Genomic DNA, 72,089 nt, shown 5'->3' on the forward strand with positions numbered 1-72,089 from the left:
GAGTCAGTACCAAAAATTACCTCTCAAGATTAAAAGTAAGAAGCGAAATAGACCGAACGTTCGGGTTCGGGTCTCATGTATGCCGAAATGAACCGAACGCTCGGGTTCGGGTCTTGTTCTGGTGTACCGAAATGAACCGAACGCTCGGCTTCGGTTGTATCATCTGATCTTCGCTTATCACTCAAAGGTAGTTTCTTTGGTTATAAATCTTTTGTATTATTTTTCCAAATTCATTTATCTTATTGTCAAAGTTCTTCTCTTTTTCAAACTTATTTTTTTTGGCAACCGAAATAGACCGAACGTTCGAGTTCGGTTCCATAATTTTTCTCACCCGAAATAGACCGAACGCTCGGGTTCGGTTCCAAAATTTTCTCAACCGAAATAAACCGAACGCTCGGGTTCGGTTCCAACATTTTTTGTATTCATTTTTTTTATGTCTTATTTTCCTTTTTATCAAAAATTCCAAAAATATTTATTTTATTTTCAAAAACTCCAAAAATATGTTTTTTTTATTATTATTTATTTTTCTCTTTCTTTATTTCATTTTAATTTTGGCTCTTATCTTTTTGTATGTCTCTTTGTGGGTAAATCATTTCACTAGCTAAGCGTCCCTAGAAGCATGCTGTTGTATGTGTCCAAAGCCTCACCTGATTCTGAATAAAAGCCTTACTGACTTGGTACAAACAAACCTTGTCTTCCCAATCAGGCTCTCATATTTATTCTAATCATGAGCTACCTAAGTCTCTTCTCACAAGAGATAAGAGTTTTCTGCTTAGTCCTTATTTTTCACAGCATAGGTACTTTGGTCTCTTTACACCATCTACATTACTTTTTCTCCATCTCATTCGCTTCACAAACATAACCCTTGAGACTCTCAGACATTAGCACTAAGGTTTATGGTTGCACAATTTCTGTGTTCATGATCTTATCTTCGTGTCACTACGTGCTAAGTGAAACCCACAATTCAATACCTACTATGCATTGACGGTGAACAATTAACTTGCTCTAGCTTTCACTAATGAATTGATGGACTTATCCATGGGAGTACAACATGAAATCTCTATTTTTCTTTTGAGTGATTCCTATGAAATTGTTAAATCCAATAACATTTCTTCCCTTGGGATCCAGTTTTAATTTTTTTTGAGATTTCGCATATATTAGTTTACCTTGCCACTTAAATTATCTCCAACCTACTTGTCCAACAGATTACATTGGTCTCACAAGTACTTCGTTCGATTTCTATCTTATATCAAGATCAGGAGTTATGAATCGAAGCGAAAGTCACCCTCATAAGCCTAATTAAAAGAAGCCTTTCAACACTTCTTAATAAGTGTCTGATCGTTATTCAACGGGAAACCACACAAACACTTTAAGGTCTCTCTTGACTTTGAAGGAAGAGATTCGTGCCCAGGATCAATTGTTTCGTGTCTTTATTGACATCACCTAATCCCTCAAAAGTGTTGCTTTATTTCTTTTTCTTTTACACACTCAGCACGAAAATCTTTTTGATTTTCCAAAATTCTGGTTTCATTAATTTCAAGACATTTTAATTGGATTGGTTGTTATAAAAAGGTTGTGGTTGATATCGATCCACGTGGGCGATTTTATTTTAAAGATGCCGTTCAACTCTAAACGGATAAGATGACAAAATAATGACTCAGGCGGGAGTCCAATCGATTTGATTTCAAACGGCGCAAGAAGGCAAAGCGTGCGAATTGGAACCGTTTCATCTCCAAACGGCGCCTGATGGGAAGGCGTGCAATTAGGGACTGACACTCTCTCTCCTGCGTAATCATCGGCAACACCAACTGTCACGCGTCAATCGCCTCCGAAAAACTCTTCGTTTTTCAATCGAAGATTTGGGAAAGATTCTTCTCTCTCCTTTACCCACAGTATAAAAGGCAATGTAAACCACCGTTTACCTCTTTACTGCACCTATATTTCCAAAGAGCAAGAAAATCCTCCAACCTCTACTGTTCATCATCTCTCCCATCTTCATCACAACAATGGCAGATTCTTCATCAGTTCACGCAACTTCTCACATCTTGCCTATTCGTCCCCAACAGAGTTTTATCATTGATCTTACTCCTCAGGCATACGACGCTTTCATGTTTCCCATCATCGAATGCCTGAAATACTCGCCAATCGCTCCTGCTCTTACCAGGGCTGAAGCTGTTCCCATGGAGTTCCTGTCACAGATTTTTGCCACAGCTCACTATGACAAGGTCGTCGGCAAGATTTTCTTCGATGTCTTTGAGCACAAGGCGTCGATTTCCAAGCAGAGGTTTTGTACGCTGTTAGGGTTTGAGCCTGATTCGTCAAGGGTTAATCCTGAAACCATTCCGATGGGTCATCTGTTCAACATGTTCTACAACATGGGGTACACTGAGGTGCTCACAACGGTCACGAAATTCAAGAAATCGTGCCTGCCCCCTCAGTGGAATGGAATGTTTACCGTGCTTTTCAAGGGCTTGTCTGAAAGAAGTGCTGGATCTGACGGGGCAAGTCGTCTGTTCCTATCAATCATGTACGGGATCTACAATGCTATCAACATGGACTACGGGTCGGTCCTATGGCAACAACTCATTCAGAGTCTTTCTTCCACTTCTCGACATTTAGAGATTTCATATGCCCGGTTCTGGACACTTGTCACTAAATGGGTGATGGACAAGTACCACGTCCCCATTGTCGCTGGTGCTCCAATGTCTTCGATTGGTACTTTCCATACCACGAAGATCATTGTCTCTGACGCATCAAAATTTCCCTTCAACGGTTCCATCCCTGAAACAATGTATGGTGATGTTCCTGCCAACAGCCGGATCATTCAAACGTACAAGGAGTTCCGACGGTCTGGTCCGAGAGACCTTACTCCAGAAATGCTCAAGTCGATTCATGATGCTGACAAGCCTGCCCCCAGAGGAAAGAAGGCTGATAAGGGCAAGCAGGTTGCAAAAGGAGCAAAAGGCCCATCTCCCAAGAAGAGGAAAACCACCAAAGCCGCCCAATTCCCTCCTATGGAGAAGCGAAAAACCCAACCAAGGCGAAAGCTAATCATCGCTTCGTCCTCAAGGGAATCTGAGGAAGAGGGTTCTGATTCTGATGGATCTCAACGTGGTAACACTCCACCACGTTCGCCTACACCAGAGATTCATATTTCCACTTCTCCTATTTCCTTTCCACCAGTTACAATTCCTTTTTCTATTCCCACCATAACCTCCACCACTCAAATACCATCCACCTCCATCCCAGTACCACCACCTATATTTACCGAAGCAACAACCACCAGCACTGCAGACGTAAGAACCAACGTATCTGATACGGGGGTTCATACTGACGCACCTAAATCCACCTCAGCACCCGAACCCACACCAACAACCGAACACACCACCCAACCCAAACCTACTACTACTACTACTACCGAGCCTCCAGCTTCACCACTACCATCTTCTCCTGCTCATGCATCAGAGGGTGAAGAACCACTCCTTGGCGGGGAGGACATGACCTTTGATTCGGTCTATTACAGTCCGTTTCAAGTTCAAAGTGACGATGATCACGATGCTCCTGTCACAAAGAGGCATCTCAAGGAGCTAAATGATAAAATCGATTCGCTCATCGCCTCATCTTCTACATCACAGTCCTCAATATCTGAAGCTGCCATTCAGAAAATTGTTGATGCTTTTTCCAAAGCTCATCAAGTTTCTCTTGATTCCGCCACTGCATTCATTGACGCCTCAACCAAAGCTTGTGAGGCAGCGACCGAAAAAGTCGATAAACTATTCATTGATGCTTCTTCCTTGTTGAAATCTTTACAGGAAAACGCTGAAGCCACCACGACAAAGCTGGAACCCATTGTCAACCAGCTGGCTAACTCAGTCGCATCAGAGCTGAAGTCGTTCGCTTCACTTCGTCAAACAATTTCTGACGACAACTTAGCTTTCAGAACAACCATTGAGGAGCGTCTCTCCAAGCTTCAAGAAGACTTAGCTGCTGAGAACTCTCTCATGGATGCTCTCGCAAGGAAAACTACCGCTCTGAAGGTCAAGAGTATTCAACTCTCCAACTCTCAACAGGAGATTGAGTCTCTTCGACCTGAAAGGGAGGTGGTTAAATCGTGTGTTTCGGATGTCCACTCAGCTATCTCAAACATCCTTGAAGCACATGACCCGATCCTCAATTATTTTGTGAGGCGTGACCTTGCAGAGAAGCTTGCTCCCGCCCTCTCTCTCCTAAGCAACATTGAAGGGCTCCTTGATTTCGTGTCCATTCCGAAACAAGGGGGAGAAAAAGTGAATATGTCTCAACCGCCTCCTACTTCAACAGCAACACACACAACCGAACCTCCTCCAGTAGACCAAGCCTCCGGTTCCGGTGTAAAAGACAAGGGCAAGAAAATTGCTGAGGAGAGCGATGAAGATGATAAGGAGACAATTGCCGACCTTCTGAAACGACAAGGTCGAGATAAAGAGGCTGACATCAGTGCTCGTGTGGCTAGAGAGGCTGAAGAAGCCGAAAGAAGACAGAAAGAAGCCCACGACCTTCTCGAGAGAAGGAAAACTTTTTTTCCTCCTTGGAATCTTGAGAAGCTGATTAAAGAAGCCATCGAAACACCAAGTATCTTGTGGCTAGAACCTGTGATCTCTTTATATCGTTCTAACACTGTCTACTCTCAGTTCGATATGCCACTGACCCGAAACGCGTTTGTTTTTCATGCCTTTGCCAACATTGCTGAGTTCCCCCATCCTCATCCACAGGTTGATCGGGACTTAGTCGAATTTTATCTGAGGGCAGCTCAACCACAATACCAAACTTGGAGCGCTCAGAAAATCGTCAATGTTCGGGTCCTAAAGCCGTTCAGGGAAGGCAACTTCACCAACATTCGGTTCAAGGTACTACGGGGATCTGCCAAGACCGAACATGCTATCTCACTTGCAGATCTTCCCAACCTTAATCCCCATGACTGGATTATCTTGCACAACATCCTTCTTACAAATGAAGCAGAATATGGTCCGATCATCGACCACTTTAAGAGGATGCTTGTATGCTATGTCATGGAAGTTGCTCTGATGGATCAGGAGATAGCGAGCGTATTCAAGAAGAAGCCCACCATATCTCCTGTTGGCTCTGCCAGTGATCTCAACATGATGCGGATGGGGAAGATTGACCCAAAGAGAAACTCCGTCATGTTTACCAGGAACGAAGGACAGAAATGTCTTTTTGCCTTGGCAGACAAACATCTCTACACCACTACCTGTTTGGAACACGTTTTAGGGATCATCCATTGATGCAAGCAGAACACAGCGGATGATATCAAGTACTTTGATGACATGATTCAATGGTACATTCGCTTCAGACAGACTATCCTTGCAATTATCACACATCTGTTCGATACAATAAAGAAGGCTCCCGCTGCTGGTCCAAGCAAGAAGAAACGATAGTCTCGCTCCAAATTGACGCAAAGGAGGAGATTGTTAGGATCAGTATAGTGTTGCGTCTATTGGGCTCGTTAGCTAGTCCAATGTTTATCTCCGGTATGGGCCTGTCCATCCGTGAGTTTTGTAGGGTTTAGTATAAATAGATGCTTGCATGCATCCTAGAAAAAAAATGATTAGAGAGGATTAGAAACGAATGGAGAAGTATTGTTCAGCATATTCATCGTTCTTATTTTGTAACCCTAGAATCCTCTACAGTGGAAGTTCTTAGTCGAGCTCTGCTGAGGATCGAGTAATCTAATCATTCGACACATTATGATTCATACTTGTGTTTCGTTTTTACTATCTTTACGTTCATTACTTACCTGTTACAAAGATCTAATCGATCAAAGAGTTATTTTATAACTCATCACTAAGGATTATTATTTATTGCAGTGAACTTCAGTATTCGAGGTGAGTTTTTCTCATTGTACTTTCGGGTCGAAGGCACCAAGGCTGACCCATTGGTTTGATAATCTGATATTGTTGATATGTTGAGTATGGTATAGATATGTATGCTAGTTTTGATATGCTAGTATGGTAGATCTATAGGACTACCTGTGATACTGTCTGTTTATCTGTATATGATATTATTTGTTATATGTCTAGATATTGTGTGGGTTGGGTTGAGGTTGTACTGCTTTGTGCTGTAGCCAACAAACCCTGGAGTATTCCAGATATGAGCTGAGGGTCAGGGAGGGCATGCCTGACACATACTGAGGACTCACTAGCATTCCAGATATGAGTTGAGGGTCGGGTAGGGTAAACCAGACTCATACTAAGGGCTCAGTGACATTCCAAATACGAGCTGAGGACCGGGTGGTATGCCAGACTCGTAGTGAGGGCTACTCATTGGTATTCCAATCCAAAGACCGAGGGAGCAAGCCAGACATAATTTGTGGGCCCAATGGCAAGCCAGACGTAGGTTGTGGGCTCTAGAGTAAGCCAGATATGAGTTGTGGGTCTGATAGGCAAGCCAGACTTATAATGTGGGATCAAGGGGTAATTTAGTCTTTTATCTGTAGACCTAATACATGATGTTATTTGTATATGTTATCTGCTTGGGTGTTGGTACTATCGGAGAACTCACTAAGCTTCATGCTTATAGTTTTGGTTATGGTTTCAGGTACTTCAGCGGATCTTGTCAAGGTGAAGGCGTGACCGTACACATCCACGTGTTTTTGGATTTATGATTTCTGGGATACTCTGATAATGAAAATTTTTTAAAAATTATTTTGAGAACGATTCTGGTTTTAAATAATGTTTTGGAAACAATGCGTTTTGTAAACACTTCTGTAGAAAAACAGTTGCTTTGAAAAGTTTAAAATTTTATGGATGTTCCAAGATGGTATCAGAGCCTTGGTTTGAGTGAATTGGAGGAACACTCGTGTGAATCCAGTGTCAAACTATGGAAAAATATTTTAAAAATGGTTTTCAAAATAACCAAAATAGGATGTGATGTGTACGATCAGCCAGAGCTAGTAAGTTGACCACAATTTACCACACTGTTCTTTGATATTGTGATATGTTAGAACATCATGCTAGTGATAGCCTAGGGATCTTCAGGAATTGCATGATAGAATTGCCTGGTTATATGACGCCTTGTCTCTCATAGAATCTCTTATTGACTGTGGTATGAATCTTTCGCATGTGAACTGGCTATTGAGTGAATACGCTAAGTCACATGTTGCATGGTATAAATGATCTTAGGGTAAGGGGTTTGGTCCTGCTGTGCAGCTCTTGTCTGGGTCTAACTGTTGTAGGATTGAATCTGTTAGCCTAAGATTGTTTAAACTTTAGGGTATGTGATTGTATTCATGCAATAGTCATCTGGCACCAATAGATAGTCATATAGCGAAATTTGGGCTTTTATTATTTACAATCAGATAAAGTTTGCACCTTTATGCCCAAGGAACCCATGATATAACTAGATCTACAATTTCAAGCTTCACAAATGACTTAGACTCTCAACCATCCACCAAAATGGTCAAAATGACCAAAAATGAACCAAGAAGAAGATCTGTGAAATGAAAAGGCAAGGTTGTGACTTTATACCTCCTAAGCTACCAAAAGGAGGTGCAAATGTTTGATCTTAAAGATTTCCTTCAAACAACAAGTGTTCAATTCTTCACCTTTCTTCTTCTAGATCCACAAAACCTTCCATAAATCTCACAAGAGCTTCTAAATCACCAAACATGGGATAGGGGGTCGAATTAGGGTTTTAGAGCATGAAGGTTGTCTTAGAAATGAACAAAATGGACTATCGTTAAGCTTATACATCGCACAACACAAAAATTAGGGTTTTCCCACTTACCCTCGTACGCCCAACGTACTCCTCGTATGCCCAGTGTACGAGGCTTCGCACCCCCGCACCAACCTTCGCATTACGCCCAACGTATGCCTCTCTACACCAAAGGTACTGATCTTCGCAACTGTACGCCATGCGTACTCCCTTGGTACGCCTTGCGTACTAAGGTTCCTTCCAAAACCCTAAATATTTCTAAGGCCATAACTTCCTCGATATAAGTCCATTTCTGACGAACTTTATAAGGTGGCTAAAAACCCTACACTTCTAGCAACCCATCATACCCCTGAAGTTCCCCGAACCGAACCCAAAATCCATAAAGGACCAAGATAACCAATTACGATTATGCCCTTGGGGTCCAAAACACCATTGAACACTCGAATCACTTAGACTTTAACATCCTCATCTAAAAGGGGCCAAAACCTTTCTTTCCCAAGCTCCCAAGCCTTATGATAACTGATGATTGGGTCACAACCCCGAATAATGAAGTGGTTCGAAACCGGGTATTTCACAAAAAGATCCAATGGAGAGACTCGCAATGAAATTCAAATCTTCAAGTCGATTACACACCAAAGATATTGCCATCTAGGATCGTTGATCTTGAAAAAGTTGTTAAACCTTCAAGATTAAGCTCCGATACCACGTGTAGGATCCCAATGAAGATGAAAAATGTGGAATTGAAGAATCAATGCATAATCGATAAGATCCGATCTAAAGTTTAAGCACAATTTGTATATATGGGAGAAAGTACAAAAAATGTAGGAGCATTTGCTTGCTTACTACACTACTCTCTCTCTCTCTCTATATATATATATATATATATATATATATATATATATAGAGAGAGAGAGAGAGAGAGAGAGAGAGACTAGAAATCTATACAATGAGAGCTCTCTCAAACCTGCACATGGAAACTATAAAAGTATATATAGGCAAGCTCTACCCAAAAACTCATATCACAAAGGATAAGCCTAAGACACCGTCTTTTGAAAAACTTTGCACCCTAACAATACATATAAATACGTAAAAAAAATACATTTATACATTTAAAACACATAAAAATACATAAGCATCTATATAAAAACTAAAAAAATACATAAATACGTAAAAGTACATATAAATCCGTAATATATAAAAAAAATAACACATAAAAGTACATAAAAATATGTAAAATACTTAAAAATACATATAAATATATATATAATATATATATATATATATATATATATATATATATATATATATATATATATATATATATATAATACATAAAAATACGTAAACATATACATATAAAAACTAAAAAAAATACATAAATACATAAAAACATATATAAATACATAAAAATACGTTTATATATTATATATAAATTTTGACGAAATTTGAAAAAAAATTTCATTATTTTAGAAAAATTAACGATTTGATCTGATGACCTGCAGAACAGATCAAAAAAGGTTAAAGTAAATAAATTTGCCGACTTCTTCGGCTTTTCTATTCAAAAAGTTAAATAGTTGTGATTTTTGTATTAAAAAAATAAATTTAAGACTTTGTTAAAAAATTTCCCAAATATTTGGCAATAACAATAACAAGAACAAATTCAATCCTGGTTTATATAAGATTCTCCGGCAAAAACTAAAAGCAAACGATTTTTTTTCACTTGATTTGCATAATATGCAAATTTAATATATGCATGTAAACGATAGAAAATTTTGCATATATGAAAAATTCAAGATAGAAAACCTTTATTTGATTTCTTTTGAATGCATCTCGTAGACGAATATTTATGTATTTTATTTTTTTCGAAAAAAAAAACATTGAGGAAAAAGTTATTAACTTCAAAACATCATATCCATCTTAACGTGACAATTTTTTCTTAAAAAAACATTGAGGAAAAAGTTATTAACTTCAAAACATCATATCCATCTTAACGTGACAATTTTTTCTTCATACAATATTATATTAAATGCTGATTGGGTGATTGGGTCATCAATGGTATAACAATGGATCCATATAAAGGTTTCAACTATTTATCCAAGTTGATGAGCAAGTGAGATTTGGTTTCAGTAATTTTTATATATTATATATAGCATGTGTTATTAATTTTTAGAATATGTTCTCTGGGAATAAAATCTAAATATGTATCTATGAGTGGATGTATGTTTGTCTTTTAATAGGTTAAACTATTATCAATCCTAGGTGTGTGAAACTATGTATTACATGAGTTTATTTAAAAAAAAAAATTAAATATAAAATCTTAATAATTTGAAAATTTTGAATTTATAAGAAAATTATTTTTTTTTGAATTATTAAATTAAAAAGGCTTTAATGTATAGAATACATTACATATATAAACCCTTTCTAATAAATAAATGTGGAATTTTAATTTAATAAAATAAAAAATACAATGAAATGATAAGTGGAAAATAGAAAATTTAAAAATTTTAGAAAATGTCATATGTTCAAATGAAAAAAAAAGGATATCTGGCAAAAAAATCTTTATTTATTAGAGTAGATTATATCCCTTTATACATGAGTTTTTTTTTTTTTTCTAGTTTTTTGTTAAAAGATAAAATTATGTTTTTTTACTAGTTAATAACACCTCTTTGAGTCTTGATCGGCTAGGTCTAAAGCATTTTTTTTTTTTTATTATTATTTTTTTTTATCAAGAATGTCATTTTTCTGTCGTATATTTTGTAGTATACAACATGTATGTAGTTAGGATCATTTCATAATCCTAAATAGGCCGAAGAGTATACCCCTATTGTCTTAGAATTGCATTTGTTTATGTTCATTTATGTTTTTTTAGTCAAAAAATACTTCAATGATATATGTCATGTGTATATATAATCTGCTACGATGAATAAATCATGAAACCCTTAGCTTAAGGCAAATGCTCCCCCTGACTTCAATGATATATACTCATCCCCACCCAATACCGGCATTTGCGAACCAAACACCCCCTAATGCTACTTTTTTTTTTTTTTTTTTTTTTTTTTTTTTTTTTTTTTTTTTATAAAATATCGTTTCTTGCGTTTGCGAATTACATTCTAAGGACCCAAAAGTAAAGAGAGTTGTTAGTGGACATTTTAGAAAAGGTTCAAACTAAACTATCTCCTCTCCACTTCCTCCTGAACTTCACCACCTGTATAGATATAAGATATAAGATATTACATATCTGACACTGACACTGACACTGATTAAAGAAAAATATCTGGAGACATTCTTACTCTGGAGATATACAGCCAGGTTGGCTTGGGCGTCTGCTTCAGAATTGTACTCCTGCCAATATTTTAAAAAAAAAATGTGAAATTTATTTGCATATTAGTATTAAATAAAGATATATGATAGAAATATGTACCCTTTCAACATGACAAATCTGGAAAGATAAAAACTTCTCCTTCAACTCCTTTGCCACTTTACACAACTCAGTCATGTTCTGTGTTTTCGTCTTCCACACCCCATTAACCTGTTTTCTTAAAAAAAAAATTAACATATTGTTGTTGAAAAATATATATAAATTTATAAAAAAAAATACCTGCATACAAACAAGTTTAGAGTCTCCTTGCACACGAATATGTCTAAACCCTCTCTCCAGAGCATACCTTAAACCTAAAATCACAGCTCGATATTCAGCCACATTGTTGGTTGCAACACCTAAACCCTCACGCAGACGATAGACCTACAAATTTCAAAATTTTGAATATTCTGAACTTTTGATTTTGCAATATAAGGGTAAAATGGTAATTTTGTCTAACTGAGATGGTTTACTTAGTTCTAGAAAATGTAGCAGACTAGCAGACTAACTGAAAAGCTAGCTGTTAAAACATGATGTTTGGTAAAACTAGATGTAGCTGAAATATGTGAAATGACATAAAAGGGCATGTAGAAGATTTGTTTTTTTTTTAGCTAATAAGGGGTATATTTGGAAGAATGTTAGAAAAGTTCAATATTTATATACCAGACTTCCGTCTACTGCACGGATCACAGCACCAGCACCTGCAGGTCCAGGGTTATTTTTGGCTGCACCATCAAACTCAAGAATACAGGAGCACTGAGAACATAAAGATTAAAGACAGTTTTAGTTGATTATTAAAGATGATTATAAATTTATAATTAATGGAAATGAAGAACATGAAGACTCGACTCAATGGTGTGGAAACTTACACAATAAGCAGAAACTGGTAAAGCCTCTATAAAGCTTTCTGTTTCTGGTAACTTTCTTTGAGGAGCTTCTGATAATGAAGTTGATCCAACAACATCTTTCTGTGTACAAAAACACAAATCATAAAATTTAGACATGAAAGAAGTTTATGATAAAATACAAACAAACTGCAACATTACCTTCATCCTCTTCTCTATAGGTGTCTTGCTGTTAGTTTTAATGGAAGCTGGTTGCTGAAACATGACGAACTCTTGAACATTACAAAAATAAAGATAAAAAGATATCAAGATTCAGATGAATGAAGAAGTCTAACCTGAAATGGACAGGGAATAAGTTGTCCAAAAAGGTCACCTTGGACATTAGAAACACCAACGGAATAGATTGCATTATTGAGTCCATGTGAGGAGAGGAATTTTTCAGCAACGTTAGACAATCGATAGCCTTTGAAAACATCAACATCTGGACCACATAGCTGAATGATTGTTCAAAGATTAGTGTAAGTCACTTACATTGTTTATGAGGTAAAAAAAATGAAAGATTAGCAGAAGTAACTGGAATTCGAAAGGCGATGAAGATGAAATCAAAACAAGTTTACCAGAGACTGGCAATCATTCAAACTCCTGTACACGCCAACAATGTCGCCTTTCCTCACAACGTAAAACGCGTCCTTCTCGTCCTCCATTGATGATTGTGGAGAATCAAAATTTTGCCCTAGTTATAACCCCAAATACTAAATCTCACCTGAAATCATCATTGAAAAGTGAAATAGTAAAGCCAATTTACGGATTGATAGTGCAGGAAAAATCAGAAACAGCAATCTGCAGTTCTGTACCCTAATCATTCCCCTTTTATCTATTACCAAATAAGCGATGTGTCGTATTACAATAGTTCAAAGATATCGAATACATAGTTGTTACTGAAGATCAACAAAACATATATACCTTTTAAATCCACTGAATTGCATGAAGCGAAGTAAACAGTCAATCCGAAGAAGAACTCGACAATGACGGAAAATGTTGCACGATTCCTGAATAGGTACTGGGCTTATTGGCGCGAAAAATATCGAAGTAGTCGACGACTTCATGTCTTCATCTATGGCAGACGTTTATGGCCCAACCCAAAGTCCTAGCGTCGGTATTTGGACCAGAACCGGCCCACATGGTACCACACGTTGAAGTAGGGTGGACCGGTTGGTAGACTGTAGATTGTACTTGCTTATCGGATCTGGATCCAGGTTCCGGTTTGGGTTTTCCGGTTTTTGTACTAGTAGACTCGTACACCTTTAAGTGCATATAGTACAACGCGTTGAAGTCCTACCAAAGTTAGTTTATCTAAACGCGTCCTACCAAAGTTAGTTTATCTATTGCTTTAAAATAGATACGCATCGAATCGGGCATAGACCTGAACTAGACCTACCCGGTTTTGTATCCGGACCCATTAAGCATGATTTAAAGAACTGATGACCAGTCCTGGTCAAGGTCAAGGTCTGGTTCCTAGCTGGTCTAACTGTCCAAATGTTCACCCTATTATAATTGTGTGTAATCAAATATATCATATGGGTTTTTTTTTTTCTTTTTTTTCAGTTTTGCTTAAAATTCAATACAATAAATAACAATATATTTTTATTTATTTTTTATTATAATATTGTAATAATTAATTTTAATTTTGTTTTCTATATAAGCTTTTATCAATCTTTATTTTACTTCGTTCGTATTTATTTTTGTAACTCTATATATATTGTCAAACCCATCTTGTATTATACGTATAATATATTTTTATTACTATAAATTTATAAATTATATTATCATAAAATTTAAAAAAAAAACATGTTACATTATATTAGTTTTTTTTTTTTTTTTTTTTTTTTTTTTTTTTTTTTTTTAATTTAACTTGCATATATTAAGCTTTATTTTTATGAACAATAGAAAATGCCCATCCCAATTCATGGGGGACGCAAACAAGGTTTTGCTTATAAATTTACAAGGATTGTTTAAAACACACAAACACACACACATGGATCATTTTCACAATTCATTCTTTACGTAGGGACAAAAGCTTATATTTTAAATTTTGTTATAAGAAATGAGCATTTATGTAATTTTTTAAACATATGCATCATTCATGTAAATATAATTTTGCACAAGGACCTATATAAGTATATATAGATTACAAGGACCGTTCTTTTAATTTATTTTCTACGTAGGGATCAAACATATTAAACATGCAAATATGCGAAGATACGAAAGGTAAAGAGATGAAAAATATCGGTGTTTAAAATTGAGGGGGTGAAAATAATATTTTACAAAGTTGGAGATGAAAAGTGGCATTCGACAAAGTAAGTGATGGAAAATACAAACGTACGAAAGTTTAGAGATCAAATATACCAAAATAAGAAAGTTATGTAGCTAAAGTCTATAATAAAAAAGTTTATGGCTAAATTTTAAGATTATTTGTTGACAAAATCTAAAATAAAAAATTTTTAGGGCAAAATTGTAAAACTCTAAAACTATGCATTGTGGCCAAAACCTAAAAAAAAAAAAAAAAAAAAAAAAAAAAAAAAAAAAAAAAAAGTAGCAAAAATTTAAAAACCTAAAACTTTACTCTTCATAACAACTTTTGTTCTAATATATATAATAATTATTATCATTTAATGAATAACATGATATTAAGGATATTAGTTATTGCATTATATACATATCAATGGTGTTTAGGAACAATACATTTTGTGTGGTTTAAAATTTTGCCACAATACTTTGTCGAGATTACCGTCCGAAAGAGACTAAACCCGACAACCAAAGTTTAACTCCATTTTGGTGCAAATAAATAGTATTACTATAAATATAAAGTAATATCAAAATGGCATGAGATTGAAGAAGTATGGAGTGAGAAATCAAGTGAAAATTAGTATATAGAAGTGAGTTGTATAATGCTCTAGGTCAACATTTTGATGAAACTGTACCGACTAAACATGATGGCATATTAATACAATCTTAGTTTTCTAATGATAAAAATAAATTCTTTATAACTTTTATAACCACAAAAATAATAAAAGTTGACTATGAATAAAAAATATCTTCTAATAAAAGATCTGGTTTGGTTGGATTAAGTATGCGGGACTTCAATAATAAGAAGCACAACCATATTTAGAGGGTGTTTGGATAGGGAAAAAAAAAAGGGAGCTTATGACTTCATTCAGTGACTCTGCGATCGCCCTCCGAACTATCAGAATAAGGTAAAGCTTGAAAATAAGTTTTATACTCTATTAATTTCTCAGTCCCTCTAGTTGGGTGGGCGTCGACCGGTCTTTCGACCAGATCCCCCTAAAAACCATACGTGTGGGTCTCCCCACATGCAGCTCACGCCATTCGAGGTGGCCCAGCCCATCATTCATTCTAAAATCAGTAGCTTATTGTTTATCCCTACCGCTATAAGTTAAGTTTAAGTATTTGGATAGAAAACATTAAAAATCAACTTTTTACAGTGGGAATAAGTTAAATAAACTATTTTTAAAAAACATTCCCCCCCCCCCCCCCCTCTGTTTGTAGCTTATTGCTTATTTTTAATCCAAACACTTTACAAAAGCTTTTTTCTCTCATCGCTAATAAGCTATAAGCTAATTTATCCAAACACCCTCTTAAGCAACAAAGTGTTACCAATTTAACCATTTGGTCATGAAATTAAAAAAAATAAAAATAAAAAAATAAATAATAAAAATGAGACACCCAGCGAACAAACGATTTCTTTTTTATTACACCATTATGACCTGCGATAACTGATAAAACTGCTATTCCACATAAACAAATTTCCGGATGTTTATGGGAAGCCAAAAGTCGAAATTAGCAAATACAACAACTCGATAATCAACTAAAACGCTTGTAAAAAAAATACCACACAATTTAAATACATGGAATACAAAAATCAAGAATCTAAACAAACAAGTTTAGAGGAGAGTATTATATATTTTCTCATGAAAGAAGTAAAACATTTCATTGCGTGGCCTATTTTTTCAAAACCATTTTTGTTATTTGATACAGTTCTACAAATAATACATATAAATCTCATGTAATTCAAGATGATTTCTATCGATTCTTGAACATCAAATATGTGGAATAGCAAAACAAGAACATATGAACATGACACGTGGCATCAGTGATAATTGTTTGCTGGCACAAGCTTTAGTAATTTGGCAAGATCATAAGCTTTGAATTCTTTCCCATAACATAACCCTAAATCAAGAGGAGTTTTCCCATTCTGAAAAAAAAAAAGAATATATTAAGTGATTATTTTATATAACGATCCATTTTTTTTTTTATATTTCTTGAAATTTGTTATAAAATTTACTAACCTCAGTTCTTCTAGTCTTGTCTGCACCATTCACAAGCAAAACTTTTGCTATGTCTCTGTTTCTACTTTGCATTGCAACATGCAATGGGGTCCACCCCTCCTATAAAACAATAAGATTGAATTAAATTTTAACAAAAAGTAAAAAATAAATAAAAGAATCAAATATTTATATTATTACATTATCAGCAACATTCACGTCAGCTTTGCATTTGATGAGCAACTTAACCGTTTGCATGGCACTCACTTGAACTGCATAATGAAGTGGAGTAGCCCCACTCTATCACAAGGGTATTTTAGTAATTTTTGAAGAAGAAATAAAAGAAATGAATAATGATATGGAAAATGGAGGTTGAAGGAGAAGGGTGGGTCCCACCAGATCTTGGGCATGAGGACTTGCACCTTTTCTTAAAAGATGACTAATCACAGCCTCTTTTTTCCCTAAAACTGCTTTGTGAAGAGCAGTTTGTCCTTCCTGCTTTGCATTAAATGGATTAAAATATTAAATACAAGAAATAGCAATGTACTTTCGGTTTGACTAATTGACTTTGACCCATATGATTACTTTGACCCATATGATTTTTAGATAAGTTGTTTTATAAATTTCACTAATTGGATCCATTAAATATAAAAAAAATACCTTATCAGCTGCATCAATCTCAAATCCATTTTCTAAAAGGTTATCCATGAACTTTATCTGCCCTGATAAGGCCAATGTATGCAAAGGGTTCCACTTTTCCTGAGTTACAAAATCTCAAAAAAAAAAAAAAAAATCAAATTCGGTGCTTAAAAGCCAATAAAAAACAAACATTTTTTTATAGTCAGAATGCATATTATGATTTAAAAACACACCGTTGATATTTTGTCCAAATTAGGAGATTCATTTTGTTGCAAGATTGCTCTTTCTTCAGGTGACAGAAGTTGTTCAACCTCTGCAATCATAAAAACAAATCTTCCACTTTCAGCTTAATAGAACATGATTTAAACCATTAAAAAAAAGGGTATAATAATAACATGATAAACCTTTTTTTAAATCTTCTTCAATCTGGCTTGTGGACAAACTTTCTATATTAATTTGGGTTTCTGAAGCATCCTTTTCTTCCTCCCAATCACTTTCAAAGTCAAGATTGTTCTCTTCAATGTCATCTTCTTCATCAGTTTCACTATCACTACTAACAGGATCTTCCCAGTTTCCTAAGTGGGTAGTGGAAGAAGTTTGGTGTGGATTGATTGCACAAAATTTAGGGTAAAATTTTCCCCTAATTGCAGGAAACCTAGATGTTTTTTCTATAATGATAGGGTGAGTAATCATTTGAGTGAAATTGATACTGGTGCAGTTACATGGAATTGGAGTAATAGTAACAACAGAAGAATGGAAGGGGGGTTTTATTGAAGAATGTGTTATTGAGCTTGAGCAAGATAATGCCACCATTTTTATTGAGGTCAATCTGCATGGAAAGGTAGATGTTATATGAGAGAAGAAGGAACCTATGAATATGCATGTCATAAATGCAGAAACAAAGAGAACATCTCTTTTGGACATTACATCGAACACCTGGCGCTCGTTGGAAGATAAAGCTACACATTGAATTACAAGTCCAACCAGCTAATTCTACATTCAACTTACCTCAAGAGTAATCTTGTAAACACACAATCAACCCCAAATAACAAATTTATGAACCCAGAAAAAAAAAAAAAAAAAAAAAAAAAAAAAAAAAAAAAGCTCGTGTATCAGACGACATACCTTGAGGCGCTAGAAATGTCTACTCTTGGTTAATCACCGGTTCTCACCTCAATTGTTCAAAACTGATTTTTTTCCCCAAAAATTCGCTATTGAATCCTGTATACTCTCGCCAGTAGCGTTCTGTGGAAGATATAAGAGGAAGCCTTGAACCAATAATTCCTCAATTTTAATCTCCTATCCGATATTCCGATTATTGCAGGTATTCATATGAACAGTGAAACGAGAAATCAAGCAGTTTTCGTTCGTATTTGAAGATACAGCTGAAATGTAGAAATGTATATGTGGGCTCTATAGTCTATAAAGAACTAATTAGGAATTATGGGCTCTATAGTCTATAAAGAGACCTATCTCGAGGACAAACGTAAGCTATCCTAGGGAAGTTGGGCCAGATGAATGTTGAATAAAATGTTCAAATCATCAAATCTGTTTCGGATCAAAACAGAATTTCTGTCGGTTGGTCCAGATGGGCCGACGCTTTTTATCAACTTGTTTAGAACTTAATTTGTAAATTATTAGTGTGCTGTATATTATTATTATAACAAATATGGATACGTATAACTTTTATTTTTTAGAAAATGATTAATACACAATAATTTTTCTTCATAAATAACAATTTATTTTTTATAGAGTTGTACAATACAACATTTTAAAATATAAATTATTATGTACGAAAAAAATTGTTATATACAAATCAATTCATCTTATAAAAGTAAATAAGAACATAATATATGGAATCAAGATGTTTAAATATCACTAGATACTCCATAATGTCCATTTATGACTATATATCAATTATATTTGTCATATAATACGTGAGCTAAATCGTTTTGGATTCTGATATTTCGGACTAACCGTTTATAAAATACATTTTGGATTTGCCGACAAGGATTGGACTTACAAGTGTTCCAAACTCCCATTTTAAGGTCCCGAAATGTTTTTCATGCATATGTGCTTGTTAAGCTTTGAAGATGTTTATATTTACCACAACATATACACTTTGTCATTAGCTAATAATGAGTTTACCAAACCATATCCACGAAGACAGTTATGGTAATTTATCTGTCTGTTGTTACAATCTTGAAAAAACAATCTTAAAACAGTTAGGATGTAAAGGAGTTGAGCCGAGTCTTGACATTAATCGCACCACTCATTTAAATTTATAAAAGCTCGAGCTCGTTAAGAGTCTAGAGGCTCGATCTCGATCTTGAGTTCGGCTCGTGAAACATATATATGAAACTCGAGATCGGCTCGTTAATGCTCGTTTATTCGTGAAGCTCATTAAATAACCCGTTTGACTTGTTATTTTTTAATATTTTATTAATATATAAGTAATAAATAATAATATATATATATATATATATATATATATATATATATATATATATATATATAATACAAATATATTATACAAAAGCTCGTTTAAGCCTACAAGTTTAAACAAGCCCTCACATGCATGATCGGGCTTTATTCTAGGCTTTGGCTTGTTAAGGCTTGACTCTTTTCGAGCTTTTAATGAGACGAGCTCAAGTAGCCAGCAACTAGTTCGGCCCGTTTACATCCCTACAAACCGTTACCTATATAAAAAAAAGACAACTCTTACTGTTTTTTTCGTTTTTGTGGATATGTGGCAACACTCATTTTTAATACACTACTACTTTGCATGCACTTGTAGTTTGGTTAATATAGTTGTGATTAATGGTCCAATAATTTGTAAATTCATACATTTCTAAATTGCATACTAATAGTGTACCACCCTATTAGGCCTAAGAGCCGAACAATGTGCTCCTTGACTTATGTCAAACGCCAAGACAAGCGATGACACCCCATAAGCCAAAGCAGGGAAAAAACACCACATGTATGAAACCAAAGCAATGCGGGAGTGCCAAAAGCGTTCCGCCTAATTCCCTAAAAGGATTGTACGCCTCCCACGATCACCTGTAAAAATACAACAAAGCCACAAAATTATAAGATGTAACAAAAAAATTCCCCTTCATCAACATTATAAATACCTCCTCCATAGGAGGTATCATCGGCTATCATTTCTCTAAAAACTCCTTATATCATTCTTTAACACTCTGTTGAGTATATTGCTAACTTGAACATAGAAGTATAATCCTAGTACACCACCCATATTACTACTGGAAGTACCTGAAACCATAAACATAAACTGTAAGCATGGAGCTTAATGAGTTTCTCAAAGTACCACATACCAAACATACAGTTGGGCCCAACCTTGGGGTATATTCCAACCCAATATACAATCATGGGCCCTACCCTAGGGCCCAACCTTGGGGTTTATTTCAACCAGATCATACAATAATGGGCCCAACCATGGGGTTTATTTCAAACCAATCATATAAACATGTAAGAATCATAAAGACAACTATCATCCTATATACACAATTCAGTGGGCCGACATTGGCGCATTCGACCCACAAACACAGTGAGAAGACTTACCTCAAACTAAAGATAACCGAATCACACATGTGCTTGCTGCTACAAGGGCTGCTACAAGGGCTCCTCACACTGAACACATCTAAAACCCACCCTAATTAATAATTAGGGTAATAACCCATAATCAAGGTCCATATCATATCTCTCTTACTAAGGGTAAAAGACCATTCTACCCTTTTCCTAACCAGAACCAATTAAGCATGACCTAAGGCCCAAAATGGCCCAAAATGCACTTCTGGGAGTACGCCATGCATACTCCCCCATTACGCCCAACATACTGGGTTACCATAGAAAAGGAAATTGGCAAAACTCGTTACGACCTGTGTACTCATAGGTTACTCCCTACGTAATCCTTTATTATCCAAAACCACTTTTAAGCTCTTAATACTTAAAGACTATACATCCAACTCATAAATCTTAATCTTGGAAAGGTTTTAAATGATAAAGTCGACAAATTTAAGCTTTTGCATGGGCTAATAGAGCCCAAATCTAAACCTTAAGTCCATAACACTCTTTAATAACCTCAAACTTTTGCATGAGTGAGAAATAACAACAAAGACTTCATTTTTATGACACAAGTTCCTTAAAAAAACATAAAGTGACAAACTTGAGCTCTGGAGTAGCTTTTACTCACAAGAACCAAACCATGGGACCCAAAGTTATGAAAACTAAACCCTAGCGTAGATCAAAACCATAGAACCATAAAGGTGTGAGATTTATACCTCCAGAAGTTGTCAGATGAAAAGAAAACTCTTGATCTATAAGCTTCAAGCCCACCAACCAGAAAAATGAACTCCTTCTTCTTCCACAATACACCAAGAACAATCTAAAGGTCCAAAACAAACTCTTAAGGGTTAGGGTTTTGCAATGATAGAATGAGGGAGTGGAGGCTGAAGGTAAGGAATGTCTCAAGGGCTTAAGGTCCTTTAAATAGGGTCTAAACCCTAAAAACTAGGGTTTGGGATCTGCATGAGTATGTCCTGTGTACTCAAAGGAGTCCACGACACCCAACCACTCTCGACATACCCATAGGGTACCCCCCGCGTAAGGACCAAAAATGCAATTTTTTAAATTTAATTTGTAACTGAAAATACCTGGAAACACGGGTGTTATAAACATCCGTAACACCTTCGTTGCCCACTTTTTCCAAACATCGAAACAACAAAAACCACTCAACCCATAACTACAATAACTAACCTCAAAACATTGTTTAAACATCAATTATACCAATGTCAACATAATGGTCAATAGAAGAACTAACACCATCACCCCATAAGAAAAGGTCATTATGGACACCTTATTTGGCTACTAGAGTTTCCGGGCCAGGTATTTAGCGGAAAAAACAAACATGCTTCAGGATGATACAACTAACCCAACCAAGACACACACCTCCTAAAATGCTTATTTAAGGCACATATGACCCATCACCATTTGGGTGGAATTGTTAAGCTACACACTACAACAGTACCACCCGATACCAACATACCACACCTTAAAAAATACGATGGTATAAAAGATACGGATGTTATGCATAAACTGACCAAGTGCACATGTAGTCTTTAAAACTCAACCGAAGATTTTTGGTGTATACACTTTTGAATCACAATATAAGGCTCAGTTTGGTGCTAGTTTAAAAGCCTAGAAACCGAGAGCATTCACAGTTGAGATTAACTAAAAAGGAAAATTCGTTGGCTACTTTTGCATTCCCCTTTAATAAAACAATCTTCCACTTCCAATAACTCTTCCATAATTCCCATTTATAATTTCCAATGCTTTCTTTTTTTTTCCCTATAGAAAAATTCTTTTGGCACTACATATATAAACTTCATATTTCGACTTTCTAACTTTCATTCTTAGCTTGACACTCAATTGTTTAAGGAAGTATTTTGCGATTCACTTTGGATTCACCAATGTAGCATGCCTAGACTCACTAATCCAAGTATGGTTTTCATCAAGTCCCTTAATATGAAAAGTATTTTCTTTATTTATCCACGAAGGCCACAGTTTAAAAGGATGACTTTTATCTTTCTTGTCAAAATTAACCACAGTTGGCTTGAAGTCTTTGAATTGAGGATTTTGCTGCCTCATGTGCATAACAATTGACAATTGCATGATTCGTAAGATAGAAACGCAATTCCTCTTTATTAGCATGACTTTTACTGGATATGTGGTTCCATGATGGGTCTTGTAAACCAAACCGAGTACCACATTAAATTGTATCATCATCTATGTCCCTTTCATTATAAAAATGTCATCATCTTTAATTGCTTCATAATCAACAATTTCTTTTTCCTTTTCAACAGGGACATGACATACGTCATAAAGAAATTTATCGTGGAAAACCTTCAACTACCGAGAACCTATTTGTTCATTTGAATCATTGTCGGCTAATTCTTCATCAACCATAAATGTTTTATCCTCTGAGTCACTCAATGTTTGTTCTTAACACTCACAATCTACAAAATCAGTTGTACTTGTTATATATAAACAAAATTCAAATATGGGTCCACACAATAAGGATCGAACCATAAACCAACTAAGTCAACACAAACATACTAGGAGCCAATTTCCGATACGAGTCAAGTAATGATAAATGCACCTTTCATCCATGGGCATTTCATCTGACGGTATTAGTTCCTCTATTGGGTTTTTATCCGACAATGTTGGCTTCTCCATTACCACGTTCATTTGAATCTTGAATCTACCATAAGTAATAAAGAAACCCTTTATAGATTAGGTCTTGAATAAGATGATTGTCCACGATGGAGGGTTTTGAGAAGAGTTATTGACATTCGTTGACTTGGTATGACCTAAGGAGATATAGATGGTTACCATGAGTTAACCGGGTAACCGGTTAATTGCTGGGTATTGCAACAAATTGAAAAATAAGTGTCTTATATGCAACAAAAATAAACATCTTGTCAAAATTGCAAAAAAAGTAAAAACATAACGACTTTTTGTGCAATTTACCCTTTATTAGATTACAAAATTTAGAATAAACCATCCATTTATGATTAATTCTTTCCGGTGGCAAATCTAGAACAAAATATCACCTAGTTCCCAAATTAAGTGAAACTGATAAAAAAAATCAACAACACTTGTGGGGGGTCGGGTTGGGTCGGACCGTGTACGATTTAATAAAATATAACTGAAAAACGGATCAGACACTACCGATTAATTTTTTTTTAAAAAAAAACCGACTGAAATATAACTAAAAAAACCGAACGATTTAATGAAAAACTAGTTGATTATTAAAGCATTGATATCTTATTGTTTGATAAAAACCAAGGTTGTAAAAAACGCTCGACGTTAGCTAGTCGGTAGGTTGAGTTTAAGGGATTAATCGGTGACCATTAATTGCTAATTTGTTGAATTTTAAAAAATTAAATATGACTAATATTATATCAAAGTTCGTGCATACAACTAATATCATAACAAAATAGGTTAATATGATTAATACAACAATAATCATACCTAAAATAGTTCCTATCGATATAGAACTTCTTTAAAATGTTAAAATTTCATCTTTTTATATTGTTTCACTCAACATTTATGCAGAGATTAATCATTAGACGCCCTCTAGTTGGTTGAATAGCGCCTATGGATTAATCGGAGATTAATCGGGACCTAGCAAGAATTTTTACAACAGTGATAAAAACTATATATTATATTTAACTGTATATATTTAGCAGCACAATTGCCCATTGTAACTTTTTTTTTTCTCTTTTTAAAATGGTTTTTTAAGACATTTTTTTTAAAAACAACCTCAAAATAGGTCCTCTACTTTTTTTAGGATAGTTCCTAATTTTTATGGTCTATATATTATAAATGAAATTGAAATTTTGGGTAGGTCCTAAAACCTACCTTCTTCATTATTACAGAGGCGACATACGCCAAAAAGACAACTATTGTTCTTGGAAACTTTGTTTTTCTAAATTTGTTCCGACTACTCCCGTTCCTTAAATTTATTCGGCATCAATTTATTATAACTTAGGTTTCGTTTGGCAAATTACGTGTAATACTAGCTTTTACTTAGTAAGTTAATTGATAAAGTAATAGTGTTTGATAAAATGTAGCTGATAAATTATATGGAAAACTTTGAAAAGTTGTGTAAAACAGATATAAGGGAATATTCGGAAAACTTGTGAAAAAAGTCCAATAAGATGATCAAGACTAGGAGTTTTCGTTTGGATGAATCGGTTTGATCCGATCCAATCAAGTTAATCCAAATTGATTTTGGTTTTCAAAACATGGATCAAAATAATCCAAACAAAATTCAATTTCCATCCCATCCGATCCAATTACAATTCGGTTGAATTGGTTTTTATAATTCGGTTTTCAAAAACCGAAACATTTTAAAACAACATATAATTATAATATTATTCAATTTTACACAAGAAGCGAAAACAAATTATTTAGTTGTGATTTTAAATTTATAAACAACTATTAAGAAGATATATTATATTTAAATATTTTATAGATAAAGAACTTTTGAAAGATAATACATATTGATGTTTTTTTTATCGGGTGAAACTTTTCGAACCTATTAGAAAAAATAAATTACAAAATTAATAGATAACTATAGATATATATTATAAATAAATAAATAATAAATGTTTATTTGGTTGTTTTGGATTATTCGGTTCTTATTTTATAAACCAGAACCAATCCGAAATCCAAAATAATAATTAGGTTTAGTTGAAAACCAATCCAAAAATCCGAATATCCGAATCAAATAGTCGAATCCAAATTGTCCAATTGGGCAATTCGGTTTTATCCATATAGCTAACAACCCTAATCAGCTTAACTTATATGCCAAACAATCAGAATTAGAATACCATATTTAGTTTATTAAATTATAATAGTTTCAAAACAAACGAATCTTTATATAACGATCGCCTCCTTTAAGTATCAACTCCTATTAACTAAACAACGATCGAAGAATTAATAAAACTTGTGTGATTAATTATACAATAACCCAAACAAAAAAACCCAACTCCGATATATCATTCATTCTATATCCAACTGGACACTCTCCTTATGTACCAACACTCGATTCATCTCACCAAACTCTTCCCCAATTTCAATTTCTTTCATTCCTTCAGTTCACCTGTTCCCCAATCAAATCCAACCCAACAGCAAGAAACGACAACCCTTGAAACAACAAGAAATAGAAATGGATTCCATGAGCCGATAAAAGACTTCTTGTAGCAGCAGTAAGCAACAGGAACGCAAGTGCAAGTTCTTTCCTATAAATCCTGTTCTTCTTCTTCTCAACAACAATCGGAATCTCTTGTTCCTTCAATTTCCCAAGCATGTCAAGTCCGGAATCAGACAAACGTCTCTGAATCTTGTCTTCACTGAAGCTTTTCGATTCCCTTTCTGCAAATGCCAGAAGATCTGATTCCGATGATCTCCCTGATTTCTTAGTGACTACCCATTCGTATGCACTTCCAAGCTGGAAAAGACCAGAGACCATGGCATTGAATTTGGTTACTGACATTGTGTTCTCAAACAACAAGTATGGCATCAAGAATGGGAATGATTTTGGTGATGGGAGAATGTTTAAGATTGACATTGTCACGGGTACGTAACATATGACCCAAATTGGTAATTCGGCTTCGGGTATGAACATTGTTAAGGGAAGAATCACACAGAAGAGGGTGAATGAGTAAAAGGGTAGAATTAGTTTTCGTAAAAGGAAGAACAAGAAGATCATGTTTGCCTTTTTCCACTTTGATATCTGCAACAAGATTGAATCTTTAAGGTTAATATTGTTTCTTCAAGTGTTATATATGTGAAATAGAAATGAAAGTATTATAACATTCTACTTTGACATCTTTCTACTTAATTTTTTTTTCTTATTATGGAATTGTACTTCTAAGATCTACTCAATTATAGCATTCTGATTTCCATCTTTTTTCTTAGTAAGACATATATTTTGGAAAATCTACCTAATTATAGCGAGATAATGACATAAAAGCCCTTAAGTTTGATAGAAAATATGCGGATTTTAGGTTCACTAAAACCGGATATTTGCAACTTATATATATTTTTTTCAATTTCGATGAAACTGCAATGATGTGGTAATTCTTTTATAATAGTTACAACGTTGTAAACTTGTAATATGAAGAAGTGATAAAAAAAAAGTCCGAATAAAGATTATAATGAATTAGTAAATGAACCTTGGAAGAAAGGATAGCAGGAAGGCAAAGACGAAAAAGTTGCATAGGACCCGAATGCCATCGATGTTGTTGTTTCTTATAAGCTTCATAAGACTCAGGCAATTCACAAAGAACTTTAACATCATTAAGATAAATAAACTTCCATCCATTCAAATGTGCTCTAACAGCAATATCCATATCTTCAACCGTTGTTCTTTCAAGCCATCCACCCGATTCTTCCAAAGCTTTAATCCTCCAAACACCCGCTGTTCCATTGAACCCAAAGAAATTGAGAAAGTGTCCATTCACTTGTTGTTCAACTTCAAAATGGAAACACAAATTGATGTTTTGTAGCCTTGTGAGTAAGTTTTCATCTTTGTTTACAAATGACCACCTTGCTTGAACAAGAGCCAAATCCGGTTTCCCCTAAAATTACACAAAAAAATTAGATAATGTAACAAATAGCAACGTATTCATTATAGTGTCTTATCTTTCATTTCTTCATGTTACAATGTACATTTGGTAGATATTTCAAAGCACAATGTCTTGATAAGAAAAGAATGATGAAAAGTATAATGTTGTAATAGAAAGAAAGGAGAGTAGGATGTTATTATAAAGAGATAAATGTTATAACCACTTTTTGGAAACAATATGGTTGTTATGGAGTTCATTTGAATCAAAAAAGAACAAATGAACACCATGATCACATGGTGCATTAGGTTTTTTCCCTAGACTCAAAGAAGACTAGAAAAATAAAATAAAATAAATCTTTAAATGTGTGGGTTAATCATCAAAAAAGGAAAAACAAAAAAGTAAAAGAGTTGCTAAATATGGAAAGTGTGGATACCCATGATCAATTATTGGTGAGAGATAGTCTTGTAGGTTTGTTACCTTAAAATGCGGAACTGTCAGTATAAGGAAATCAGGATTAGGTTGAAAATCTGCATCTAAAATGGCAACAAATTCATAGTTTTTGACATAATCACAAGACATCGCTGAATGAAGATTTCCAGCTTTGTATCCTGTTCTAACGAATCTGTGTCTGTAGATGATGTTCACTCCTTTCTCTTTCCATGAATTCACTTCGTTTCTTATCAAAATCTGTAAAAGTTCATCGCTTGAATCGTCCAAAACTTGAATCAAAATCCTGTCTTTTGGCCAATCCAATTGGCAAGCAGATGCGATTGATTGTTGATACACCTTCATTACACGAAACCCACAAAATTAATCAGCAAAAAGATCGATAAAAAAAAACATGGGTTTTTCTTAGATTTGACTGGAAAACCCCAAAATTATTTGGTAAAATGGTACCTCTCTTTCATTGCACATGGGGATCTGAACGAGAACCATGGGGAAAGACGAAGGATCTTCAATGTCGTAAGATTGATCATCAATCACCGGCTTGATTTTCTTCAATTTGATCCAAAAACAACCAATCCCAAGTATGAATCTATCGAGCGATTGAATCATGAAAAGCAAAACGCAGAATTGAGACAACATCGTGATGGATGGAGCAAGATAATCAGCTCTGAATGAAATCCAACCCATGTAAGACAAGTGTACAAGTCCCATAGCTTCCGATGGTATAAGTTTCAAATCCCAATTTTGTAAATAAGCAATGATTTCAACAACCAAAGCGACAATAGAAATAGCAAGAAATACTCTTATGAATTTGTACATAATCCTCTCTTTATATTTGACTTCATCTTTGCTTGAATCTGATAAAGCAATGCGCTTTTTAACAGAAACAAAGGTCTTGGAAACCCCCATTGCTAACCATGGAAAGAAAGAGAGGATTCTTTGAGCTTTGAGTAAAAGCAGCCATGAAAACTGTTTCGTGCTTGCTGTTTTTTGCTTCTCAAGAAACACAGATGTTTCTGAATCATCGACTTCTACTAACGAGATGTTGCTTGGTTTGTCTATTGTCACTACCACAGAACTTGGTGCCATTTTCTTGAAGCTAAATCCACAAATCCCAGATGGGATTTTGCGATTTTGCAGACAAAAGATCAAGAATCAAAAAAAGATCAAAAGGGTTTGCAGAGGTACAAAGATTAAGACATCATAGAAGCTTATCTGACGAAAGAAAAAGAATCGGTGAAATCTGGATCTTGAAAGCTTAAAGACGAATGTACAGAAAGATAGAAGGATACAGAAGTTGACTAGTCAAAATACAAAAATCATAGAGAGAGAAAACGAGAGATTGTACTTTGTAGTATGTAAATGGAAGGTTCAAGGAGGCGATTAGAGGCCTGCAAATTTAAATGTGGAAGGATTTGTTTAATTTTTTCGATAGACGAGTGAGGAAGATAGTATGAGGGTTTGGTCAACTCTATCTCGGTCTCAATCATGTGCTATGACACAATATATGTAAATCTATGGATGCAATTTATAGCACAGATCGTAATAAATAGTACTAATATATTATTTTATTATATTTTAATTGAGTTCATTGAATTTTATGGAATAGTATCATGGTTATTATTAGTTTTCGGGATAGATTACTTGTAATCTTGGAAATAAAACATATATAGTATGTCTATTTTACATCATATAGTCATTTTTATTTTTATTATGTTTTTACCATTACAATGACATGTTATAAATAAACAAAAATAATATATGTTACACAAAGAATATTTGTCTTTGCTTTTTGGACCATTTTCAATATTTACTAAAGAGGATTCGAACATTTTCTCATCGGACCATTTTCAATATTTAGTAAGAGAATTCATTATTTTTTCTGGAAATCCCTATGAGGCTGGGTTTGCCCTATAAAGAAGCTCGAACCCGAGATGCTCGTTGAAATATGCGAGTAGACTTCCGATTAATCATTTGCCGTTCCCAAAAAATATATATTGTGGACCGTTACTAAAACTCTATTGAAATTCATTCCACATTCCCGATTTTTTGCAAACATTTATGCACATCCTTCTCAACCCATTATTGAACCTCTCTCAAACTTCTCAACACAAAGGGTCTTCTACAAACCATCCTTAAATTCTATTACAATACATTGTTACACAAACTATTATATCTACATAACCAAAATGATAGTTTACAATCTCTTTACCTATATTCCGCATCTTGGATCCTTTCAAATCCCAAAACCATATAACACATTTCACAATATGTCATTTTCACTCTTTTTTTAAGTTACACATATATTATTTAAGATGTTGGATCAATTTGATTGTATATTTTCCAAACAACTAGATTATTATACTTTTATCCATATGTTATACCGTGGAACTATGAAAAATATATGAAATCTTAAACATATTTTATAATATATCATTTTTCACGTATATCAAGTTATACATAGATAATCTAACATGTTAGATCAATTTGGTAGTATATCTACATGACCAAATTGCTAGTGTGGTGTACTTTTATCCGGATATCATATTGTGAAACCCCAAAAATATCTCAAGTTGTGAATAGATTATTTAAATTGTTAGGTTAATTTAGTGGAATATCTGTATAACAAAACTATCATTTTGTTATACTTGTACTCCCTTTTGCGTTTTTTATTTCTATCATCCGTTATGATCCATTAGGATTCTTAAACTTTGATAGAGGAATTTCGGTTGTTGTTGAAATCTATTTACTGCTCAATCATTTACTTAACAACATTGTTTTGGGAATGATACATGTTTTCAAAAGTGTAAGATATATATAGAGTCAAAGATTTTCTATCTAAAATGACTCTTTTGTAGAATTAATATAAGAATCCACATATACCTTACATGGTATCATATTAGCGATAAATATGACAAAAGATAGGAATATATCTTGTATTATTTGAAATTCCTTTCTCTTAGGCTAGTTGTTGTACTTTCTGTATCATATATATGTTTTGATGTTTAATGAGAATAATCAAGGAAATTACTTCTCATATGTTATCAGTCAGGATCACTAAACCCTAGCCGAACCCCCTTCTTCTTTTTTCCTTCAACAAATTCTTTTCTCTTATTCGCTCATGGCATCGTCCTCCACTGATCTTCCCCTCAACATCATTCTCCACCTTCTCACAATCAAACTCACCTCATCCAATTACCTCATTTGGAAAAATCAGATTCGACATTTACCATCCTATCAAAACCTATTAGGTCATGTTGATGGGACTCTCCTATGTCCACCGTCCACCATTGAACTCGAAGGATGCAATACCCCATTTTCACTCTACAGTGGAATTCAATATAAATCGTTTTTTTTATAAAATTCGAAGTAGAAATATATTATTTTTTGCCAAAATAATCATAATAAACATGTAGTAGACGTTAATACAATTTTCATAGATATATGGAACGCTTAAATCCGACTTCGTATGAAGAAGTTCTGATTGTTCGAAGTTTTACGTTCAGCCCTATACGAAAAAGCGTATCGTAAAAAATGAATTGGAGATAGGTTGCTTATTAGCTCAAGTAAATTTTTAATAGTCGTAAAAGAGAGTTTGTGCATATAAAGAACGTTCAAATCTGACTTTGTATGAGGAAATTATGATTTTTCAAAGTTTCAGTATAGCAGTATGTGACACAAATATCGTAATTTAGATTGGTTGAGTGTTAGTCAAAACAATGCAAACAAGAGTTGAAGATCCTGTAAATACCAATCCATCGATATAATGACAGTCGAGAACGGAGTCCGTATGAAAAAAGTTATGAATTTTACACGGTCCTTTGCCGTGTAATCTTTATAGATAGCTAATTTTAAAATAGGATGAGAATTAGCCAACGGAGTCTAAATGAAAGTTGTAGTACTCATTGATAGCTACTTGTGGATATAAAAAACATCAAAAACAGAGCTCGTATGTGAAAGATATAACTTTTTGAAGATTCATGATTTTACCTGGCATGGGCAGCCCAACAACAGACACGTGTCATTCCCAGGAGCCACCCCACGCACCTACCCAAAGGTGCGGCGCCCTTGGTAGGTAGGCGTAGTGTGCCCCCCCCCTAAAACTCATATAAATAGCATTTCAATCCTCTTCATTCTTCATACACCAATCTTTCTCATCTCATCCCCCCCCACTCTCTCTAAGATCCGACTTGTTTTAGGTTTTCAGGAGTCGAGGGAGCTTCACTTTGGTGAAACTATGGAGCATCAGAGAGCTAGATGTAATGACCCAATTTTCAAAAGAAATTTTTTAATTTTTAATTAATCAAATACATTTCCATAAACCATGAAATCCCAAAACAATTGTTTTCAAACCCACATCTGTTACAACTTTATTTAAAAACATCAGAGTGTCCCATAAAACATCAGTGAGAGAGTGCACGTCGCACTATCAAGTCTTGCCCTTGCCCTTGGGCTCAGATGTACCTGAAACAAATCCACAAACTGTAAACTAATGGTTAGTGAGTTCCCCAGAGCATACCGCCCATACAAATCACATACCACATATCATATTAGCCATAAAGCTACATTTATCACATAAGCCATGCATACAACATATATTGATGCCTTGGAAACCCTCTAGTGTCTTACTCCGGGTGCCTCGGGAACCCCCCGATGTCTTAGCCCACGTGCCTCGGGAACCCCTAAGGTCTTTACCGAGGATGCCTCAAAAATCCTCCAAGGTCTTACACCTAGGTGCCTCGGGAACCCTCCGAGGTCTTTCATGCAAGTGTCACAAATAACAAGCATATCACATATTCTATAACCCCACTATCACATCACATAACAATTAATGGGCCGACATTGGTTCCTTAGACCCATTGGTATGGTGAGGAGACTCACCTTTTGTATGAAGAATCCGAAGGCTGCTCTCCTGATAGTCTGTAACCACCCACACTGAATAATAACATTACCCAATGTTAGAACTTCACACACTCAATGGAAAACCCAAACTTCAAGTCCCTCCATAAGGCCCGGATATTCTTCCTTTGATAATGGGCCCAAAGTCCATGTCCATAAATCATTAATGGGCCTCATGTCCCAATAAGGCCCAACCATATCAATGATAGCCCAAAACATATAAACTGGCCCACCATCCCCAAAAAACAACCAGGCCCAATGAACAAATGATGCCCAACAATTTAAAGTCCCAAAACGAATCCAAGCCTATATGTCATGCGTATGCTTAGCATACCACCCTGGACGCGCAACGTACTGAGTCTTTGGGCCTTACGCGTTGCGTACGCCAGGTTACACCCAGTGTACTAACAAATTAAGCACTTTCTCCATTAAGTGCTTAATACTTGATTCTCTCACGTCCAAAAGTCATATCTAAGCTTATTAAGACGACCTAGGGGATAAAGTTGGCAACTTTATCCCTTTGCATGTCTCATATGTTCCCAACACTCCCATTAAGACATTTTAAGGGTCTTAACCCATGCACGAGGTCAAAACACCCACCAAAACTTCATTTTTATGCTATAAATGGACCAAGGGACCTCAGATCTAACATTTCCAGCCTATGGAGTTGCCCAACTAATAAGAGGAGATCCAAAACCAATAAAGGGAACAAAACTAGAAAACCCTAGCTAAATCTAATGATTAAGGTGGAAAGGTCCAAGCTTTATACCTCCAGAAGCTCCTCAAGGTGAACTAGATGCAGATTCTAGAAGCCCAATGTCACTCTAAGCTTCCTTGACAACTTCTCCTTCTTAAATGACACTAAAAATGGCCACTAACACCCTTTCTAATCTCAAAATGGTCTCACAAGCTCTCTCTGGAGTAGAAGAACAAACTAAGGCTATGGAGGCTCTATAGGGTTAAGTCCAAGAGGCTTAAGGACGTTTAAACAGGCATTAAGTCCGGAAATTAGGATTTTAGATGTTCGTCATGTACGCCCATCGTACTCCTGGTACGCCCAACGTACGTGTTGCCCCTCCGCGATCCTCATTGAAAAGTACGCTAAGCGTACCTGTAAGTAAACCTAGCATACTTAAGGGACTTATTATGCTATAATTAAAATTCTTCAAGTGCTTCAAGGTAATACCTAATTTGGAGTGTTACAACTCTCCCCCACTTGAAGTAGACTTCATCCTCGAAGTCTGTAGCTGTGAATAGATCGGGATAATGCTCCCGCATTTCCTCCTACGGCTCCCATGTCCATTCGGAGCCCCTTTGGTGTTGCCATTGCACCTTTATAAGCTTCACTTTCTTGTTACGCATACCCTTTGTCTTCCTGTCTAACATGGAAACCGGCCTCTCGATGTAGTTCAGGCTACCATCTACCTGAATATCATCCAGTGAAATGATTGCGGACTCGTCAGTGACACACTTCTGAAGCTGAGACACATGGAAGGTGTTGTGAATCTGGCTAAGCTCCTCTGGCAGATCCAGGTGATATGCCACCTTTACCACCTGGGTCATAATCTTGAACGAGCCTATGTACCGAGGCCCCAACTTGCCCCTCTTCCGAAACCTGATAATACCCTTCCAGGGCGACATCCTCAGCAACACAAAATCCCCCACCAGAAACTCAATATTCGATCGTCGTCGGTCATCATACTTTTCTGACGGCTCTGCGCGACCCGCAGCCGGTCGCGCACCTACTAAATCAGCCCGATAGTCTTGAGCACTACATCAGTGCTCCCCATGACCCAGTGCCCAACCTTGTCCCAACAAACCGGGGTCGTGCACCTCTGACCATATAGCATCTCGAATGGAGCTCGGTCGATATTGGCATGATAACTGTTATTGTACGAAAAATCTGCCAATGGGAGGTATGTATCCCAACTCCCTCCAAAATCCAATACACATGCTCGAAGCATGTCCTCCAGTGTCTAGATTGTCCTCTCGCTCTAGACATTGGTCTAGGGGTGGTACGCCGTGCTAAAATGTAGCTGAGTGCCCAGTTCCTCGTGGAACTTCTTCAAAAACTTGGATGTAAACCGAACATCTCTGTCAGAGACTACCGACATTGGCACCCCGTGTCTAGCCACCACCTCTTGTACATAAATGTCCGCCAAATTATCCGCGGATATACTATCAGAAATCAAAATGAAGTAGGCACTCTTCGTCAGTCTGTCCACGATCACCCATATGGCGTCCACACCCCTCCATCCTTGGTAACTTCGTGATGAAGTCTATAGTGATCTCTTCCCATTTCCACATGGGAATGGGTAGCGACTATACCTTGCCATGAGGCCACTGATGCTAGGCCTTGACCTTCCTGCAGGTCAAGCACCGCTCCACAAACCAGGCGATCTCAATCTCTAGTTTGTTGGGAATCAGTACTGCACCGCTCCATTCGAGAGGTGCGGTTCACCATATAACTCAATAACTCAAGCACCGCTCACCCGCTTGACCATGAAGGGCCACCAATAACTCAATCTCAAGTCTCTATACATTATTGTAGCCCCTGGATGTATAGAAAACTTGGAATTGTGTGCCTCCTCTAATATCCTTTATCTCACTCCTCCAGTCATCGGTACCTACACTCAGCCACACTGTGTCAAAAGGCCACGACTATCCTTAATAAACAAAGGATATTGTCCCCGAATCTGTTATATATTCCAATTCTCTTTCTTTACTCCCTCGACCTGGGCCTCCTTGATCATATCCAACAATGGAGATATCACCATCATCCTCATACAAACGTTCCCAATCGGGGACCCCGCCGTCTTGCGGCTCAAAGCATCGGCTACTACGTTGGCCTTCCCTGGATGGTATAGGATCTCACAATCATAATCCTTCAGCACATCTAACCACCTCCTCTGTCTCATGTTGAGGTTCTGATGATCCATTAAATACTTCAAACTCTTGTGATCAGTATAGATGGTGAACCGCACTCCATACAAGTAATGCCTCCAAATCTTGAGGGCAAACACCACTGCCCCCAGTTTCAGGTCGTGAGTAGGGTAATTTGCCTCATGAGGCTTCAACTGCCTCGAGGCATAAGCTATCACGTGCCTCCCATGCATCAGTACCGCACCTAACCCTAAAATCGATGTGTCACAATATACCACCAAATCATCTAACCCCTTGGGTAGTACTAAAATCGGAGCCTCGCATAACCTCCGTCTCAGGGTCTCAAAAGCCAACTGCTGATCCGTGCCCCATCGAAACGTCACATTCTTCTTGGTCGAGCATGTCAATGGCACAACAATCTTGGAGAAATCTTTGATAAATCACCGATAGTAGCCCTTTAAACCTAAGAAGCTACGGATATCAGACACATTCTTCGGTACTTCCTACCGCATCCCACCGCATCACTATCTCAACCTTGGCTGGATCAACCGAAATCCGCTCCTGGTTGATGATGTGCCCCAAAAATTGTACCTCTTGCAGCCAAAAATCACACTTAGAGAACTTGACATACAATCTCTCCGCCCTCAGGGTCTCCAATACCTCCCTCAAATGTTGCTCATGCTGCTCCTTGGTCTTAAAATAGACTAGGATATCATCAATAAAAATGATCACCAATCGATCCAGCATCGGTCTACACACCCTGTTCATGAGATCCATGAACGTTGCTGGGGCATTGGGGAGCCCAAACGGCATCACCACAAACTCGTAATGCCCATACCGAGTCCTGAAAGCTGTCTTCGGTATGTACTCATCCCGAATCCGCATCTGATGATACCCCGGGGAGATCAATCTTGGAAAACCAAGACGCACCCTACAGCTGATCGAACAAATCATCGATCCTCGGCAATGGATAACAGTTCTTCACCGTTAATTTGTTCAGCTCTCGGTAATCAATGCACATCCTATGTGATCCATCCTTCTTTTTCACGAACAGGATCGGTGCTCCCCACGGGGAACTACTCGGACAGATGAACCCTCAGTCTAGCAGCTCCTGAAGCTGCGTAGATAACTCCTGCATCTTGGATGGTGCTAACCGGTATGGTGCCTTCGCTATCGGGGTGGCACCCGACACCAAATCGATGTGAAACTCCACTTACCTCTCCGGAGGCAGTCCTAGTAACTCTTCAGGAAAGACATCCTAAAATTCTTGTACCACCGGCACACTGCACACATCCGTTGAGGTCTCAACCCTCGTATCTGAGATATAATCCAGAAATCCCATACACCCCTGAAGCAGAAATCTCCTAGCCCTCGCAGCCGAACAGAGTGTTGGCCCCTGCGAGGCCCTCTCACCATGTATAACCAGTTCTCCCCCACTTGGGGTTCGAAAACCAACTGGCGCTCACAATCAATCATGGCCCCGTTGGCCCCCAACCAGTCTATCCCGATAATCACCTTTAGTCCCCGCAACGGTATCAGAACTAGATCAACATGGAACCTTTCTCCAATCAAATTTAGGACACAGTCCCGATACACCCTCATTGTGATCACGGTGCAATCATCCGCAATCTCAACCTCAAGAGGGGAATCCAAATTCCCTGGCGCATCCCGAAACTTCTTACTAAGTGCAAGAGATACAAATAATCGGGTAGCCCCCGAATCGCAAAATACGTGAGCAGACATACCATTAACCAAAAAGGTCCCTATACATAAGCATGATATACACATAAGCAATGCAAATAAATAAATAAAGAGTAGGTAAATAAGTACATACCAAACACGATGTCTGGTTCTGCTAGAGCCTTCTCGGTGGTCAATTGAAACGCGCGACTCCTCACCGTCGGAGCATCCGCCTTTGCAGGGCAGCCGTCTGTGATCCTCATCGTGGCGGGTGCGGGCGCCACCACTGCTCCTCCCCTCCCTACAACCTCGGATAATCGGCCTTTTATGTCAAGTCTGGTTTGCAATGGAAACAAATCAAGCCCTTCTTGGGGCAATCTTTGCTCGCATGGTCCTGCTGATTACATGTATAACATGTCAGACCCGTCCCCCGACAAACTCCACCATGAGATCTCCCACACTTGGCACACTAGCCACGACCCTATTGGCCCCTACTCGATGAATCTAAGGTCTTACGATTTTTAGCCTGACCCGTTGTTGTCTAAACGTGCTCAGGCTTCCGCTTGCCGCGGAGGTCCAACTCCATCTCTCGCTCACGGGCCTTCTCCACAATCTCATTCAGGGTTTTTCACCCTATAAAGCTCATAAAATCTCGGATATCATCTCTCAGCATAGAATGATATCTCTTCTGCCTCATATCCTCATCCGTAGCGTACTGTGGGATCAACAAAGCTCGTCCCCAAAACTTGGCGGTGATCTCCGCCACAGTCTTGGTGGTCTGTTGAAGGTCATGAAACTCCCTCACAAGCCGTTGCACCTCAATAGGTGGTTCAAATTCCACATCAAATCATCAAACAAACTTGGCCCACATCATCTCAGCCACACCGGTTGCTCTCACCTGACTAGTAACCTCAGCCCACCAGTCTCGGGATTTGTCCCTCAGCATACAAGATGCAAAACCCACCTTTTCCACATCCGGGCAAGAGCTTGTGCGCTGGGCGTTCTCGATATCTGCCACCCAGTGTTGGCTAAAAAAGGGGTCCCTGACCCCGAAAAACTCCGGTGCCCCACACGCCTTGAACTACCCGAATGAGGGAGTTCGGGTCCCAACCTGACACGCAACAATCTCAGCTCTGAATGCCTTGAGTCTCTCCTCCATAATCTCCATCATACTCTCCTTGACCATCCTAAAGATGATTGGGGTGGTGTCAAGGATGCTCCTCATAACCTTGGCTGCAATAAGCTCGCATAGCCTCTCTTCAATGACATCGGTAGTGTCGCCTGATCCCGCCCCAGATCCAGATCTCGATCCAGACCCCCCAGTCCCATTTCGTGTCACCACCATACTGTACTGAAATACCATAAAACATAATGATCAGTTTATCCATAGCAGGTATCATCCCACACCGGTCCTCCTTAGTTCTCCCAGGTCTAACATTGGTTCGGGTGCAAGTCCTGTGCTTTTAGTAGCATGAGCCCAATACTACCTTCCGCACCTACCCGTACCTTTCCCCAATGCTCTACCTGATAACTCCAATTCATCCCAAAATAAACCATATCTTACGGGCTACCACATACATCAAATCCCAAGTCGTCCTAAGATTTGCTCTACCCACATCAATCAGACCAATCATAACAAGTTCCCCTTATGCATGCAAATTATACACAGAAAAGGATCAAATAGACTTTCGAATAAAAAATTCTATCCTAAGACCACAACCAGACAAGGAATTGGAATTAAGGCCAAATCAATCATTCTAAGGCTATAAGCTCCTAACTGTATACAATTTTAAAAGCATACACATAGCAAGTTCCATACGATTATCAAAGCTCAAATATCTGTATAAGAAGGGTAACACCTTGGGGAACTACTTACTTGGCTCGGCTGATCACGCGCATTGCAATATTATCTTTTCCTTTCTTTTAAATCCTTTTATTTTATTTTTGATAACAATTTTACCATTTCCTTAGTTTGAGTCCCGACACACCTGAGAGTGTGCCCGAATCCCTCAAACCAAGGCTCTGATACGAACTTGTAACGATCCAATTTTCAAAAGAAAATTTTCTATTTTTAATTAATCAAATACATTTCCATAAACTATGAAATCCCAAAACAATTGTTTTCAAACCCACATCCATTACATCTTTATTTAAAAACATCAAAGTGTCCCATAAAACATCGGTGAGAGAGTGCACGCCGCACCAGAGCCTTGCCTGTTCCCTTGGGCTCAGATGTACCTGAAACAAATATACAAACTGTAAGATAATGCTTAGTGAGTTCCCCATAGCATACCATCAATAAAAATCACATATCACATATCATATTATCCATAAAGCTACATATACCACATAAGTCATGCATACAACATATATGAATACCCTGGAAACCCTCCAGGGTATTACTCCGGGTGCCTCGGGAACCGCCCGAGGTCTTAGCCCAAGGATGCCCTGGAAACCCTCCAGGGTCTTACTCCGGGTGCCTCGGGGAGCCCCTGAGGTCTTAGCCCACGGGCCTTGGGAACCCCCCGAGTTCTTTATCGAGGATGCCTTGGAAACCCTCCAAGGTCTTATACCTAGGTGCCTCGGGAACCCCCCTAAGTCTTTCATGCAAGTGTCAAAAATAACAAGCATATCACATATTCCATAAGCCACTATCACATCACATAACAATTAATGGGCCGACCTTAGTGCCTTAGACACATTGGTATGATGAGGAGACTCACCTTTTGTCTGAAGAATCCGAAGGCTGTTCTCCTGACAGTCGGTAACCAGCCACACCGAATAATAACATTACCCAATGTTAGAACTTCACGCAATCAATTGAAAACCCGAACTTCAAGTCCTTCCATAAGGCCCAAATATTCTTCCTTTGATAATGGGCCCAAAGTCCATGTCCATAAATCATTAACGGTCCTCATGGCCCAATAAGGCCCAACCATAGCAATAATAGCCCAAAACAGATAAGCTGGCCCACCATCCCAAAAAAAAAATCAGGCCCAATGAACAATTGACGCCCAACAGTTCAAAGTCCCAAAACGAATCCAAGCCTATATGTCGTGCGTACTCTTAACGTACCACCCTGGTACGTGCAACGTACTGAGTCTCTGCGCCTTACGCGCTGCGTATGCCAGGTTACGCCCAGTGTACTAACAAATTAAGCACTTTCTCCATTAAGTGCTTAATACTCGATTCTCTCACGTCCAAAAGTCAGATCTAAGCTTATTAAGACGACCTAGGGTATAAAGTTGGCAACTTTATGCCTTTTCATGTCTCATACGTTCCCAACACTCCCATTAATACCTTTTTAAGGGTCTTAAACCATGCATGAGGTCAAAACACCCACCAATACTTCATTTTTATGCTATAAATGGACCAATAGACCTCAGATCTAACATTTCCATCCTCTAGAGTTGCTCAACTCACAAGAGGGTATCCAAAACCAACAAAGAGAACAAAAATAGAAAACCCTAGCTAGATCTAATGATTAAGGTGGAAAGGTCCAAGCTTTATACCTCCAGAAGCTCCTCAAGGTGAACTAGATGTAGACTCTTGAAGCCCAATGTCACTCCAAGCTTCCTTGAATGACACTAAAAATGGTTACCAACACCCTTTCTAAGCTCAAGATGGTCTCACGAGCTCTCTCTGGAGTATAAGAATGAACTAAGGCTATGGAGGCTCTCTAGGCTTAAGTCCAAGAGACTTAAGGACTTTTAAATAGGCCTCAAGTCTAGAAATTAGGATTTTAGATGTTTGTCACGTACGCCCAACGTACGTGCCGCCCCTCCGCGATCCTCCTTGCAAAGTACACTAAGCGTACCCATAAGTACGCCCAACATACGTAAGGGACTTATTATGATGTAATTATAATTCTTTAAGGGCTTCAAGGTAATACCTGATTTGGAGTGTTACATAGAGAAGTAAAAGCGTTTGGTTTGAAGTCTTGCCTACGATCTTCTCGATCTTCAGTAGATATTCATGTGAGTTAAGCTACGCTTACTGGGATTTTAGGGTAACTTATAACTATGTTTATAGCCGTTATTAAGAATCTATAAGTACCAGATCAATCATTAATTCAAACTAAATATTCTGATTGGTCTACTTATGGGAGAGGTATCTAGAATGGGCACGTTGTCTTGGTTGTTAGATTTATCAAAAGTTATCTGATTGGTCTACTTACAGTCGTAAACTCATGTTAGTCCATTTCTTTTGTGCTTTTGTGGTTCTAGGTCATGCATGCAAGGTTCTAGTCATTTATATGAGCATAGGAAGGTGTTAAGGGCACTTAAACACCTTGGAAAAGGTGTTTACGGTTTTGGGAGGTGTTCTAAAACCTTAAACTCATGTTTGTCCCTTAATTTCATGTTCTTGGGGGTTCCTAGTTTATGCAAGTGAGGTTCTACTCCATTACACAACCATTTGAAGGCATTAGGGGCATCTAAACACCTCTTGGAGGTGTTTACGGTTTTGGGATGAACTCCCCAAACCGTAAACTCATATGAACATGGGGAAAATGATGATTTTCGAATGCTAAACTCATCTAGGAAGGGATCTATGCTAGTTGTCAAGGCTTAGAATGAACCAAGGCACACTTTGGCACCCATTTAAGGGTTTACGGTCCAAGAATGTTCTTGGACCGTGTTCTTGGTGTTCTTGGATGATTTCAAGTGTAAAAAAGTTTTATTAAGCACACAAGAAGTTAGGGTAAGTGCACTTACGTTCTAGGAGCTTGGATGATCGTTTTTGGTGGATTTGACGGGATGAAGTTATGATAGCTGAGAGGATTTCTTGAGTGTTCTTGAGGTGGGAGTTGGAAAATGAGAGAAATTGACTAAGTGTCATATTTATACTCTCGGGGGTTCGCGGTCAAAAACTCCGAGTTTTCGTCCATAAATTCCAAAATTTTGGAGTTCCGCGACTTATGCTAAACACAACAACTCTAAATTTTACTTCCTTATTTTTGGTTCGCTTGACAAATATTATTTAAAATATTCCAACGTTCTTAAATCCGGCCAAAAATATTTTGGGGTAAATTTGGCTAATTTTTGACGTGCTTAATTACGGCGTTAAAACAAACGGAAATTTCAGGTTGTCACATCATCCCCCCGTTAGAGGGAATTTCGTCCCGAAATTAGAGTTTAGGCAAGGAAGTAGGCATGAACAATCGAGTAAAGAGATGAGGGTGTACTTCCTATTCGGTTGGTACTCGCGCTCCCAAGTGAACTCCGGCCTTCACTTGGCGTTCCAGCGAACCTTCACTAATGGGAATGCGGATTCGGTTCGTTCGCTTGACCTTTCGGTTCACGATTTCCTACAGGTTTTTCTACGAAGTTAGGGTTCCCAATGATTGTTATCAAGACAAGTGGGATTTCGAGAGTCACATTGGGCAAATACCCTTTCTATGCTGGAGACGTGAATAGACTATGGCGAAATTTATGGAATTCCTAAAGTACTCGAGGTTTGACGAGGGTTGGACCAATTCTTATAAAGAATTTCGGATGGTCCTAAGCTCTCGGAAAGATAGAGCTTTTTCAGTACTTAGAACATAAAGTACTTCCATGGTGAGATCATTACTGGCGTGATCGCCATTTTAAAGTTCCAAACGTTCTCTCATACCGGGGGTGTAGTTCTTCGGGTTAGTTCTTAGAAGGCTCGGGTTATCCTCGGATTCGTGTTTCCTGTTGATTAGCTTTCAGTGGTTTTCTGGATCATTGGATGAACTGGATATCTATTGGCATCTATTTGCTGTAGGGCGTGTATCTCAACCTAGTACAAAAAGAACATGCACTTCTGATTCTTGAGATGTTTCTAACGGAACTCTCAAGGTTTGTGAGATAGGGTTTTTACCAGACGATTGTTCAGAAAATTTAAAATTTTCATCATCGTCTAATTGACACTTTCACAATATGATTCCTAATAGGAAAGAATCATGCTCTTACTTGTTTTTGCTGATTCATGAATAGCAATCTCTGCTCAGGGCTAACTCAGTCCTTAGAGATTTTTTGAAGTGCTGGACTATCTCGGGAGGTGTTTCTACTATTTCTGTGTGAGATAGTATCCTTGGAACACCTAGTAGTCCAATGAATCTCTAAGACATGCCCTATTCTCTAAGGTGTCGGTTTATTCTAGTTTGTGAGAAAACGCGTGTTCTTGTATAACCCATCGACCGACACCTAGACCGGTGTCAAGTCTATAACCTCTTCGGGATCTGGGTTATAAGGCTTAACGCAACCTACTTTCGTAATTTATTCAAGTATTCTTGGTTGCGGAGGTTATCCTGTGGTTCTTGGCATTCTAGTATTCACTTCGGAGAATGCAGTTTATCGTCCACAGGGCGATGGTGACTTTTCTCGCATGAGGAGGTGGTGTGTCCTAGGCACTACTCGTCTGTAACTGGATGGACGAAGTGCCTGAGTAGTGCAAGTATCTTTTACAACTACTCTTCCAGTGTTTCTGAGTTTCCTCGATATAGATTAAGTCTAGGAAGTATTGGGTTCCGTCACTTGGAGCTTCAAATTTCCTCATCCATTCTTCTCAGAGTTTTACTTATCGCAGCTTCCAGGTTTCCGGGATATCTGCTGAGATGCTTAATTTGTGGGATTAAGCGTGAATGGATGGTCGCAGTCAATGTCCTTGACTCTTACGACTCAGATTTCTTTACCAACTGAGGGTGTTAGTTACTATATCGGCTTAACCGGGATCACCACAAATTTTGGATTGGTGGTCATTTTAGTAGCTCAACCCGCAGTGGTTCTCTTGACTCTAGCTCCTATTCTATGGGATAGGATGAAGGGTTTAACTATGAGGTTCTTGGTAGGGCTCATACTTGGCTTAATCACTATTACTTGGTGTATGCAAGCCGTATATAATTGAGATCGACGGGATGTTCTGTTGTGCGACTCCACCCCAGACTCACAACCCAACGAGGAACAGGGAGTAGGGAGGAAGCACACATCTTAAATCTTTTCGATCTAAATTGTATACCACTCTTATGCATAAACTTAGTTAGTAGTAGTTAATTCCATGAGTTCTTTCTCTTGATTCACGAACCTGGTTGTGCAGTGCTAATGGTCTTTCTGAGGGATCTACGGAGTAGGTTTCGGGTATTATCGTCTTCTGGAATACATGTAGTGTCTTTCGCTTTGGGTTCTATCTTGCCTAAGGAGAGGTTGGTTAACAGCGCGCGATACCCTTCTCCGGGGTATTTCGGAAGGTTTTTAGATAAGGGAGACGACCGAAGGATTGCATTAGGATTTTATTATTAATTTTGGAAGGACTTTTATTTGCCGAAATGGCTATGGTGAAAGTTCTTTTTACACAACACTTGGAATTTACACATGGTTGCACTATGTCAAACCATGATTGATAGAGGCGTCGAAATTGACATACATCGATTTGATATAGAATGAGGGCCGGTAGGGCCATGTGCTGAACGGGCACACAAGTCCTTGGTGTCCCGGGTTTCGTCCCGTGTATCACTGTCGCGGATACTTGGACTGATAGAATCGACGCAGAACTATAGAGGGTCATGAGGTTTCGGAATAATGTACTTTTCATGAATGGATTCTCACGAGGCCTCTCTATAATCTCCTAGTATACACTAGTCATGTATAATTAAGGTGGAAAGGACTGTTGACTGAGTGACTCCGCCCTAAATCCACAACCAAATGAGGAACAGGAAATGAGGCAGCATCACTCACTCGAGGTCTATCCATCTTAATTATACATGGCTTTAACATATATACCGAGCCATTATAGCTTTACCTGATGAAATTTTGAATTCTTACAACAGTGTTGCGACTTTCGCCTTATCAGGAGAGTAATTACATTTAGAATTAGCCTTTTAATGTTTTTGGTTAGTTATCTAGGATTGAGAGATGTACCAAAATTCTATCGGGGTCCTTGATGCTTCTTCCTAGGCATTAGAGTTAGACTCCTCCTGCAACATTGTCGTTCCTTTCAGTTGGGCAGTCCCGCTTGAAGTGCCCAATGTCACTACATAGATGACACACTGGACTGGTCGCCACATTGGTGGTAGATGTAATGAACTCAACCGGGGTTCTGCAGACGCGAGCGGTATGCCCTTTCATGTTGCACCTAACACAAAGGAGTTCTCGACAGATACCATGATGATGGTAGCTACACTTGCTGCAAAAGGGGAGGTTTCCTAGGTATGGTCTTCTTGAAGTCGGGATGGAAGGGTTGATAGGGGTATTGAATGCCTCAGCTCGTTGCTCTTCGGAAGGTCCTTGAGTCGAGGTACTTCCCTCTTCGCTCTTGAACTTTCTTTTGGGGTTCTTGGGTGGCTGGGTACATAGGTGTTGGTTGCTGCTGTCCATTGCTTTGACCGGGAATCATGATAGGGATCCTGCTAACATTGGCGTTGTAAGCATTCAGATGAGCCATGACAGCTGCTACGGCTGCTGAGACTACAGCTTGGAACGTAGCTTCATCGAATAGGGGAGTCGGTTTCTTGCCAACGGATTGGTTACGTTTCTTCGGAGGCATGGTTTTTCCTACACGAAAAGGGACACAAGCTGATGAGGGACGATGGTTAACCCTAGACGTATCTATCCTTACTATAATAAGCAATAATTTTTTCCGTGCCTTGGATATTGGTTATCGGAGTGTCGACCTACATCCCTATGATGCAGTCCGGGTATTCAAGGTAGAAGTAAGAATATCAAAAAGCCATAAGATGGGGGTTGTTCCTACTAAGTTATCTTTATGCTGGAAAGTTTCACTCTCTGGCTTGGAAAGATTTGAGGGAAGTTCGGAACGAGGATCACGGAAGAAAAGGGCTCATGAAAACTTATGGCTAAACACCCTCAATCGAGGTTTTGAAATCCGATCTAATCGTGTTACTTGCGACGGGAAAGACGATTTACCTAACACATAGTGTGAGTAGTGTAATCACTAACTCACTAAATTGTATTATTTTATGGGTCTATTAGCGCGGCGAATACGAGGAAAAGACATTTCTCGGGTTCCATGTATTGGCTCCCTCTGTCTACCTCTTATCCTTGATTGGGACCGGCGTTGGTTTTCTTCGGGTAGTTACCTAGGGTTCTCTTCTCGTAAAGACATATTAAATTTCTACTCCGTCTTACTTCTAATCCTGACTCTGGGTGTCATCGCTTCATGATGGATGACTGGAAATCTCGAAAGTTCAGGCGAATTTCCCACCGGTGTCCCTAAAAGGTATAGGCACTTGGTGGTTTCAATAGTCTCGTCTTGGTTCATTTATTTCCGAACTGGAAATCTTCTCAATGAACCTCTTCTGGGTCTGAATCAACTCTTCTGTCGAACACTGAAGTGGATAGGGTTTTCTACCGTGTTCGTGCGAGAATGGAAATGTCTAAAGAATCCTAAGAGATTATTAAAACATTTCACTAGATGATCCATATCGAGTCCTGCTACAATTACATAGGGTACACAAATTATATATAACTTAGATCCGATAGGCCTTTGAATATGTGATACTACTCTATATCCACATCCAAACAAGGAAAAGGGGGTAGAGCGAAACCACACATTCTTAGTCTATGGGATCCTTATCATATATAACCTTGGAAGTATACCCTCTATAATCATAGGTATATCAATAAGGATCTTTTTAGTTTTTCACACAAGGTTATCTATGGATCCTAAAATACCCTTATGGTATTTTAATTTCTTGTTTGATTCTTAACTTCTGAATATGATTCTGGGATTAATGTGAGTCTTTTAGTATTCCAAAATACTCCCATAGTATTTTAAACTTTATGTTTGGCTCTAGCATTCCTATTTGGTAAGTTTCAGATTCGTTGCAACACCACCATCACTCCCAAGCACACGTTGGTCGCATCTCGAATAAATGTAGTTGATCAGGTTACATTTATTCCAGCTTACGATTACATAACTGCCCAGGTTTGACGGTAATGGTCAACATCCAAAGAATTTTATTCTTGTTCTTCTTGTGATACTTTGTTCGGGTGTTTAGATTCTGGATGTTCTTATACTTTGGTAAAATATGGTTATATTTTAAAGTATAATTCTTGTTCAGAGTGTTTTATCCCTATGTATTTATAGGCCGTATATCTTTTATGTATTGATATAATGAGCTCACTATAAACAATGCTCTGATACCAATCTGTCACACCCCAAAACCGGAACGGCGGAAACGTTCTGGGGTGGATGACGTCATGTCAAGTATCACAACATATGCAGTATAGTAATCAAAGTACAACAAACATTGCATTAATAGTAATAATTTTTACATAGGTCACATTTCATAGCAACATCAAAGTAATACAAAGAATAATATAGATGCAACTTGGTACTTGGCTGACTTCACAAAAGCTTCCGAGATGTACCTGTGTATCGATGACCTGAGAATACAAGTTATTTTGAAAGCGAGTATCAACATTTTTATAATGCTGGTGAGTTCATAAGTATTTAATGAAATTAGTATAAATACACAGTTTTAATCAAAATAACCTCATGAAAGATGATGGTTTAGAATTTACAGAGTGTTAGAATCCTTTCCAGAAAATCCTATATTTTCTAAATAAAAGCAACCTTCTACCAAGGCCTAATTGTTTTATGTTCAAGGAGTAATTTCCCAAAAGAACTATCAATACCAAAATATAGTTTTTTTTTTTTTTTTTTTAAAAGGTGTTATGAGAAAAGCCCCAAGTAAAATAAAAAGGGAAATTGTATTTTTCCTCAGCATAAAACATTGCTGTCTAAAAGTATATAAAATCTAGACTCCGGGCGAAACGCCTCACAAAGCTTAAAGGTAAATAAATCATAGACTTCAGGCGGGACACCTTGCAAAGTCTAAAAATAAGTAAAACATAGACTCCAGGAAGGTATCGAATGAACAATACGCCTGGCTCAGTCTGGAACACGGAAACACAGGCCCCAGACGGTATCATATGAACGATACAGCTAGCAAGGTCTAGAACAAAGAAAAACACAGACCCCAGACAGTATCAAATGAACAATACAGCTAGCAAGGTCTAAAACAAAGAAAAACACAGACCCCAGACAGTATTAAATGAACGATACAACTAGCAAGGTCTAAAATACATGGTAATCCTAAGTGGGTAGGCTTAAAGGTTTATAACATGACCTAATATATAACTAGGAAAGTAGGCTAAGATGGTTTCAAAAATACCGTGATAATTCTTATTACCTTAAGGCCATGAATTATAAGGTAAACATGGAGATACTCGTAACCATACTGATTGACAATCGAATACTTGACGCCCTACAAGCGTCGGAATGAATGTGACATTTGTCACCCCTTGGCTTGGTCGGCCGGGGACTGTAGCTAGCAGTCAGGGTGTGGGAGTGTCTATCCCGTATAGATCTATACAAACAATGCCCGCTCTCCCTCCAGGAGACTCTGGTTACCAACTTGACAACGGTGGAATCCGTGTCTCGAGGATGTATCTCGTATTTCGAATTCTATTATAAGTATTGGAATAATGATATAGACTCACAAATGAACTGACTCCGTTGGAATTCTCCATACTGGAAAGAGTAAATAGAATCTCCTAACTATTCCTATAATAGTTACTAATGTTTCAGGTATATGAATAACGAATGGAAGGATGTCCTTGTTGCCCAAGGGAAATGAACTGGTCGATGGAAACCTTTATGTCTATACATGTATACATGATATATAACTAATGTTTAAACGACCTTTGGACGGATAACCAATACCCACCAGACCACATCCCAACGAGGAAAAGGAAATAGGGCGAAATAGCCTTCCTAAGTCCTTTAAACATTATTTATATAACTATACAAATATTGGCATGCATTTAACGAGATAAAAGCATAGAAGAAAACTTTGGTAAAACCTTTGGAAATCTTTACAAATAAGAATTTTCGACTTGATGTCACTTCATAAAACAAGCTTTGAAAACCTTTGGAAAATCTTTGGAAATACTTTTGATAATCTAAAAGAGAAATTCATACTTTAACAAGATTTGAAAACGAGATTGGAAAATCTTGTGCGGGATAGAGTAGTTTAATATGCAAAAATCTATTTTGCTATACAATTATTAATCACATGGGATTTATTTCATAACTTTACAGTTCAACTTGTATTCCCCCCTATAAAAGCAGTTAAAATCATTTAAAAGGTTAATTCAGGGGTATGAACTCACCTGTCGTGGGCGATTCGGATGAATGGACGGTATAGGACGCTAAGTGTCAAGCGAGGGCTTGAACACACACTCGGATCCTATTAACATATAATGATACATTTAAGTATCTAATTAGTCATTTAATAACTAATTAAGCAAGTAAGGATGTCCAACTACATGAAAACACTTTGCTATAAGTGTTAAGAGTACTAAGGGTTGCATATAAAGAGAGTATGGACTCACATTGGAGTTTACTCCTCAAATGGTAATACCTAGGGGTGTTTACGGTTTTCATACCACTTCCCGCATGAGTTTACGGCCGTAAACTCATGGAAGTGGTGTCATTGAGTGTTTGAAGGTCTTATATCACTCAAGGAATTATGCTAGACTCAAATTAAGGGCTTAGGAAGTGATTGGGGCTCAAAATGGACACTCTTTGGAGTTTACGGTCCTTGTACCACTCCCTTGGGAGTTTACGGCCGTAAACACATGAGTTTACGGTCGTAAACTCATGTTAGTCCATTTCTTTTGTGCTTTTGTGGTTCTAGGTCATGCATGCAAGGTTCTAGTCATTTATATGAGCATTGGAAGGTGTTAAGGGCACTTAAACACCTTGGAAAAGGTGTTTACGGTTTTGGGAGGTGTTCTAAAACCGTAAACTCATGTTTGTCCCTTAATTTCATGTTCTTGGGGTTCCTAGTTTATGCAAGTGAGGTTCTACTCCATTACACAACCATTTGAAGGCATTAGGGGCATCTAAACACCTCTTGGAGGTGTTTACGGTTTTGGGATGAACTCCCCAAACCGTAAACTCATATGAACATGGGGAAAATGATGATTTTCGAATGCTAAACTCATCTAGGAAGGGATCTATGCTAGTTGTCAAGGCTTAGAATGAACCAAGGCACACTTTGGCACCCATTTAAGGGTTTACGGTCCAAGAATGTTCTTGGACCGTAAACACCTTGTTCTTGGTGTTCTTGGATGATTTCAAGTGTAAACAAGTTTTATTAAGCACACAAGAAGTTAAGGCAAGTGCACTTACGTTCTAGGAGCTTGGATGATCATTTTTGGTGGATTTGACGGGATGAACTTATGATTGTTGAGAGGATTTCTTGAGTGTTCTTGAGGTGGGAGTTGGAAAATGAGAGAAAATGACTAAGTTTCATATTTATACTTTCGGGGGTTCGCGGTCAAAAACTCTGAGTTTTCGTCCGTAAATTCCAAATTTTTGGAGTTCCGCGACTTATGCTAAACACGACAACTCTAAATTTTACTTCCTTATTTTTGGTTCGCTTGGCGAATATTATTTAAAATATTCCAACGGGCTTAAATCCGGCCAAAAATATTTTGGGGTAAATTTGGCTAATTTTTGACGTGCTTAATTACGGAGTTAAAACAAACGGAAATTTCGGGTTGTCACAAAATAGCAACTTAAGCGATTGTGAATCTAATGGAAATATCAACTCAAGCAATTGGGGTCCTAGATACTTAAAAGGCGAGGTGATCGAAATAGAAACTTAAGCGATTGTGAGCCTAATCAATGACAATAGCAACTTAAGAAATCATTAGCCTAGATACTCGATATATATATATATATATATATATATATATATATATATATATATATATATATATATATATATATTGTAGTATATGGTTTTTTAGGAACTCACTAAGGTTCGTGCAGTTAATTTTAAATGTTTTCAGGTATTTCTTCGGTTTGTGAGAAAGGCAAGGCTTGACTGTACACACGCATATTCGCATCATGTTTTCCATATAATGTAACTATACTTTGATATATTTAAATAAATACAAATGAAAATTTTATGCTGAAAATAGGGACGTTACAACGGATTTCAAGGAAGAAATCCAATTTAAGTAGGGGATAGTTGTAACATCCAGTTTTGGGGATGTTTCTAATTTCGGGATATCAGGTCATAACTCGATCAAGTAAAAGCCTTGGGATTCAAGGGAATAAAGTTTAGAACTTATTAGCGATGGGTTTCATAGGTTATAAAATTCATGTACAATGTGGAAAATAACACTTAACAATTAAGGGTACATGCAAACTATTAAGGACCTAGTCTTCACATTAAGGCAACATACTATAAACTACAAACCCTAGAACAATCCTACTATTATCGAAAATCATAAATTAGGGTTACATACTTTTTTCATTGTTATTATAAACAGTTTATTTGATTCCTTCCTTGTTGTCTTCAGAAAGCAAGCACCAAAAGTATGATGCCTCTAATGGCTCACTCCTAAAACCCGAAAAACCATATGTATGAGGAGAAAGAGTAAGGAGAAGGAGATTTCATTCATAATCCTCTTAGAAAGTTTTTGTACGAAATAATGAGCCAATGTGTCCTATTTATAGTTTAGGTAACACGCAAATGAATCCTTATTTGAATTAATTAAATAATATATTTAATTCCAGTCCAAATTCTTTCCTTATCTACAACCAGGAGGCTTCCACAAATCCCAGGAATCCCTCCAAAACCATCCATACCATGGATGGTTGTAGAATTGATTCTTTTGTTCAACTATTGAACAATTTCAATTCACCAATTACACATTTAATTAATTCCAATTAAATCTAGATTAATTCTGATTAATAACTAATCAATTCTTATTGATTTCATATTAATTTTTTAGTCCTATAAATTAACAAATCAATTATTTAACTACGAATCTCACATTAATTTATTAATAACATAATGAGCTAACATATCAATTATCTATTTCTAATTAACATATTAATCATATAATATATTAACAAGTCAATTTTCTTTTTCTCCTAATATCATTCATAGCTATTTATGGTTATAAAGGAAACCCAAAAAGGACTTTGCTTTTAATTACAAGAATATATCAATTTAGTTATGAGCTTAGACACCTTAATCCAATAGCCTCCCACTTGGATAAGTCTATAACTACAATTTCAAGTATAACCTTGAACCAAACAATAAAGTGTGATTTCCAAAGCCACTATTGAACTCCGAGTCAAATCAAGTGTTGGCCCTAAGATAAGTGATCAAGTATTCATTCGTTCTACAAGATGAAATATGAATAGATTCATGGATTAAATGATCTACCTCATGTTCATTTTTTTGTTTCTCAGTCTCTGATTTTATGATCAAATTCATACTACAAAATCGAACGCATTAATTTAGTCCGGACCAGACCTGGTTCTTATAGATCAACTCAAATCACTGGGGGGCCCAAAGATATTGGTTTTCTTGTTAAGGAAAAAGGAACAAATAAACTTTGACTACATAATTATAAACTTTACTCATCAAATCCTACATGACGCTAAGTTTTATAACATCCGGTTACTGATGCGTTTACGCAACACCAATGCACAACTGACTTGCAAACTACAACTTATGTATCTCCTTTGAAGAATAGTAGATGTTATCATCTTAGAATTACTTGTGATTGTACCCATGAAGTAATGTCTAAGTTTTGATTTAGCTGATACTCAAAATCTCTATTTTCTAAGTACCTCTGAATATTGCATCAATCTCTATGTAATGTCCAATCCCTATGGACAATCTACAAACGATTCGTGATAGTACTAATTCACTACCCACTCTTACAAGTATGACCGATTGTGGGGTTTTTGAATAGTATTTAAATTACTTAGGGAAGTAAACATGTAAAGTGAAACACAATAATAAACTAATTAACTATGGCATCATACCCCTTGAATATAGATAAAACCCTATTATTTAATCACCATAACAATTACAAATTTATTCGTTGTATATTGTTTCGTGTAATCAACTAACCACTTGAATTAAATAACATCATTCATGCCATGTTATAAGCATGTATATTATGCCTCTTTATTGTCCTTCCTTTATGAATAAACCGACTAGACATTACTCCAACGATGCTCATTTTACAATTCCAAATTCTTATCATTATCTAAGATGTAGTAGAATTCCATCTTTACATGCATTGATTGACCTTTTATGATGTAGAGGTTCTAAAGTCAAATAGGTTGAGCCTTTGATACTGTAGCATGTTCCACAAAAACTTGTTACTCAGAAAAATTCCATGATAACAAAGTCTCAAATTCAAGGTACACTCCTTGAATACTTCTCTTGCATTAAAGCTCCCAACTCACATGTGGATTTTATAAGCATCTACCATTATGGAAACATTTCCATATTCCCATATGAACATCAACTCTGAACAAGAATCATCTCATTCCAAAACGTGTCACTGTGTTCCGTCCTAAATAATATTATACTTCTAAATATCCACAAGCAACCAATCTTTGGTAAAACATTAGAATGTTATTGACAGTTGTTTAACAACTTTAGTCACATAAAATTCTAATCCTTTTCTCACAATTCTTGAAGCATTTTTGAAAATTGGAATAAGAGAATATTATTGCGTATGTGATTGATCCTATATCCAAATCATACGTGACTCGACTCATTATTACCTGTACAAGGACTCAACATCTATTCAATTTCTTTTATATAATATTCCATATATAATCCCCTATGTTGATACCTTTCAACATGATACCTTTATCTTGGATGTACTTGTTTCTCCAACGAAGTTTGTACTTGGTTCCAAGGAATTTACATCATCCTTCTCATTCAATTTGCATCATCCTTCTCATTCAATCGTATATTTTTCAACATAAATTCTTAACATAAGTTACTGAAAACTCATGTCACCAGTTAAGTGCTTAAGATATAATTTGAAATTCTTCCAAGAAGGGGAAGTTTTTCAATGATTGAACCAACAAGAAAGTTAGAGTTTATTCTCATACCTTCAACTTCAAGATCATGAAATATTACTTGAAGTTCCTCCACTTGTTTGAGGACAGGTTTGGTGTCTACCATCTTGAAATTCATGAAATTTCCAATCATGAATTTCATGGAACATGCCACTTCTGTTTTGTATTTCTTTTCCAATGATTCTCATATCTCTCTTGAAATAGTGATGGTAGAGTATATATATCATATAGGTAATCATCCAAGGCATTTAGAATATAATTTCTGCAATTATATTCATTTTTCTTCCAAGTTTCCATAGTCCTTTGATGTTCTATACATTGGGCTGCAGTGCATAGATTTGTCCCTTCAGCAGTGGTCACACCAGTAGGAGGGGAAAGAGAATCATCAGTGATAAAATTGTGAAACATGAAGAGTTGTCAAGCAAAACAATATCTTTTTGTTGCCATCTCTGAAAATTTGAGCCTTTGAATTTGTCAGGCTTTTCCATATGTGATTTGATGATGTTTTACTTGACAACTCTTCATGTTTTCAAAAATATAAGAAGAGTGTGTGTATGTCTGTAACCCCAAACCATACTTTTAGTGATGTATTTATAGGCTTCATATTGACAGTTAGTCAATCCCAACCAGATGTTCAAATCGAAATTAACTACTAATTAACTATCTAACAAATAATTAACAATTAAAAGTGTAACATCCTGACTCCCAGGTATAAGTTTTAAAGCATTATGTATATGTTTATGGACCTACTCAACTAATTGGTTTCCCCAACTCGTCATGTAGAGGCGGGTTAGCCCGTGTGGATTATTGGAACTACTCGACGAGTCGAAGGACCCTGACTCGACGAGTAGGAGCTGGAAAATGAAATCCTAATTTTTACGATTTGCACCCTTTTTAAAGGACCTTAAGTCCTTACCTCCAGTCCCTTACCACCTTTTGACGGACAGAAGAAACCCTAATCAATCTAACCTTGTTCTTGAGTGTTTGAGAGGCTAAAGTGTGCTTTTGGTGCTTTTGATTGAAGAAGCTTGGAGTTTTAGAAGCTTGGAATGAGAAGAAGAGGGTAAATCCAATATCTACATTGTCTTGGCTTGCATTTAAAGGTAAAAAGCCTCTACCTTTGTCTTTCATTTATTATATCCCTTCTTAAGTAAGGATATGAGCATTTTGGTGCAAAAATGGAGTTATTTTCGGATTTGAGCTTGTTACAAGGGGATAGTTTTAGATCTGGATTCCTTTAGGCCTTTATGGAAATAAAGCCTTAAACTTTATGAGGCTTTGGCTCTCCTTCATGTCCAAAACCTTCTTCTAAGGCTAGTTATAAGTGTTTTAGCTTCATGGAGCTTTGCATGCACGTAAAGTTGGCAACTTTACATGATAATCACACCCCAGGAGCCTAGATCTACAACTTGGAGCCTTGGTTTCTCGAAAAAGCATCTGTATGAGAATTAGACTGAAGGGACTCGACGAGTTGCATGGTCAACTCGACGAGTCCGATGAGGATTGGTCGTTGTTAGTTTCTGTATGGACTCGGTGAGTCAGTGAGATGACTCGACGAGTCAATTAGGGTTTTTTCTGACTTTTGGACACACATGGACTTGACGAGTTTTTTGGAAACTCAGCGAGTCAACTAGGGTTTTGATGTGTGTAAAATGCACTGGTTTTATTCCCACTTTTTAAATTATAAATTTAGCACACAAAGGCAGTGAACCTGTCTTTTAGTGGTACAGTTGGATAAGTAGAGTGTCGAACTCAGGGAACGGAAATTCAACTAATAACTAATTTTAACTAAGCAAGTAATAAAAGTAAAGGTTTTTCTCTAGTTTTACAAGACTAGAAACTTAAACACACCACCTAACAAGTGATTAACTAACAACTAAAAACAAGTAAAAATTCACCAAATTTGATAAAGAGTTTATATTTAGGTCCAACCAATTCACTCCTATGGTTATTTGTATAATAATATGATAAATTAATTCTTATTGGTTACCAACTAGAGTGGTTAGATTCATGTTCACTATTACTAACCCTTAGAAAATTAATCAATTCAAGCAGTGGCCAATTGTTTAAACTAATTAATTCCCTAGTTCAATTATTTGGATTAAATAAGATTTGTAATTGGTTAATCAAGTTGGTGTTTCAATTAACTTCTTGTTTGTTGGTTTCTCAAACAAGCTCACACATTAATTTACCCATTCTCTAGTTAATCCTAGTTTCATGTTCATTATTCCTAGACATATGATAAAGTGTTCACATAAACATATGAGGTTAACACCTAAGAGATGTTCATGCAGCTTAATTGTCTTCCAATTAATAGAAAATAGTTGTGGTTAATGCATAAGGTTCTTTAACAAACTTAATTTAATAAAATCACCAATAAACAGTCAATAAAAGTAATAATTAAACCATAGGAGTAACTTGGTTCTTCCTAAACAGAAACAATACGAATTTAGCTCAAGATTATGGTGGAAACAAACTCAAAAACGAAGTTAACTAGGCTAGACATGATTCAATCCTAAAATTAAGTGGAAAATATAACCTAATTCGCCTTAAGTCTTCAAAAGATCAAAGGTTAGGGTTCTTTAGGTCTCCAAAGGGTTCTTCAATCGTAGGTCTATCTTCAAGAAGCCTGAAAAAGTTTCCAATTCGGATTAAGATCCAATATTTATAGTTATCACAAAACAGGGGCAACTCAGCGAGTAGGTGCGTGGACTTGCCGAGTAGGTGTGTAAAATCCGTGTACGGCAAGGATTCTTGACTTTTCTTCGGGAACATTCTCATGAACTCGCCGAGTAGGTGCGTGGACTCGCCGAGTAGGTGTGGGTGTTTTCCTTTTTCTTCATTCTTTGGTCTCTAATTGCTTCTCCTTATTCCTTTTTACCTCCAAGCATGTCTTTTGGACTGAACACACAATTTAAGCATTATTAAGTACCTTTTGTCCACATTAAGCACATATTTAGCTAAAAATGAATAAAAATCTATACTAAACATATGGCTAATTATGCACATATCAGGTTTTCACTATTTCTCAAGTTCTGGAAGGGCCCGACGAGTCAGTGAGCTGCACTCGGCGAGTTGGGTCAACATGGATTGTTGACCTTGACCGTGGACTTTGATTTTGACCAAATATTGACCAGTTTAATTTCTAGGGGTATTTTAGTAAATTGGGAATTTATGGAAGTGGTTTTATGGTGAATATAGGTAGTGGAATTCATGGATGTGATTCGAGAGTTAACCTTATCACTACAGTTCGACATTTGTGAGGTGACTTATCCTCACTATAGTAAGGGGTCTAGGGCTCCAAGGTCGGCCATTGGATTGATATCCTAGTAATTATTGGTATGCTGAGTATGAGTTAGATATGCATGTTAGTCCAATATGCTAGTCTGGTATATCTCTAGGACTACTTGTGAGATTGTATGATTATCTGTACGAACATTATATCTTACACGTCGACATGTTATTTGGGTAGGGTTGAGGTTGCACTACTCCGTGTGGTGACCAACAAACCCTAGAGTATGCCAAATATGAGCTGAGGGATAAGGAGGCGTGCAAGACTCATACTGAGGACTCCTAAGCATTCCAGATACGAGCTGAGGGCCAAGAGAGCGTACTAGACTCGCACTAAGGGCTAATCATTTCGTTACAGTCCTAGGACTGAAGGAGCAAGACAGATATGACCTGTAGGCCTGTAAGACAAGCCAGACTCGTCTTGTGGGCTCAGGGGTAATCCAGTCTGTAGAGTTGTGGACCCATTACATGCTGTTATTATGTATATTATTTGTTATGTATCGGTATTTTGGGGGAACTCACTAAGCTTTGGGCTTACAGTTCTAGCTTTGGTTTTAGGTACTTCGGATGATCGCATGAAGGCGAAGGCGTGATCATACAACTCCTCACATTTTATGAATTTGATTTCTGGGATACTCTGACATGAAAGTATTTTGAAAACACTTTGTATTAATTAATGGTTTTTATTAGTTGAAAAAGATTCAAATTGGTCTGAATTTTATGGATGTTACAAGTTGGTATCAGAGCCTTAGTTTGAGTGAATTAAAGGAACACTCGTGTGAATCCAATCTCAAACTAAGGAAAAGATTTTCAAAAGGTTTTCAAAATAATTAAAGGATGATGCAGAGTGTACGATCAGCCAGAGCCAGTAAGTAGACCCCAAAATACAATGCAGTTATTTGATATTAAGATATGTTAGAACAACATGATAGTACTAGGCTAGGGATGTTTAGGCGTTGCATGATAGAATTGTCTGATTATATGATGCTTGATATCCTAGGGTTTTCCTTGTATGAACTTGATAACTTATTATAGTTGCTCAATGTGTGCATCATAGGTTGTACATAATTAAGATCTTATGGCGTGGGAATATCTGGTTTAGCTTTATTTCCTATTCCTCATCTGGTTTTCGGCTTAGAGTAGGACCGAGTATTCGAATGTCTATAGGGTCCAACATTATGTATGGCTAGCATCCACTAGTGTTGCAGGGTTGGTGGGAGTTTCATGGATGGTTGAGTTGTGCGGGGTCAGTAGGCCAGTTATGAGATAGTTAGCCTTACTCTAGGAGTAAGGATTGAGCGATCACCATGCATATGTATATTTTTAGGGTGTTGTGATGATACTTGAGAAAAATATGGGTGGGTATGGAAGGTAGTATGCACCCGTACTATTGAAATCATAGGACCCATACTGTAGCAAGGAAGTTACAACCCCTAGGGTTTAGTTGGGAGTTGGTTCCCTGTTATTTGTGCAGATTATCTGATATCTTCCATGTGTATTTTCAGTATGGTGGTTACGAGGCGTTTTGTGACTCGAACCGGATCGGGATCAGGGTAGGGCGGTCATGATGCCCCGACATCGCCCGAGACTATCGGAAAAGGTGGGCCAGTGTTGACAGAGGATCGTGTCAGGGAAGTCATCTGTGTGGAGGTGGTCGAGATTGTTTGGGGTCAGATTCCGGAGATCTTTGGGTTTATTAAGACCACCATGATGGAGTATTTCGATGACAGATATGCAACCCTTGCTGAGACGGGTGTCGTAGCAACTACAACAGTTGTAACAGCGGCAGGGGAACCCGAATCCCCCGACATTTGATGGGACTCAGGATCCGATCAGAGCCATGAGTTGGTTGTCTAATGTGGAAGGTAGCTTCTTCACGTGCTCATGTCCTACTGACCAGAAGGTCAGATGCGCCCTGAACGTGCTGAGGTCTGGGGCAAAGGACTGGTGGAGTTTGATAATGGGGTCTTACACTGATAATCAAAGAGTGATGTTTACTCGGGAGCAGTTCAGGGATATGTTATGCGCTCGCTACATCCTACAGGTCGAGTGGGAGCGGTTAGATCAGGAGTTCTTGGAGTTGAGACAGGATGGTGAGACGGTGATGGAGATCACCCGTATGTTCATGGAGAGGGTGATGTTATGCCCGAAGTTTGCTTTTGAGCAGACTCAGATGACACGTTATCTAAGCATGCTCAAGATTGACATTTGTCAGTTTGTTGCTACCAAGTGATGTGATACTCTACTAGAGTTACAGGAAGCCGCTAGCAGGTGTGAGCTAGAGATTGAGTTACGGTTATGGGAGCAGAGGCAGTCCCCGACGCAATCACAGCCGATGCCAAAGCGGTCCAAGACCGCTGATTCTAGGACTGGAGGTCAGCACGACCGCACTTGTGGAAAGTACGGAAAGGGTCCTTCTGGGGTTTGTCGATCAGGTAGCGGGCACCAAAAGTATGGAAAGGAGGGGAATTATGTGAAGGATTGTCGCCAGTCCGCCCCGATTCCGAGTGTGAGGATATATTACCACTATGATCAGATTGGCCATATGAAGGCCAACTGTCTGTTGCTTGCCGCTAAGCCGACGTAGGCTCCTGTGCCAGCTACACTGAAGATTATTGACGGGAGTCAGGGTAGAGCAGCACCCCTGAGGGCCTAGGGATGCGCCTTCCAGCTTACATCAGAGGAGGCCAGAGCAGCACCAGACGTGGTTGCTGGTATGTTTCTATCCCTTATCTTACTGATTATATCTGCCTTATGCTTATATGTTTGTACCTGTAACTAGGTACATTTTTAGTTAACTCCTTACCTGCTTTTGTATTATTTGACTCGAGGACGAGTTGGTCATTTGTCTCTCAGACATTTAGTAGGGAGTTCGGGTTGCCAGTAGGAGAGCTAGAGTGTTTGTTGCGAGTCTCTATCGCCAACGAACACGAGATTTCTGCTTCTTCAGTTTATCGGGGATATGTGTTGGAGATCTTTGGGGTGTCTTTCCCGATAGACTTGATTCCGATTCCTATGGGGGATGTGTGTGTGTGTGATCATAGGTATGGACCGGCTTAGTCGCTTCGGTGCCATGATCGACTGCGAAGGCCAGCAAGTAGTAGTTCGAACCTGGAGTGGGGGAGAACTGATTGTGTACAGTAAGGGTACCGGATTGCGATCAGGGTTTTGTTCAGCTGCCAGGGCTCGACAGTAAATTCAACATCGGCGTGCGGGTTATTTAGTGTACGTGGTGGATATGCGAGTGTAACAACAAGTTCTGAAAGTACCCGGTTGTGGTCTCGGAGGCCTAGGGTAGAGGCGATTCGGTCTTTTATTTGTCTCGGGTCTTATTCAGAAGTTGTTAGGCTTGGGGGTGTGGCTAGGAGCGTAGGGTTTCCCGCCACATTTTTGTGGATATAAAGTTCGTCGGAAACAAACTTAGAATGAAGGAGTTATAGCACTTTGAAGTTACTGACAATATTGGTCCCTAATGGAGAAAAGTGGCAAGAAGGTACCATGCATGCAAGGTGGCCAGCACGGAAGTATGACCTGTGTAAGTTGGGGGTACGCCTGGCGTAGAGAAGTAAGTGGATGCGGGCATGGGAGGAGTACGCCAAGCGTATGAGAAGTACGCCTAACATACGTTCAGAGTTCCTAAACCCTAATTTTGGGGCTAAGCACTATATAAAGAACATAATGCCCTAGATATTAGCCTCCCTCTCACTCTTAGACAACCACCATGAAACCCTAATCCTTCCTTGAGTGTTCTTGGAGCTTATGAGGCCATTATAGAGCATTTTGGTGTTGTGAAGCCATTTTCCAAGCAAGTGAAGAGAAAAGCAAGGTGGTGGTTCCAAGGAGAAGCTGTAGATCCGAGATTGTTGTTCCATTTCAGATCACCTTAAGGTATAAAGCCTTGAACTTTCCTCAAGTATGCTTAGATCTAGTGTAGTGATGTTTTGGACCATTTTGGTCCCAAGTATAGAGCTTTATGGTTCAAATCTGATTCCTAGGCTTAGAGTTGCCACTATCAGTGCTAAATGAGTCCCTAAGGCAGAAAGTTGCCATCTTGGGCGTCTTATTGGGTTCATGCATGAGTTAAGATCACTTTTATGAAAATAGAATGCCATTTTGGAGTTTGGGCTTATTAGGGCCATGTAAAGTCACCAAGTCAGTGACTTTATTGATTAAGACATTGAAGAGGACTTGGATACGTGATTATAGAATTTGGAATAAAGTATTAAGTGCTTTATGGGAAAAGTGACTTAACAGAGAAGTACGTTGGGCATACATGTAGGTATGCGCATTGTACACACCATGCAGCCTGTATGCTTAGTGTACAGAGGAGTACGCCCCGCGTACTCATCAAAAATGGGCTTGACGTGTTTCCGGCCTCAGATTGGGCCATATATTGGATTTTAGTTCCTTGGGACTTAGTGGGCCATCAGAAGTCGGATAATTTAGGCCAAGAATATGTTTGTGCTTAGGGTAAGGCCCAATAGAGGGATTGAGCCCAATTTAGCAAATTAAGCTATTAGTGGGCCACTAGTGGGCTTGGGAAGCCTACCTAGTGTTGGGCCTTTTTATATTAGGGTTTTGGGGCTTATATATGGACTAAGTTGGACTAGGGGTAAAATGATCATTTTACCCTAAGGAGAATTATTGGTTTGGATTAATTGTTATTTTGGGTAATGGTAGCTCGGGGAGTTGAGAGATCAGCAGCTTGGAGATCTGCCGGCTAGCAGCGAGAGGTTTATCCGCAGGATTCTACAGTCAGCTTGTGAGGTGAGTTTTCTCCAGTAGGAATGGGTTGAAGGTACCAATGTCGGCCCGTTTAGGTATGTTAGTGTATACTAGATTTAGATATGATGCCGGGGTTAGCCCGATGTAGTTTATATGTTCCAGATTTTGGTCCGATGTTGGGCGTGGCCCGAGAAAGGTTCATATATATGTTTCCGAACTATGGTTTGATTTCGGGTGGTAGCCGAGGAAGGAATGCATGTTTAGTTATACTTGTTGTCTTTGTGATACTTGTATGTTCCTGGTAGGGAGATGAGTGTGGAGGGGGGCTCGTATCTCATCACTAGCTGTGACATCCCCATTTTTACGGCCAGAAAAGACCGATTTGTTTATGCTTTGTTTGAAAATCAGAGTAACCTTTTAAAGAAAAGTATTGCAGAATTTGTTCCCAAAAGATAAATATGATAAAGATTTATCAAAGCATTTCCGAAGAATTGTATTTCATTATATTAAAACCTCGGGATGTCATGTTCGATACAAATCAAAAGCATAAACAAAACAACATAGGCCTTACAACATTTATTTGTAATGACCCAATTTTCAAAGAAAAATTTTCATTTTAGAATAAGCAAACAAATTCCCATACATTAAGAAACCCAGTTATAATTGTTTTCATAACATAAGTCAAATACAACTTTTACTGCAAACATCAGAGTGTCCCATAAAACGCATTTGAGAGAGTGCACGCCTTGCCCTTTCCCTTGGGATCAGAAGCACCTGAAACCATAAACAAATCTGTAAGCACGAAGCTTAGTGAGTTCCCCAGAGCATACCCCACACACAATCCATATAACATTTTAGCTATAAAAACTACCTCTATCGCATGACACGTAACAATTAGTTATAAAGCTACCTTTACCACATAATGCATATCAATTAGCTATACAAGCTACCTCTACCACATAATACATATGAATTAGCTATAAAGCTATCTCTATAATAGCCACAAAGGCTATCTCTACCCTTAGCCATAAAGGTTATCTCTACTGTTAGCCCTGAAGGCTATCTCTATCACTAGCCCTGAAGGCTATCTCTACCACTAGTTGTAAAAGCTATCTCTACCAAATATCAATGCATAACAATGCCACACACCTCTACACAACAAGTATACCAACTATCATAAAATGGGCCGGCCTTGGTGCCTTAGATCCATTGGTAAGGCGAGGAGACTCACCTCGAATGCAGAAGCTTCCTAAAGAAATCCTTAGTTGCTGTCCTATCCACTTGCTAAACCATCAATACCGATCAATATACCCAATTAGCAACTGGATCCCATACCATAGTCCTTAATCGATGCATGGGGGTAAAATGACCATTTCACCCCTGTCCCAGTATGATCCAAAACTAAGGCCCAAAACCCAAAACAAAACCCAACAATAAGTAGGCTTTCCAAGTCCACTAGTGGTCCACTAATGACCCAATTTGATCAATTGAGCCCAAACCCTCTAATGGGCCTTACCCTAAGCCAAAACATATTCCTGTCCCATAACATCTGACTCCTGATGGTCCACTGAAGCCCAAAGACCCAAAGTCCACTGCTTGGCCCAACCCAAGGCCCAAAACACTATAAGCCCAAAAATGATGAGTATGAGGGGCGTACTCCTATGTACACTAAGCATACTGAATGAAGGTGGTATACGCTGTGCGTACCTGCATGTACGCCTAGCGTACTCCTCTGTTAAGCTACTTTTCCATTAAGTGCTTAATACTCAGGATTTCAACATCAAACTTCAGATCTAAGTCCATTAAGATGTCTTAAGGCATAAAGTTGGCAACTTTGTGCCTTTGCATGCTCCATATGCTCCCAAAAACCCATTAAGACCTTTCAAAGGGTCTTGATCCATGGATGAGGTTAGAATACTCATCAAGATTGCATATTATAAAGTAGATGGACCAAAGGACCTTAGATCTACTCTTCCTAAGCTCTAGAGTTGCCCAACTCCCAAGAGATAGTCTAAAAGCTCATAAGAAACACCAAACAAGCCGTAATCTAGATCTCAAGCTATAAGATAACAAGGTAGAAAAGGTGGCGGGAAGCTCTTCCCTGATTAGTGAGACTCCAAGATGATCATTCCTCTTTAAGAACACCAAGATGCACTCTAAGATAGCCTGACAAGCTCACCCTCTCACAATTAGGGTTAGGGTTTCGAAGAGGGGTTTGAAGGATGAGAAGGAGGCTGTCCCTAGAGGGTGTAATGTTCTTTATATAGTGTCACACCCTAAAAATTAGGGTTTAGTGACTTTGGGCATACGTTGGGCATACGTCTCCAACACCCACGACCATTTACTCCATCTATGCTGGGAGTACCCCAGCTTACGCTGGGCGTACTCTTGTGCTGGCCACCTTGCATGCATGGGATCTACTTGTCACTAATTTCCATTAGGGGCTAAAATTGACAATAACTTCAAAGTGCCATAGCTCCTTCATTCTAAGTCTGTTTCCTATGAAATTTATGTCCACAAAAAGGTGGCGGGAAGCCCTACACTCCCATCGACACCTGCAAGTCTAAAACCTTTCGGATAAAACCCGGGACCCATAAAATACCGAATACCTACCCTTTGGTTTCCGAGACCCCAACTGAGTACTTTCAAAACAGGGTATTACATTATTTATATCTACTGGTCTATAATCCATAATCCCTTATCAAGTCATCCAACTATGCTCTTGTGTGACTACCTGTAATACAAGAAACTGAGTGGGTCAGGCTTGGGAGCCTGGTGAGTATATAGGGTTTTCAACCCACAATAAATAAATTTATTAACTTCATCAAATCGAACAAACCCAGTTACCCGTTCCCGTTATCCTCACTTTACAACCCTAATCATCTAACATAATAGACCTAACCTAAAGATTTCCATCGGGGTGACAACACTGCTTTGGGGGTTCCTCAGCAATTTTTGTCAAATAAGGCAACCATGTGAGGATGGAGTACTGGTGATGAACACTGAGTTCAAATAAACACCTACAGGTTGCGAGCCTGCTAGTGTTCCACTGGACTGTCTAGAATAGTTCGTGGTCGTCATCTATACTCTTCTAGATGACTGGATCATCTTATAAGTCGAGGCCTCTCATCATTTTATTTCATCACACGCCAACTATTGCCTCTACTCATGTTTTACCCAACATATTTTGTAGATATAAAACATATATACAATTTAAATCATTTAAAACATGTATAAAAATGTTCATCCAACATAGACAGCAAGTATTCAAATAATATGCACACATAACACGTAATTCGTATAAAATACTTCATATCTATGTGTAAGATGAAAGTAACTATGCACTCACTTGTTAAAGTGACGACTCAAAATTCGAACAGCGCTTCGCTTCTTAACAATATGATTTCCTTCAATGAAATCTAATATTGTTACCACTAGATTTTAGTCTAATATTTAATGTGACCAATTATTAGTCTAGATTCGTCATTAACTCAGAGTCTGCTTCATGGTCTATCAAGTAAGGAACAACCAGGTAGGATCATATCGGAGGTAGGGTCCGTTTGGTATACGAAGTATACTGTTTGGAAGTCCCACTTTAAACACCTCACTAAATCACAACCTAAACATCATTCCCGTAAGTAGATCAATAAGTATAACGACATTGAATCACCGATAAATCTTATTTATAGGTTCATAATAACGATATAATATTTAATATAAACTATATTTAAATTCGGGTAGGCGTATCTCACTTGCAACGGGTTTTACTAAAAACCGGGCTCTGCTGGAGCAATGCTCCTGAGCCAAAAAGCTCTTTTTCTCGGAGCCGTCGGGCGCTCCAAAGCTTTCTTTTAGCGCTAGGGGAGTTTCCTAGCGCTTTGGGGGGGGGGGGGGTTTGGGAGGTTTAGAGAGAAGTTAGAGAGAGAAAGAGAAAGGTAGAGGTGTGAAGAAACGAGGGTGGAAAGGGTTCTATTTATAGGGTGAAATATGACTCAACTTCGTGCCACATGTCAACATCTGTTGGCAAGTCTTGGGGAGAAAGCAATGGCCTAGATTCAGCAACGTCACCCCCTTCGCAGCAGCACCCTGCCGACTTCTAAACCCCGTAACTTTCGCATATAAGCTCCGTTTTGACGTTCTTTATATCCACGCATAGGTAGATACCTAATCTACAACTTTCGTTTAGACTCCGTCGGCTATTTCTTTTCCGATTTTAAATTAAACAGTATGAAAATATTACACTTTTAACGACCGTGTAAAATTCATAACTTCTACATACGGACTCCGTTTTCGACTGTCTTGTTATCGTTGAGCTCCTATTAATGAGATATTTAATTCTCATTTAGGTTATGTCGGCTAAAATCGCTCGATCTGAAATTCGAATTTCGGGCTGTATACTGTTATGCAAAATGTTAGAAAAATCATAACTTCCTCACACAAAGACAGATCTTGACGTTCTTTTTATGCATACTCTCGGTTTAACGTATACTACAACTTTCGTTTAGATCACTAAGGCCAAATCTATCATAAATTCACTATTTACGTCACGCAGTGTTGTGCCGGTTTATCGTGAAACTTTGGCAGGCCATAACTTCTTCGTTATAACTCGGATTTCGGCGTTCTTTATACATCCGGAATCCTTGTTTCGACCACTACAAGTTTATGTATAAATAATGGGTTTATCTAACACTTTGTTTTTTACGCTTATTTTTATCTTTTATTTATTATACCTTTATAAATAAATATAAAGCACATAAATTCATATAATTCACATAATAGTCAATTAATTAATCTTTATTAGTTCAAAATAGGGTACAATGGTTGACATGACTATTACATCACTGCACTAATGCTTAGCCTAGAAACACGAGCGTTACACTAGCCGAGTGTGGGTGGGGTTCCATATCTCATTATTAGCAGAGTAGGGGCGGGGCCCAAGATAGGCGGTGTGACATCCCCAATTTCTCGGCCAGAAAAGACCGGTTTGTTTATGCTTTATTTTAAAATCAGAGTAATCGTTTAAAGAAAACGGTTGCGGAATTTGTTCCCAAAACAAAATATGATAAAATTTATCAAAACGTTTCTCAAAGAGAATGTATTTCATTAAATAATAAAACCTCGGGATGTCATGTTCCGATACCGACCAAAAGCATAAACAATATAAAATAGACCTTACAACAGTTATTTGTAACTACTGATCTATAATCCAAAATCTCTCATCAAGTCCACCAATGTATACTCTTGTGCCATTACCTGTAATGCAAAGAAAACTGAGTGGGTCAGGCTTGGGAGCCTGGTGAGCATGTAGGGTTGTCAACCCACAATAATACATTTATTATATTGAATTATCAAACAATCAACCCAAATACTCATTCCCATTATCTCCTTTATTTCTTAAGGATTTACCCTAAGAATCAACTATCCTTTATCCATTTATTCCTAAGGATTGACCTAAGGAATTGACACAAAGTCCACCACTGCCAAGGTCCACAAATTACGATTGGTAAACACTTAGTTCAACATACTTAACAAACACCTAGTTCTAACACTCCTAGTGAACCATTAATTCAAAACATCTGGTGAATACTTAGTTCTAAAACACTTAGTGAACACACTCAGTTCAACAACACCAAGTGAACACATCTAGTTCAAAAATACTTAATGAACACATTGAGTCCAAAAATACCAAGTGAACACATAGAGTTCGGAAATAACTAATGAACACATTGAGTTCAAACACCAAGTGAACACATATAGTTCAAAATACCTAATGAACACATTGAGTTCAAAACACCTATTATTTCGTCTCACATCAACTATTTCATCTACCCATGTTCTACCCAACATATTTGTAGATGCAAACACATATAAAGTTTAAATCTTTTAAAACATGTATAACACATTATTTCAACATTTATCTCAAGTAAACAAACAATGTATAAACACCTAGCACATACTTCATAGCAAATACTTCATATCTATGCGGTAGAAGAAAGTGAATATACATTCACACATATAACAACAAAATATACACATAAAACGTATTTCGTATAAAATACTTCGTATTTATGCGTTAGAAGAAAGTAACCACACACTCACTTGATCAGAAGATGATCGGACAGCACTACAGCTCTAAGAGTAGTATTCTTCGGTGAAACCGGGATATCTTCACACACCGGGTTTCTCGCGGGCAGAGCTTCGGCTCGGAAACTCTTTTCTTCTCGGGATCTTCGGGGCTTCGGGACTCGCTTCGGGTCTCGGGGTTGATACCGGCGCTTCGGGATATTTATTGCATGCAAATCGAGGTAAAACGGGAGAGAGAAGAGAGAAAATAGCAACCCTAAACGGCTGGCCCTTCAAATCTATTTATAGGGCAAATATGGCCCTTGCCACGTCGTGGCAACCTTTTTCCACGTCGTGGGCTTGGTCGTCACTGCATGCGTCATCCCAAGTTGCATCTGGGGGCCTCCCGGAGGTGTCAGGAGACTTGCCACGTCATGGCACTGTTTGCCACGTCGTGGTCTCTGACAGTTTTGGGGTTTCACGCCCCGAACTTCAGAAATTCATAACTTTCGCATACGAACTCCGTTTTCGACGTTCTTTATATCGCCGCGAAGGTGAGATTATGATCCACAACTCTCGTTTAGACTCCATTGGCTAATTTTGACTTTATTTTTAATATATCATAATTATATTACTTATATATTATTTTTAGTAGGCCGGGACATGAAAACTCTGTTATAAACTCATAACTCCTTCGTCTGACGTCCGTTTTCGTCTGTCTTTCCGTCGTTGCACTACTATCGATGAGATCTTCAATTCTCATTTAGATCACTAAGGATAGATATCTATCAACCTTAAATTCACTATTTACGTCGCGCTGGGTCGCGCTAGGTCGTGTCGGTTCTGTCGCAAAACTTCGACAGGTCATAACTTCTTCGTTATAACTCGGATTTTGGCGTTCTTTATATGCACGGAAACCTTGTGACATATACTACAACTTGGTTAAGATTAATCCTTCTAAATAATCTTCCATAAAAAATTCATTTTGATGCTTATCGTCTCTAAGTTGACTAGCCCTGATCTACGGGCGTTACAGGCGGAGACTTAAGACTAGCAGTTATAATGTAGCAATTGTATGTTATGTACTAGTTTGATTATGATTATATGTTTTTATGTACATAGCGGGCGTGGCCCAGAGACAAGAGGGGCCTAGTAGAAACAGATCTGTATACCGAGCAGGGATCGATGCCAGGCGTGGCCTAATGCCGGATTCGTCTGATGCCAGGCAGGGCCCAAGGTAACGGGTTAGGCTTGATGTTTGCAGTATGTGATTATGTGTATAGTATGTGGTAGTTTGGGGAGACTCACTAAGCTTCGTGTGTATAATTTTCAGTTTTGGTTTCAGGTACTTCCGCTAGCAAGGGGAAGGAGTCGGGATGACTACATGGCACACACCACAACTTTCAGCCTGGAGTGTGTTAGACTCTGATATTTGACGCATAGTTTTAATACAATATTTTGATATGATGTTTGAGATACGTGACTTATGATGTTGTTTGATGAATTATGGGTTTTTCTTAAATGATTTTAAACGAAATTTACGGACCGTATTTTGGGGATGTTACAAGTTGGTATCAGAGTCTTGGTTTGAGGGATTCAGGCACACTCTCGGGTGTGTCTGAACTCAAACTAAGGAATTGGTATAGAAAAATTTTCAAAAGAGAATCATTTTTACTAAAGAACTTTGAGAAAATGAAAAGAATTTTGAAAAGAGAAAAGGATGTGGTGCATGCAATCAACCGATCTAAAGTAAGTACTCCCAAATTACCCATACAAGTTTATGTTATTATATGTTTATGAGAACTACAGGCTAGATTAGGGCTAAGGATCTAGGAAGGATACCTTATGTGCCTGTTATATGTGTATCAGCTTTATGAACTGCATGCTAGTACAAATTAGTTAGTATGATGGCATGATTAGTATATGCTTGATTATGTGTACTCAATGCTCGAATGTTGTTTGCTTTGTGCTTTTAAGAGTTTTAGTTATCTCTTACTAACTAGTAAACGAATATGTTAAGTTACATATTGCGATGAATAAATAATTTCAGAAGGTTTGGTTTAGCCTAATTTCGCAGCTCTCGTTTGAGTCTAATCGTTGTAGGGTAGAACCTCTCATTTGAAGAATTATATAGTCTTTGTAATATGTAATGTTATTTGCGAGCTAGTTAGGGAGAGATAGCAGGGAATTCTTATGCAACTGATGGCAGAGAGTGGACTGGTGATTACCCTAGGGCAATCCTATTATGAGAGTAGCAGAGAGCAGTAGTAGCATTGGAAAGGGACTTGGTGGAGTCGAGGCAATCCTTGAGGAAAGTCTGGATAGATGTTGAAGGGATTATGGGCCCGTACTACTGAAAGTAGAGGATCCGTACTCGAGTCAAGGATGGTTGAGATAAAAGTGGGGAACTTGTAGTGTGTGTGTGATCCCTCGATAGTGATGTGTATTATGATGATTATTATGTTATATGCAGTATGGTGACACTACGATGTAGACCAGTAGGCAGCTCAGGTGCTGGTGAAGGATTAGGGTCAGGCTCTGGAGCCGGGCAACTCGATGAGCAGATGAGAGAGTTTATTTCAGTTGAGATCACGTGCAATATTCTAGACCAGACTCTTGTGATCTTTGGTACGGTCAAGGAGGGCATTATGGAGGTTTTAGACAAGATATTAGGTGTGTTCCACATCGAGATGGCGGCCATGATGGGGGCGCGCACACTAACGTTCAGAGAGTTCAGACGACGTGGAGCTCCAGAATATCATGGGGCTAAGGACACCATTGCTAGCAGCCGGTGGTTGGTAGATGTCGCCAATGCCTTCTGTTCTAGCCGGTGTCCTGAGGAGGACAAGGTCTAACTCCTCTCCTGTCTTCTAAAGGACAAAGCACGTGATTGGTGGGAGGAGGTTGGACATGCTATTGGAGATGATGTCGCGTTGGACGCAATGACATGGAGTGACTTCTCGGCTCGGTTCAAGGCCGAGTTTTCACCAATTATTAAGGTGCAACAATTAGCATGGGATTTCCAAGACCTCCAGTAGACTATTGAGTTAGTGGCGAAGATCACAGCCAAGTTCAGGGAGAGAGTCCTTCTTGTTCCGCAGTATATGGCAGAGATGGAGATGAAGAAGTCTTGGTATCACGAGATGTTGAGGAGTGACATCAGGTAGTTTGTGATCCGTTCCAGCTGCAAGACACTGGAGGAAATGATCGCTTGAGCCAGGGAGAGGGAGATCGACTTAGAGGAAAAGAGGAAGAGGAAACCAGATGAGGTGCAGGCTTCTACAGGGTTGGGCAAGCGGCCCAAGGTATCAGATTCTAGATTGAGAGGTCATCAGGACCATAACTGTTGTGGCAAGTGCGACAGGGCACACGAGGGTGCGTGTAGGAGCGGTAGTGGTGGTGATTCAGGATGCTTCAAGTGCGGCCGGATCGGTCATTATAGCAGGGATTGTACTGCTACCTCCACCCAGGGATCATACTTGATCTGCTTCCATGCAGTCAGTGGGGTCACAAGAAGGCCCAATGTCCGAGTTTGGCTGCAGTAGGATAGGTGATAGCACCCGCCCCTACGACATTGAGGATCACCGACGACCGTCAGGGCCGGGCAGAGGCGCATGTGCACCTGCGCCGAGGAGCAGAGCTTTTCAGTTGATTACGGAGGACACACGAGCAACTTCTGATGTTGCAGGTGCGTATTTTTGCTTTCCTATTGGTTTTTGTTTATGATTTTATTATTATTTTCTCGCATCTATATAAGTAGTTGTATCTTGGGATTATACTTCCTACTTATGTTTAGATTATATGCCATCTGCATACCATGGGTCTTAGGGTAGTAGTGTGGGGACGTCTCCATATAAAGTGAATTCTCAGGATGCGGTAGCTATAGCAAGTGTGATTAGAACACGTGAAGTGTTCCGACAGTCTTCAAGGGTCTTACTGCTTTAGTGTCGAATGGTTTTGGGAACACTAATAATGGTAAGCGTTGGTTACCAGAAAGATTGATCACTGGATGGTATGAAGGATTGAGGGTCTTTCCAGTCGAATGTGATGTAATGTGTTCATGGAACCAAAGTGGGGGAGAGTTCTCCAAGGTTCAAGAATAGAAGGAAGTGTGGATTTAGGATGAGTTCACATTCTCACCATGAAG

At 38.1% G+C, this 72,089-nt stretch overlaps 3 protein-coding genes across 4 annotated transcripts; all 3 read right to left on the bottom strand.

Annotated features, from left to right (window-relative positions):
* Positions 1-10,634: 10,634 nt before the first annotated feature.
* LOC145097855 (uncharacterized) lies at positions 10,635-13,021 on the bottom strand. Of its 2 annotated transcripts, none has more exons than XM_079035509.1 (10): positions 12,877-13,021; positions 12,531-12,676; positions 12,249-12,407; positions 12,115-12,168; positions 11,938-12,036; positions 11,732-11,824; positions 11,309-11,452; positions 11,132-11,239; positions 11,001-11,052; positions 10,635-10,915 (listed from the first exon to the last, which is right to left on the bottom strand). In XM_079035509.1, the coding sequence occupies exons 2-10, from the start codon at positions 12,615-12,617 to the stop codon at positions 10,881-10,883; spliced, it is 831 nt and encodes a 276-aa protein (XP_078891635.1). In that variant the 5' UTR covers positions 12,618-12,676; positions 12,877-13,021; the 3' UTR covers positions 10,635-10,880. The 2 variants fall into 2 exon arrangements, with proteins under 2 accessions (XP_078891635.1, XP_078891636.1); XM_079035510.1 differs by lacking the exon at positions 12,877-13,021 and adding an exon at positions 12,768-12,870.
* A 2,853-nt stretch (positions 13,022-15,874) lies between these two features.
* Positions 15,875-18,297, bottom strand: EMB506 (Ankyrin repeat family protein). The gene is made up of 8 exons (XM_079035508.1): positions 18,021-18,297; positions 17,300-17,724; positions 17,129-17,208; positions 16,917-17,015; positions 16,653-16,751; positions 16,458-16,556; positions 16,281-16,379; positions 15,875-16,186 (listed from the first exon to the last, which is right to left on the bottom strand). The coding sequence occupies exons 2-8, from the start codon at positions 17,706-17,708 to the stop codon at positions 16,082-16,084; spliced, it is 990 nt and encodes a 329-aa protein (XP_078891634.1). The 5' UTR covers positions 17,709-17,724; positions 18,021-18,297; the 3' UTR covers positions 15,875-16,081.
* A 7,003-nt stretch (positions 18,298-25,300) lies between these two features.
* LOC145097857 (xyloglucan glycosyltransferase 4-like) lies at positions 25,301-29,001 on the bottom strand. The gene is made up of 4 exons (XM_079035511.1): positions 27,950-29,001; positions 27,530-27,838; positions 26,660-27,064; positions 25,301-26,217 (listed from the first exon to the last, which is right to left on the bottom strand). The coding sequence occupies exons 1-4, from the start codon at positions 28,586-28,588 to the stop codon at positions 25,576-25,578; spliced, it is 1,995 nt and encodes a 664-aa protein (XP_078891637.1). The 5' UTR covers positions 28,589-29,001; the 3' UTR covers positions 25,301-25,575.
* Between the last annotated feature and the right edge of the window lie 43,088 nt (positions 29,002-72,089).

The sequence above is a fragment of the Lactuca serriola genome, chromosome 4 (assembly GCF_051521515.1).
Source record: "Lactuca serriola cultivar US96UC23 chromosome 4, Lser_US96UC23_V15, whole genome shotgun sequence".
NCBI lineage: Eukaryota > Viridiplantae > Streptophyta > Magnoliopsida > Asterales > Asteraceae > Lactuca > Lactuca serriola.

What these genes read in the sequence shown, in the direction of transcription:
- LOC145097857 (XM_079035511.1), bottom strand. Translation starts at nt 28,588, where the DNA reads ATGGCACCAAGTTCTGTGGTAGTGACAATAGACAAACCAAGCAACATC. An exon ending in TGACAGTTCCGCATTTTAAG is followed by an intron (nt 27,065 to 27,529) that starts GTAACAAACCTA and finishes GTGTAATTTTAG; the next exon opens with GGGAAACCGGATTTGGCTCT. An exon ending in CTGCTATCCTTTCTTCCAAG is followed by an intron (nt 26,218 to 26,659) that starts GTTCATTTACTA and finishes ATCTTGTTGCAG; the next exon opens with ATATCAAAGTGGAAAAAGGC.
- LOC145097855 (XM_079035509.1), bottom strand. Translation starts at nt 12,617, where the DNA reads ATGGAGGACGAGAAGGACGCGTTTTACGTTGTGAGGAAAGGCGACATT. An exon ending in TTATTCCCTGTCCATTTCAG is followed by an intron (nt 12,169 to 12,248) that starts GTTAGACTTCTT and finishes GTCATGTTTCAG; the next exon opens with CAACCAGCTTCCATTAAAAC. An exon ending in CCTGGCTGTATATCTCCAGA is followed by an intron (nt 10,916 to 11,000) that starts GTAAGAATGTCT and finishes ATATCTATACAG; the next exon opens with GTGGTGAAGTTCAGGAGGAA.
- EMB506 (XM_079035508.1), bottom strand. Translation starts at nt 17,708, where the DNA reads ATGGTGGCATTATCTTGCTCAAGCTCAATAACACATTCTTCAATAAAA. An exon ending in GTCCTCATGCCCAAGATCTG is followed by an intron (nt 16,557 to 16,652) that starts GTGGGACCCACC and finishes CCCTTGTGATAG; the next exon opens with AGTGGGGCTACTCCACTTCA. An exon ending in ACAAGACTAGAAGAACTGAG is followed by an intron (nt 16,187 to 16,280) that starts GTTAGTAAATTT and finishes TTTTTTTTTCAG; the next exon opens with AATGGGAAAACTCCTCTTGA.